General features: G+C 46.1%; 1 protein-coding gene across 1 annotated transcript; it reads left to right on the forward strand.

Moving 5' to 3' along the window:
• Positions 1–11,725: 11,725 nt before the first annotated feature.
• Positions 11,726–50,406, forward strand: VPS4B (vacuolar protein sorting 4 homolog B). The gene is made up of 11 exons (XM_040432122.1): positions 11,726–11,919; positions 20,332–20,443; positions 21,159–21,315; positions 23,538–23,602; positions 30,355–30,474; positions 30,643–30,799; positions 35,378–35,526; positions 35,609–35,690; positions 46,692–46,911; positions 48,361–48,501; positions 49,863–50,406. The coding sequence occupies exons 1-11, from the start codon at positions 11,893–11,895 to the stop codon at positions 49,962–49,964; spliced, it is 1,332 nt and encodes a 443-aa protein (XP_040288056.1). The 5' UTR covers positions 11,726–11,892; the 3' UTR covers positions 49,965–50,406.
• Positions 50,407–67,896: the final 17,490 nt, after the last annotated feature.

Below are 67,896 nucleotides of genomic sequence, written 5' to 3' on the forward strand. Positions count from 1 at the left end.
CACCATTTGTCACTACGTTGCCATCCCATCTCAGGGATACTACGGACCTCCTCAAACAATTGGAGGGTCTAACCCTTGAGAAAGAGTGTCTGCTGTCAAGCATTGACGTAGAGGCTTTATACTCCTCTACACCTCACCAACTGGGACAAGCAGCGGTTGAATTTTTCTTGAAGTCCAGGGGTTGTCAATACCGCGCCCACAGCCAATTCATCATCTGGATCCTGGAATTTACCCTGAACAGGAACTTCTTCTCCTTCGACAATAAAATCTACCACCAGCTCAGGGGTACCGCGATGCGGAGTCCTTGTGCCCCGTCGTATGCTCATTTATTCCTGGGCTGGTGGGAGGAGACCCTGGTATTTGGAGAGAGGAATTCGGATGACCTGTCAAGAATTGGGCTGTGGGCGCGGTATATAGATGATATCTTCATCACCTGGAGTGGCAGTCCCTCCCAATTTGAATCGTTTGTATCACGTCTGAACCAAAACGAGATGAGGCATGAGGTTCACACATGAGACACATCAAACCAGTCTACCATTCTTGGATATAAAAATCACCAAGAATGATAGGGGGGAACTGGATACCTCGATTCATAGGAAACCCAATGCGACGAATTCTCTCCTGAGATGGGAGAGCAGTCATCCTCTCCCACTCAGGAGAGGGATACCAAGAGGGCAGTATCTCCGTCTGCGCAGAAATTGCTCAGACAAAAAAGATTTTGTGGCGCAGGCAGTTGACCTTAGGGCTAGATTTCTACAAAGGGGGTACCCTGATTATATCCTGAGATCTGCCTACAAGGCAGCTCTTGCACGACAGAGATCCACCTTACTAATTACGAAACATCCAAACATCTCTGTGACCAAACTGACACATGTAATCACCACGTTTGACAGAGGTTCAAGTCAGGTCAGAAAGATCTTATAATGCCACTGGGGGATCCTTAAAATGGACCCCGACCTTCATCGGACAATCCACAGATTACGTACAGACGCGGCACTAACCTGCGTGATAGGCTTGTCCGCAGCCATTTTTCATCTATCAGCACACATTCAACTTGGCTGCGGTCCAGCATAGTGGGCAGTCACAGGTGCGGCAGGTGTGTTGCCTGTAAATATATCATGACCACTAAATCCTTCACCAGCTCAGTCACAGGCAAGACGTATCCCATTCCACACTTCATCAACTGCAGATCTAGAGGGGTGATATATCGTATCCTCTGTGAGTGTGGTCTGGAATACGCCGGCAAGACCATACGGGAATTTCGGAGGAGGATTGGTGAACACATGGGGAATGTCTTACACAAGAGAGACACCCCGGTGTCCAAACATGTGCACACCGACCACAACGGTAAAGCCCGGCTAAAGTTCATGGGCATTGACCTTGTGAAACCCCCACCAAGAGGGGGGGACTGGGACAAGAGCCTCCTCCAACGTGAAGCACGCTGGATTTTTTATCTGAAAACAGCAGCACCAGGCGGCATGTACGAAAGATTAAACTACACTTGTTTTCTCTAAAAAAAAATCACGTTCATGCAAACCGTAATGCCTCGTCTGTAATGTTGTCTCCTTGGGAAGGGGGGGTATTTGCACGCACACAGGCGCTAATTGCTCAAACTGCGCATGCGCCTTCCTGTGTACACATCCCTCTCTCCATATTTGCGCATGCACTCTCCCTTGAGCACATCTCCATCAAAAAATAGGCGCATGCGTCCATGGAGACGTAATGTCCCCTGGGGCTGAATCAACCCCATTATGTATACTTTGATTATACATCCTATACATCATGCTGTCGCGGCGCCTGCATTGCACACCCATAGGCATCCATCTCATCCCATTTGCGCTTTAGATGATCACACGCGGTGCCCTGATCACATGTCATTTTTATCCACCACTTATGCGTATCATTGCCCGTGGACGACCTTACTTCATGTTACCCAGTCAGTAACAACTTAACATTATCTGCATCCTATTTCCCCTGTCAACCTCCGTTTCCTGCGCGAAATGCCATTCAAGCCGATTCAAGGCTTTATTATTATCCTTATTGTTACCACGGAGACGCATACACTGTGCGTCCCATGTGATCACCAGACCGCTAACAAACGGCTGAGTGATCCTCAGTTCCGTCCATCCCCTGCCGCGAGTCCCGCCCATCCCACGTGGTGCCGGTTGCGTCCGGCCTTTGCCTCGTATGCGATGCCTAGGCTCATGTTTCCCTGACGCCTGGGTCACGTGACCGGGTAGGCCGCGGCTCTCCAGGATGGCGTCGCACGCCGATGACGTCAATGAGGAGGATTGGCGACGGAGATGGAGCGCGAATATTTAAAGCCCACTACTTAGGTATACTATTGCGGCTGGTTTATTTCGTTGTTTCCCCTAACCAGAAGGATCACATCTGATAGGGATTACTAGATCCCCCGGACCGTCCAGCACAGGACTACCCCTCCTGTGCAATACTGCATCCCACCACCCTGGGACAGCAGAGTACAAGCTTTCACAGCTTGTTCCCTTCCCCAGTGTTTTACTTAGCCTCAGGTCAGATACCTGTGGCTATCTACCCGTCACCTTCCTGCAGTCGTTTCCCTGAAGAGTAACGGACAGAAAGGTGCCACGTCGGGAGACCTCTGGAAGCAATTTCATCATTCTTTGCACTGGCAATTTGTTTGTAGTTCTAGGGTTCAGGCTACCGGACGGGGTCGCCCTTTCCAGGGCGAGTGCTCCGTGTCGATAGGTAGAAACGTAATAGCCCCCTTCACCTTGATAGGGTTATATAGGACCAGTCCTATTGCTCCATCTACACGGCTATACAGCAGAAGCATCAGCTCCCGCACGGCATACACCTAGTGTCTCCTGGCTCCTGTCACCAAAGACCTACCCCATCATCTACAAAAGGGTCTGGTAAGACTGTTCACGTCTCCCCAGACCAAGCAGATTTTTTGTCTATACCAGCAAGGTACCATTAAGTTGGCCTCTTTTGTGTATGTATGTCTATATTGTGTAGTAAATCTTATTATTCTGTACATTCTAGACCATATTAAAAGTTATATTTTAAATAAGTATACTCCCCCCTTCCTCTGTGTATGGGCCCACTGTCTGATGTTACAAGGCTTAAAAGTTTAGAAGCAAATCTTGAAATCTTTAAGGACCAGTTCTAGAAACTACACCCTTCAAGGTATTCAAAACTGATTTTACAAACGTCGTTAACCCTTTAGGTGTTCCACAAGAGTTAATGGCAAATGGAGATAAAATTTCAGAATTTAGATTTTTTTTTTTTGGGGCAAATTTTCCATTTTAATCCATTTTTTCCAGTAACAAAGCAAGGGTTAACAGCCAAACAAAACTCAATATTTATTGCCCTGATTCTGTAGTTTTTAGAAACTCCCCATGTGTGGTCGTAAACTACTGTACGGGCACACGGTTGGGTGTAGAGGGAAAGGAGCACCATGTGGTTTTTGGAAGGCAGATTTTGCTGGACTGGTTTATTTACACCATATCCCATTTGAAGCACCCCTGATGCACCCCTAGAGTAGGAACTCCATAAAAGTGACCCCATTTTAGAAACTATGGGATAAGGTGGCAGTTTTGTTGGGACTATTTTTAGGGTACATATGATTTTTGGTTGCTCTATATTAGGGGTGGGCGATATGGCCTAAAATCTATATTGCAATATAATTTGAAGCATGTGCGATATGCGATATATTAAGATTCTTCTGTATGTATACAAAAAATACAAATTACAAAACTGCCATCAGACATATCCCCCAGAGCCAGTGACATCAGCCCCAAGGCCATCCTTTGCAAAGCGGACTGACGCTGTGTGCACGCCAGGCCGTGGCCACTCCAGTACAGCTGGTGATGTCATCGGCGCAGGCGCACTGAGGGAGTTCTAAGGAGGCGAGCCTCCTCATCTCAGAGCGCCTGCGCCGAATGAACACAGGCGCGCAATTTTTGAAATGCTGACAGGGCCGGCCGGAGGGGGAGATTGCAGCTGGCCCTGTCAATCAATATGACGAGGGGGGCGATTTTTTTGCGGCGGCTACCAGCAAGTAGACGCCCTACTTGCTGGTAGAGACCTAACTTACATATTATAAAAGTTTGTTTTTATAAGAAACTGCTGAAGGAAAGTAAGTAAGACCATTATATTTTCATATATCGCAGTATAAGGAATTTAACTAGCCCAAAAAAAAATAATGACTTTAGTGGGGTGACAGAAGCCCTTTAACCACCTCAGCCCCCAGTGCTTAAACACCCTGAAAGACCAGGCCACTTTTTACACTTCTGACCTAAACTACTTTCACCATTTATTGCTCGGTCATGCAACTTACCACCCAAATGAATTTTACCTCCTTTTCTTCTCACTAATAGAGCTTTCATTTGGTGGTATTTCATTGCTGCTGACATTTTTACTTTTTTTGTTATTAATCGAAATTTAACGATTTTGTTGCAAAAAAATGAAATTTTTCACTTTCAGTTGTCAAATTTTGCAGAAAAAACGAGATCCATATATAAATTTTGCTCTAAATTTATTGTTCTGCATGTCTTTGATAAAAAAAAAATGTTTGGGTAAAAAAAAAATGGTTTGGGTAAAAGTTATAGCGTTTACAAACTATGGTACAAAAATGTGAATTTCCGCTTTTTGAAGCAGCTCTGACTTTCTGAGCACCTGTCATGTTTCCTGAGGTTCTACAGTGCCCAGACAGTACAAACACCCCACAAATGACCCCATTTCGGAAAGTACACACCCTAAGGTATTCGCTGATGGGCATAGTGAGTTCATAGAACTTTTTATTTTTTGTCACAAGTTAGCGGAAAATTATGATTTTTTTTTTTTTTCTTACAAAGTCTCATATTCCACTAACTTGTGACAAAAAATAAAAAGTTCTATGAACTCACTATGTCCATCACGAAATACCTTGGGGTCTCTTCTTTCCAAAATGGGGTCACTTGTGGGGTAGTTATACTGCCCTGGCATTCTAGGGGCCCAAATGTGTGGTAAGGAGTTTGAAATCAAATTCTGTAAAAAATGACCTGTGAAATCCGAAAGGTGCTCTTTGGAATATGGGCCCCTTTGCCCACCTAGGCTGCAAAAAAGTGTCACATATCTGGTATCTCTGTATTCAGGAGAAGTTGAGGAATGTGTTTTGGGGTGTCTTTTTACATATACACATGCTGGGTGAGATAAATATCTTGGTCAAATGCCAACTTTGTATAAAAAAATGGGAAAAGTTGTCTTTTGCCAAGATATTTCTCTCACCCAGCATGGGTATATGTAAAATGACACCCCAAAACACATTCCCCACCTTCTCCTGAGTACGGAGATACCAGATGTGTGACACTTTTTGCAGCCTAGGTGGGCAAAGGGGCCCATATTCCAAAGAGCACCTTTCGGATTTCACTCGTCATTTTTTACAGAATTTGATTTCAAACTCCTTACCACACATTTGGGCCCCTAGAATGCCAGGGCAGTATAACTACCCCACAAGTGACCCCATTTTGGAAAGAAGACACCCCAAGGTATTCCGTGAGGGGCATGGCGAGTTCCTAGAATTTTTTATTTTTTGTCACAAGTTAGTGGAAAATGATGATTTTTTTTTTTTTTCATACAAAGTCTCATATTCCACTAACTTGTGACAAAAAATAAAAACTTCCATGAACTCACTATGCTCATCAGCGAATACCTTGGGGTCTCTTCTTTCCAAAATGGGGTCACTTGTGGGGTAGTTATACTGCCCTGGCATTCTAGGGGCCCAAATGTGTGGTAAGGAGTTTGAAATCAAATTCTGTAAAAAATGACCTGTGAAATCCGAAAGGTGCTCTTTGGAATGTGGGCCCCTTTGCCCACCTAAGCTGCAAAAAAGTGTCACACATCTGGTATCTCCGTACTCAGGAGAAGGTGGGGAATGTGTTTTGGGGTGTCATTTTACATATACCCATGCTGGGTGAGAGAAATATCTTGGCAAAAGACAACTTTTCCCATTTTTTTATACAAAGTTGGCATTTGACCAAGATATTTATCTCACCCAGCATGGGTATATGTAAAAAGACACCCCAAAACACATTCCTCAACTTCTCCTGAATACAGAGATACCAGATGTGTGACACTTTTTTGCAGCCTAGGTGGGCAAAGGTGCCCAAATTCCTTTTAGGAGGGCATTTTTAGACATTTGGATACCAGACTTCTTCTCACGCTTTGGGGCCCCTAAAATGCCAGGGCAGTATAAATACCCCACATGTGACCCCATTTTGGAAAGAAGACACCCCAAGGTATTCAATGAGGGGCATGGCGAGTTCATTGAAAAAAAAAAATTTTGGCACAAGTTAGCGGAAATTGATTTTTTTGATTTTGTTCTCACAAAGTCTCCCTTTCCGCTAACTTGGGACAAAAATTTCAATCTTTCATGGACTCAATATGCCCCTCAGCGAATACCTTGGGGTGTCTTCTTTCCAAAATGGTGTTATTTGTGGGGTGTTTGTACTGCCCTGGCATTTGAGGGTCTCCGCAATCATTACATGTATGCCCAGCATTAGGAGTTTCTGCTATTCTCCTTATATTGAGCATACGGGTAATGAGATTTTTTTTTTCCGTTCAGCCTCTGGGCTGAAAGAAAAAAATGAACGGCACAGATTTCTTCATTCGCATCGATCAATGTGGATGAAAAAATCTCTGCCAAAAAAAGAAAAAGGAGGGGAAAGGCGTCTGCCAGGACATAGGAGCTCCGCCCAACATCCATACCCACTTCAGCTCGTATGCCCTGGCAAACCAGATTTCTCCATTCACATCAATCGATGTGGATGAATAAATCATTGCCGGGATTTTTTTTTTTATATATACAAAGTGTTTGCCAAAGTATATGAACACCGCCACCTCCTCAGCTCATATGCCTCGGCAAACATATCTTTTACTGCAGAGGAGAAATCTCGTCTTGCAGCGCCGCATACACCGACTTGCGTGTAATCTGACAGCAGCGCAATGCTTCTGTCCGAATGCACATCAGTGCTGCAGCTGGTCGATCGGTTGGTCCACCTGGAAGGTAAAAAAAACAAAACAAAAAAGAAAAAACCAGGCCGCAAAGCAATAACTTTATTAACTTTAGAACAGAACATATTAACTTTGTTTAACTTTTTTAACTTTTTTACTTACCGGTAATTTTTTTTTTGTTTAGTTTTTTTTACCTTTATAGAACAAACCTCTCCTTCCCCATGGGACAATGTGCAAAGCGCAAATCGCCCAAAGATGTGGCGAAGTACGTTATGCACTTTATCCCAGGTGAAAGGAGAGGTTTGCAGCAGCTGAGAGTAAAAGGGCCCTAATAGCCCTGTGTGCCTGTCCTGTGAGATGCAATCCCTATGCTAGGTGTACCTGTGTGTGGTACTTCCGGAAACACTCACCAAAGCATAGGGCAGGGTGGTCAGGACAGTCAGGACAGAAATAGCGGGTGTCACGCCTTATTCCACTCCTGCTACAGACACGACATCTTTTTCGGGTGACGGTTGGGTTGAGGTACCAGGAACGACACTGGGGAAATGTCGCTCGTGTAGACGGCTAACTACACTGGTGGATGGGGCCACGGAACCTCCTGGGTAAAGGAGGTTCTCGATGATCTCTTCCTGGAATTTGAGGAAAGATCGTGTTCTCCCAGCCTTACTGTAGAGAACAAAACTATTGTACAGCGCCAATTGAATTAAATATACAGACACCTTCTTATACCAGCGTCTGGTTCTGCGGGAAACTAAATACGGAGACAATATAACGAGAAAGAGAGAGGGGGCGGCACCAATGCTCCGGCTGGGTATACGAGGAGAGGGACGCTGTATGTGGCTGAAGAGGACCCACACGATAGGCGGTGCTCAGCTAGGAAGCGAGATGCAGAGATCACGGTAATGTAGAAGAAAAATGAAATAGCGGCACTCACCCGTGTGGAGTAAAACCAGCGACTTTATTATTCAAATGCTACATCAGGCAGGGGGCGGACAATTCAATACACACGCATTGATCAGCGGCGGCCATTTCGCGCCAAATGCGCTTCTTCTGGCTGTGCGTCAATGCGTGTCCACACATCACTTCTCTTAAATACTGGCGCAGACAGCTGTCAACAATCGACAGATCAGGCTACGTCAGCATCCAGGTGATATGCTAATGTGGGAATACATTATAGACACAATATAAAAACAATGTATGAGCAACAAACAAAGAAACATACACAGAACTGCACAACGGAAAGCTTGGCATACTGGGACATTCACAGAAAAGGACTTAGATCGTTCCTATCATTAAGTCCCAATTCCCCTAGGGCTTGTGTTCGTAAAATCCATTTAGCCTCTCTCTGCAGGAGGAGGCGATGTCTATCTCCTCCTTGCACAGGGGCGGACACAGTTTCAAGATCGGAAAAAGAGACACAACTAGTGTCACTATTGTGGGCACTTCTAATATGTTCTATAAATCTGGGACAACCTTTCCCTGTCCTAATAGAGTTGAAATGTTCTCTCACACGTTCGAACAGGCATCTGATGGTTTTACCGATGTAGAAGCGCCCACATGTGCACAACAATAAATATACCAGATAAGTACTGCGACAGTAAATACGGAGACAACATCTGGTCATTGAAGTCCACCCCTCCCATGAGTGCATTATAGTCGTGGACACAGAGGGGCTTTTCAATGACACGGGTTGCTCGCTCAATTTGGATTGTCGTGTCTGCGTGAATGGAGGAGAGCATGTAAACGTCACGCTTGTCTCTCCATTTCACCGCGAGCAGTTCTTCGTTACACAAGGCAGCCCTCTCCCCCCTTGCAAGACGGGTGGTTACAAGCCGTTGGGGGAAGCCCACGCGACTAGTTCGCGCGGTGCCACAGGCGCAAATCCGTTCTAGAAACAAATGCCTAAAGAGGGCCACACTTGTGTAAAAATTGTCCACATAAAGATGGTACCCCTTGCCGAATAAGGGTGACACCAAGTCCCAGACTGTCTTCCCACTGCTCCCCAGGTAGTCAGGGCAACCGACCGGCTCCAGGGTCTGATCTTTTCCCTCATAGATCCGAAATTTGTGGGTATAGCCTGTGGCCCTTTCACAGAGCTTATACAATTTGACCCCATACCGGGCACGCTTGCTTGGGATGTACTGTTTGAAGCCAAGGCGCCCGGTAAAATGTATTAGGGACTCGTCTACACAGATGTTTTGCTCGGGGGTATACAAATCTGCAAATTTCTGGTTGAAATGGTCTATGAGGGGCCGAATTTTGTGGAGCCGGTCAAAAGCTGGGTGGCCTCTGGGACGGGAGGTGGTGTTGTCGCTAAAATGCAGGAAACGGAGGATGGCCTCAAATCGTGCCCTGGACATAGCAGCAGAGAACATGGGCATGTGATGAATCGGGTGCGTGGACCAATATGACCGCAATTCATGCTTTTTTGTCAGGCCCATGTTGAGGAGAAGGCCCAAAAAAATTTCAAGTTCGGAAACTTGGACTGGTTTCCACCGGAAAGGCTGGGCATAAAAGCTTCCCGGGTTGGCGGATATAAGTCCAAGAGCTCCGCAGTCAAGAACAGTGCACGTGTAACTAGTGCACGTGCCACCGTACCAGCTTCAACTGCCCTTCTGGTGTTCGCCACGTCACCATGTTGTACGGCAGTGCTGGTACTAGGTCCAGGGAGGGCTGCGCTGCTGGTGTATGCCTCACCACGTGATCCGGCAGCGACAGCCCCACTCTGCTGCTCTTGAAGCGGATCCTGCATAACCTGTGGTCTAGCGATACGGGGCCGGGTACACCTGGTGCTGCCAGGGACCTCCACCTCCTCGTCCGAACTTTGGGTCAGAGAGCCACTGCTTTCCACAGGTTCATATTCTGACCCGCTAGATTCGTCAGATGAGGGTTCCCACTCCTCATCCGACTGGGTCAGAATCCTGTAGGCCTCTTCAGAAGAATACCCCCTGTTTGACATTTGGACTACTAAATTTAGGGGTATTCCCTGAGACTACCCAAGAAAAAAAGCAAGCCTGTCTTACAAAGGGGAGGCTAGCGAAGTACCGGAGGCCGCTGCGGTTGATAAAAAATATCAAAACTGATTTTTTTTTTTATCGCCGCAGTGCGTGTAAAATGAATGTGCAGTGATCAAAAAATATATATTTTTTGTCACTGCGGTGGGGCGGGCGTGGGTGAACGCACGTGTGGGCGACCGATCAGGCCTGATCGGGCAAACGCTGCGTTTTGGGTGGTGGGCGAACTAAAGTGACACTAATACTATTATAGATCTGACCGTGATCAGTTTTGATCACTTACAGATACTATAAAAGTACAAATGCTGATTAGCGATACGCTATTCAGCGAATAAAAGTGACTGCGGTGCGGTGGGGTGGGCGCTAACTGACGCTAACTACCTAACCAAGGGGCCTAAACTATCCCTAAAACCTAACAGCCATACACTGATCACTTTTTTTCCTTTCACTAGTGATTGACAGGGGCGATCAAAGGGGTGATCAAAGGGTTAATTGGGGTGCAGGGGGGTGATCTGGGGCTAAGGTGTAGTGTTGGTGTACTCACAGTTCAGTCTGCTCCTGTGCTGGATCCAACCGACGAAAAGGACCAGCACAGGAGCAGACAAGCCATATAACAGATCATATTTACTAATATGATCTGTTATATGACTTTTGATTGGATTTTTTGAAAATCGCCAGCCTGCCAGCCAATGATCGTTGCTGGCAGGCTGGTGACGAACTTGTTCTTTGAATTTTGCCGGCCCGCGATGCGCATGCGCGGGCCGGCTTTGAGCGAAATCTCGCGTCTCGCGAGATGACGCGTATATGCGTGATTGTGCGCAGCGCTGCCACCTCCGGAACGCGAATCTGCGTACAGCGGTCCGGAGGTGGTTAAATAAGGGATATTTTTTTTTTAACTGAAGAAAAATAGCAAAACACAAACAACAATGTTTTTAGTATCGCTGTAATCATACTGACCCTGAGAATAAAAGGTAGCATGTTATTTATGCTGAAAACTGAATGTCGCAAAATGTATAAGTAACCTATAAACTCAGTGGCAGCAGTTACTGTGAGTTGTAAAATGATGATAATTACCACTAAAATAATCTAATCAAGTACCACCAGCCTCAGAAAAATCACACACATCTATTTTTTTCATGAAAAAAGTTGCCTATTATTACGGGGGTTTACATTAATCCCACCGATTTCAGCCTGGGGCAGATCGAACTTGGAGCTATATATATATATATTTATTATTGAAGACTTATTAAAAGTGATGTGAAGAAAAACTGGCTCAGTTGCCCATAGCAACCATCCTTGAGGGATCCTTTGGAAAATGAAACGATGACTCAAACTGTTTGGTATTGGCAACAAAGTTAGTTTTCCTTTACACCAGTGTTGATATATTCCCTTATTTCCCTCACAGTCACATAAATATGGGGGCTGCTAGGGCGAGGTGTATATTCTGAAGATTTGCTTAGGCCTTCTTCACTCCCTGACTTCACCACCTCTCTTCTGTACTACACGCTCTAAACGTCACGTGACAGAGACCAACCGCTTTCCCGCCCAACAGGAAGTGAAAACTAGAGGCACGTGACGCAGGCGCCCGCTGCTGCCCCGGACCTCCACAATGCGCATGCTCTGGCGGTAGCTGTAGCTGTATCTCTGGGGTGCGGTTGCCTGACCTCAGTGGTGTCGTCATCGTGTCATGTGCTGGAACTCCCGGAGTCAAGTGATTGGCTGACGCGCGCTGACGTAATTCGGATGTGTCTCACTCTGCACGGAAGTGGATGAAAAGCCGAGGGTGTTTATACACACCCGGAAGTGGGTCCACTGTCTAGCGCTGTCTAAGAGGGTGGATTAGTTACTAAGTTGGCATAGTGAGCTGGTATTCACGAGCCACCCGGTGAGGGGCTGAGCAGAGATGGCTGCCAACGGGACAACTTTACAGGTAAGTCACATTGAGGTGCCCAGCCTCCTGGGGTAAGTGGTACTAATGTGGGGGTACAAATGGCTGCTCCCGTCCTTACAGGTAATGGAGTGGTGAGTGGCGGCCTGTGCTCTGAGGGAGCGCCTGAGTGACCTCTGTAGAGGGAACCGAAAAGTCCCAATAATCGGCTACTCGCTTTAGGCTCTGTTCACACCACATGTATAGGCTAAGCACCTGTATGTGCTGATGGGTACGACCAGCTGACCACCAGGCACCTTAGCCCTTGAGAGCCCCACCCCCTTAGCCCTTGAGAGCCCCACCCCCTTATATGTTTATGGTTTTGGTGAGCAAGGTGTTTTTATTTCCATATTACATTTATTAGTCATAACACAAGGGGGGCGATAGCGATAACGGGGGCCGCAAGATTATCTACGTCAGGGATGCTCAACCTGCGGCCCTCCAGCTGTCACAAAACTACAACTCCCAGCATGCCTGGACAGCCTACAGCTATTAGGGCATGCTGGGAATTGTAGTTTGGCCACTGGTTCCGTTCTAGTGAGAGGTGTGGGTCCCATCTCTGGGATCCGCTCCTATCAGGCATTGGTGGCATATCCCTGCGATATGCCACCAGTGTGGGAGATGGGCCAACCACTTTAATACAAGGCACTTACTTATGTATTGTGATTGTCCATATTGCCTCCTTTGCTGGCTTGATTCATTTTATACACTGCTCATATCCAGGGGTTATGACCACCCTGTAATCCAGCAGTGGTGGTCATGTTTGCATACTATAGGAAAAAGCAAGCACGGTGCCTCTGCTGGATTGCAGGGTCGTAACCCCTGGAAACAAGCAGTGTATGTTATAATGTGATGGAAAAATGGAAACAAGACAGTAAAGGAGACAATATGGACACTCTCACAATACATTAGTAAGTGCCTTGCATTATAGGGTTATCTAACACCTATGATGCCCGGGCACCTCATACAGGTTAAACTTACCCCGGCACCCACGTTGTTCCTGTTGCATGGCCGCCGCTGCATCTCCGGATCAATACGGGGGGGGGGGGGCAGCCAATAGCAGGCTGTGACGGGAACAAGCCTTCCTAGTGTCACCTGCGATGCTAGGGAGTCTCGTCACGGCCTGCTATTAGCTGCCCCCATGTCGTTGGATGTTTTATATATATATATATATATATATATATATATATATATAATTTTTTTTTGCGTACCACGGAACGGAGTAAAGGATGCGGACAGCACACGGAGTGCTGTCCACATCTTTTGCGGCCCCATTGAAGTGGATGGTTCCGCATCCAAGCCGCAAAAACTGCGTCTTGAATGTGGACCAAAACAACAGCCGTGTGCATGAGGCCTTGGTGTCATCTGCCAATGATCAGGGCAGTTAAGGGAAGGGGTTCCTAAGGACGCTTGTTCCCAGTAATTGCCCTATATAAAGTTACTGCCAATCACCCGATAAATGAGAAAACACTGATTTATTGGATAAAAGCTTCTTTGATGTGGTCGACTAGATCATGGGCATTGCCCATAGCAACCGATCACCACTCAATTTTTACTTCATATTATTATGCTCTGTTAAAATGAAAGCGGTGATTGGTTGCTATTGGCAACAAAGCCAGTTTTTCTTTTGGACAGTTTCGTAAATCTTCTCAAGCAATGCATCATCCTCAGAGAATAGGGTTGACTGCTCCATGTAAATGCTGCTTTCATCTCCGTTCATGATCAGGCAATTATCGGCATCGGGCTATTCATTCCTGATAATTGCCTGTATAGTTAGGGCTCTTTCACACTTGCGTTCTTTTCTTCCGGCATAGAGTTCCGTCGTCGGGGCTCTATGCCGGAAGAATCCTGATCAGGATTATCCCCATGCATTCTGAATGGAGAGAAATCCGTTCAGGATGTCTTCAGTTCCGGACCGGAACGTTTTTTGGCCGGAGAAAATACCGCAGCATGCTGCGCTTTTTGCTCCGGCCAAAAATCCTGAACACTTGCCGCAAGGCCGGATCCAGAATTAATGCCCATTGAAAGGCATTAATCCGGATCCGGCCTTAAGCTAAACGTCGTTTCGGTGCATTGCCGGATCCGACGTTTAGCTTTTTCTGAATGGTTACCATGGCTGCCAAGACGCTAAAGTCCTGGCAGCTATGGTAAAGTGTAGTAGGGAGCGGGGAGCAGTGTACTTGCCTTCCGTGCGTCTCCCCGGGCGCTCCAGAGTGACGTCAGGGCGCCCCACACGCATGGATGATGTGATCACATGGATCACGTCATCCATGCGCATGGGGCGCTCTGACATCATTCTGGAGCGCCCCGGGAGCCGCACGGACGGTAAGTATACTGCTCCCCCGCTCCCCACTACTACTATGGCAGCCAGGACTTTAATAGCGTCCTGGCTGCCATAGTAACACTGAACGCATTTTGAAGACTGATCCGTCTTCAAATGCTTTCAGTTCACTTGCGGTGTTACGGATCCGGCGGGCACCTCCGGCAAATGGAGTACACGCCGGATCCGGACAACGCAAGTGTAAAAGAGCCCTAAGACTTAAGATTATGCCCCAAAATGTTTTTGGAGTGCGAGAGGAAAACGCTGGAAGAACATACAAGCTCCATACAGAGATTTGAACCTAATAAGAATGTCTATAGATAGAAAAAGAAAATACCCACCAAGTAATGAGCAGCAGAAAATGTCTTAGTGCCCCGTCTCCTGCACGTTCCCCCCCGCCCTGGTACTCGGATTTTAGAAGACGTTCAGGTAGATGAAAGCTTTTGTGGCTATTGATTTTTCCCTGCGCTGGTTCATTTATTGTATTGTCCCGTTGCCAGTGCTTTCCTCGTGACTGAAGGTGTTGCATAAAGGCCCTGACTGGTTGGACAGGCCTTCTCATCATGAATCTCATGTTTGCCTAGTACTTTACCTAGACTAGAATGTCAGGAAGCCGCATACTTAACATGTGTCTTAGTGGATGTCATAAGTTTTATGGGTAATGTTCACACAGCAGATTTTCCACATGGAATCCACTGCTCTGTAGCCATGTGTGGATTGGCGCCATCAAATGGGACTAAATCCAGGTGCCCATCTGTGATATGTACTACTGCAAATTCAAGGTCAGCTTCCAGTTTCTGTGGCTGTGTGAACGAACCCTATCCATGAAGTCAGTTGTTAACCTCACATTTAGGGCTCATGCACACGACCGTGTGCCCCCCGTGGCCGTATTGCGGCCTGCATACAGCGGGTCCGCAATACACAGGCACCGGCCGTGTGCATTCCACATCACGGAACGCGGTCCGATCCACTTGAATGGGTCCGCAATCACGGAGATGCGGAACAGAGGCACGAATCAGAACCTCACGGAAGCACTACGGAGTGCTTCCATGGTGTTTCTGGCAGTGGCTCCGCACCGCACAAAAGTAGCGCATGCACTACTTTTTTGCGGTGCGGATCGTGGACCCTATTCAAGTGAATGGGTTCGTGATCTGCCCGCGGTCTGTGCCTGTGCATTGCAGACCGCAATTTGCAGTCCGCAGCACGGGCACTGAGAGCCCTTACGTTCGTGGGCATGAGCCCTTACAGCGCTGCAGGAAATTAAAAGGATACTGGTGCCACTCAGTTTGCAATTTTTTAAAATTTCCATACCTCCTTAAAGGGCTTGTCAGAGATTTTGATATTGGTGGCCTATCCTCCCTATCTGATCGTAGGAGTCCGATCACTGCCACCAATCAGCGGTTTGAAGAGACTGTAGCACTGCAGTGATGTCTCATTCATCAGTCACATGGCCCATTTGCAGCTTGGTGCCATCTAATTCTGAGCACAGCCCCTTCACAATGTACAGTGCTGTGCTTGATAAGCTGGCAGTGCCTACCAGAGCGCCGCAGTCTATTCAAACAGCTGGAGTGCTGGTTGTCGGACCCCCACGATCAGGTATTGATGACCTATCCTGAGAACAGTCCATCACATTGACAACTGATGTTATGCCTCTACTGGTATATATGCCTTACATTTAACCCCTTCCTGACATACACCATAGATGTACAGCAGATGTCTGGCCTTTAAAGATGGTGCCCGGCTGTTTTACACAAGACCTGCCGCCAGCTTCAGTAATTAGAGGCAGCTCTGATCGCAGATACAGTCCCTCATATGCTATGGTCAATTGTGACCACAGCATCTGAGGGGGTCATTTACTAGGAGCAAGCTGTCTCTGGTCTCTGAAGGGCCCCCCTTCCCCATCAATGTGAGTATGTTCATTTGCTATGGCGGCCAGGATCCTTGTAATGGCTCCCCAGCCTGTCATAGCAAAGTTGTAAATCTTTATAGCAATTTTCCCATAGAATACAATAGTAGACCATTTCAGTCAATGGTCTAAGCCAGGGCTCGACAAATCCCTGGTCGCCATGGCGACTAGGAATTTTGTTCTGGCGCCTGGGTATTTGCCCCTGCTTGAAAATAGGCCCAGCACACCAGCAGCCGGGTGCAGCCACTGGAGGGTTAGGACCGCGAGCAAAATGAAACCTCTTTTTTTTTTTTTTTTTTTAATCACTTGCGCTCGGACTGCCACCTTGCCCGGACCCTTCAGCTTTCGGCTCCATAGTGGTTTGGCCACTCTCTCTCGCCGTCTATCGGTCGCAGCGTGCTGATGTCGCCGTGCGTCAACTCCAGGGCAGTTAAAAATGGCGAAGCCTTTACCGGAGCCCGGCCGGTACTTATGTGATAACTGTCCGGCAGACATCAGAGCCCGTGTCCCGGTGAGAGCCTCGGCGGGGGGAAGAGGAGTTAGTGCAGGGGAGGCAGAGCGGGAGCACAGGTAGCGGCGCTGCACTCGCTAACAAGTGGAGGGAAGACAATCAGCCCATCATCATTCCTCCTGCTGTATACAGCAGGGGACATGATCGGGCAGCGCAACATCCCAGGGCACCAAGTGCTGCCAGGTCCCTGCACGGCCGGCTCTGCGGCGGTAAATGATGCGCTCTGCACTTATCCGGTAGGCTCAAAGTTTGTAATGTCTGTTGGCCTCGAGCACGGCCATGAACCCAGCGGGGAGCTGCATACCTGCTGCCGTCATTAGGCCGGAGCTCCTGCTAGCCAAAACTGGTGGCCATTCCTGCACCCTGCTCCATCCCTGCAGTTACCATTCGGCCATTTCTTAGTTCTTTCCCTTTCTAGGAAAGCTGGGTGACAGCCTGTATACCACACAGAAAGCCGGGGGGCAGCTCCTAGGATAGCTGTGTGGTATACAGGCTGTCTGTCACCCAGCTTTCCTGGTCTCCTGAAGAGAATATATCACCGTATAGGAACATTTAGATACGTTATATGATTTACCCATTCAGGAGTCTTGGAAAGCCGTGTTGCAGCTCCTATGAGAACTAAGACTACTGAATGGCCAAATCATCTGATGACTTCTCTATATGTTCCCATACTGAGATGTATTCTCCTCAGGAAAGCTGGGTGACAGGCTGTATACCACACAGTTCTCCTAGGAGCTGCCATAAGACTCCTGAATGGCTAAATCATCTGATAACTTCTCTATATGTTCCCGTAGTGAGAGATGTTCTCCTCAGGACTAGGAGACCAGGAAAGCTTGGTGACAATCCATGAGAGAGCTGGAAGGCCCCTCAGTATTCCTAGGGTAATTCCAATGGAAATATTTTCCACAGAGGATTACCTGTTGTGGATTTTTATCAAACTCTACATGTAGCATGTGGATTTGCTGTGGAATTCAGCCACGATCAGTTACACATGGTGAAATCCTATATTACCACGGTGCGGATTTGAAATGTGCACAGTAGGTTCATTTCCGTGTGGAATATATGAAGTGTGAGGATTTTGGGTAAAATCTTATCCATTTTGCTGGTATTTGCTGCAATACGCTGTGGATTTCATAGCTGCAGTTCTATGAGATGAAGGAGCCCGGACCAAACATCCTGGGGAAGGGATCTCAGTTCTGTCAGCTGCAGCGCAGGGATTATACACACAGTGACGTCACAGCGCAGGGATTATACACACAGTGACGTCGCAGCGCAGGGATTATACACACAGTGACGTCGCAGCGCAGGGATTATACACACAGTGACGTCGCAGCGCAGGGATTATACACACAGTGACGTCGCAGCGCAGGGATTATACACACAGTGACGTCGCAGCGCAGGGATTATACACACAGTGACGTCGCAGCGCAGGGATTATACACACAGTGACGTCGCAGCGCAGGGATTATACACACAGTGACGTCGCAGCGCAGGGATTATACACACAGTGACGTCGCAGCGCAGGGATTATACACACAGTGACGTCGCAGCGCAGGGATTATACACACAGTGACGTCGCAGCGCAGGGATTATACACACAGTGACGTCGCAGCGCAGGGATTATACACACAGTGACGTCGCAGCGCAGGGATTATACACACAGTGACGTCGCAGCGCAGGGATTATACACACAGTGACGTCGCAGCGCAGGGATTATACACACAGTGACGTCGCAGCGCAGGGATTATACACACAGTGACGTCGCAGCGCAGGGATTATACACACAGTGACGTCGCAGCGCAGGGATTATACACACAGTGACGTCGCAGCGCAGGGATTATACACACAGTGACGTCGCAGCGCAGGGATTATACACACAGTGACGTCGCAGCGCAGGGATTATACACACAGTGACGTCGCAGCGCAGGGATTATACACACAGTGACGTCGCAGCGCAGGGATTATAAACAATGCCCATGTTGTTTGGTTCTAGACTTCTTTATATGTTAGTTTAAGAGGTGTTATTTTTGTCGCTGAAAATAAGACTTTATAAGGTAAAAAAACAAAAAACTGCTCCTAACTTTTTTAGCTGGCTCCTAGATTCCAAGGAAATTTGTCAAGCTCTGGTATAAGCGATCCAATGTTTTTAAAAACTTTTAATCAAAGGGGGAAAAAAAGGTTTTAAAAATATATATTTTTTTTAATCGAAGTAAACTTTTGAACATTTTGCTTATAAAAATATAAACATGTTTATCCTGTACAGTAAAAAAAAAAAGCAGGACGGCAGTTTTTGCCTTGCTTCACTTACCAAAACATTTGAATAAAAAATTGATCAAAAGGTTTCACACAGCTCCATAGATGGAAATTTAAAATGGTTATTGGTGTCAGGATATGGCAATGCTAAAAAACAGTTTTCCATTTCTTTTTTTACTATAAACAATATGAATTTTGTCTGACCATTTTTACTGCATAATGAACGTTGTGAAAACAGCCTGTAAAACAATGGGAGCATTGTGTTTTGTTTGTGGATTATTTTTTATTAATCTTTTATTCCACCCAATAAATAAATTATTTTTTTCTTAGCTTCCCAATGCGTTGTAGGGAATATTAAAGGGGTTGTCAGGATAGGTCATCAATATCAGATCGCCGGGGGTCCGACACCCACCGATCAGCTGTGTGAGAAGATGGTGCATGCAGTGCTCACTTGCCGTCTCTTTTCTCTCTTCCTGTCCGCTGCTGCTGTATATGGTCTTTGCCATAGACAGCAGTGGTGAACAGGAAGGAAGACGGCAGATGTGCACACTGCGCGCGCTGTCTCCTCATACAGCTGATTGGCGGGGTTGGTGAATGTCTGACCCCCACCAATCTGATATTGATGACCTATCATGAGGATAGCTCATCAATAGTAAAAGCCCAGAAAATCCCTTTTAAATCATGCCATTAGAAAGTACAACTTGCCCCACAATAAACAAGTCCCCGTACGGCTATTTCGATGGAAAAATAGAAAAAGATCTGCCATTTTGGAAGTCTACAATTGTTTACAATGAGAAAGGGATAAAGGGGTTGTACAGCACAGGAGCAGACTTAAAGGGGTTCTCCAGGCTTCTATAAAAATCCTTCTGACCTGTGGAGACCAGATGGTTTCCTCAGTAGCTACCCCTCTGTTGCGTCACCGATTCTGCAGTCATGTGACTGCCGGTGCTGGATGCTGGCTCTTCCACTCAAGTTCCAGCAAGCTGTGTCCCTTATTCGTCTTGTTCAGCTACATATTATAAAACCCCGGAGGACCCCTTTTAAACCCTGCCTGTAGAATACCCCAAAAAATAAAATAATGAAATGCTCACCTGTCCACAGTGCTGGTGCCACACGGCTCCCTTCCTGGTGCTTTAGGTAGCAGCCAGATTGGAAGAGGCATGGTCCTGTGACCGCTGGAGCCAGTCCCTGGCCTCAGTGGTCACATTCGCTTGAATTGTACTAGACCAAGCCACTTCTGAACCAGCCAGGAAGGAGCTGTTTAGCTGAACCGGCGGCACTGTGGACAGGTTTATTTATTGGTTATTTGGACACCTGTTACATGCAGGGGTTAAGTTGGCTCCTAGGCATTACAACTTCTTTAAAAAGCGGAAATGAATAAATGTTATATACAGTTTATTATTTTATTATGTCTTTTTACGTTAGAAAGCCATAGATCTGGCCAGCAAAGCGTCTCAGGAAGACAAAGCAGGAAACTATGACGAAGCTCTTCGATTATATCAAGCTGCTGTCCAGTATTTTCTTCACGTGGTGAAATGTAAGTGTGCAAAAGTGTTAGCGCACATTTCCAGCCTATACAAAGCAGACCTTTTGCCACTGCAAAGCTGCTGCTGTTTGAATTTGCCCTCAGTTAATTGTCCACCTTTGATGTTAGCGTACCTTCACATCATAATAAAGTGTGGTCCATCTTTTTTCTTTCTGAGCACCTGGCAGAGAAGAAGGCTGGCACACATTTTACATGTAGCACTCCATGATGTTCTAGCCTAGTAGGAGATGTGCTCATGTAACTACTCCAGTTTAAACACATTTTAATCAACTTTTCCAGGACGTTCTTGGAGGTTGGAGGGGTCTTTTAGACGCTTTGTGTTCCTGTCCCTATAGAAGTCAGTAAGGACAACCTCCATGTGGTGCTGTTATGTCAGACTCCTGGAAAAACTAGTAGGACTAATTCCTACTTGGGGACATGTTGTTTTTTTTTTTTTTTTTTTTTTTTTACCAACTCCAAACATGTTTTTATTTAAAGGGCTATACAGAAACGGCAGCTTGGTGTAAATATTTGCTTACATTCTTTCTATATAAATGGTTTCTACATCTCTTATAAGAACTAATTATAAAATGTTCAGGTTTTTTTTCCTGTGAAGTGAGAGCTCCACTTCCAACTGATTGTTTTACTCTGCAGAGAAGAATATTCTGTATTTTTCAGCATTTTTATGTTTAAAATAATGAAAAAACTTTTTCACAACTTTTTCTAGATGATGCACAAGGTGAAAAGGCAAAACAGAGCATCAGGTCAAAGTGCATAGAGTATCTAGACCGAGCGGAGCAGCTGAAAGCGTACCTGAAGAAAGCTGAAAAGGCCCCTCCAAAACCAGTCAAGGAAGGAGCGCCTCGGGCTGCTGAAGATAAAGGGTTTGTGGTTTAACTTTTTCTCAAGTGGTTTACAATTTATTTATGCTATACAGTTAGGACACAGAATTTTCTTCGGTGTGTGTTAGATATAGATATATATATATATATATATATATATATATATATATATCTCCTTTTAAAGGGGTTGTCTCACCATTAAATATTGTTCATTGTACAGATGGTCAAACAATAAGTGACAAATCATTTTTGCAAATGGTCTTTATTAAAAATGCTCAGGAGTTTCTAAAATAAATGGGTTAAAAAACAGTCTGTTTTATAAGCAGTCACTTTGTTTTCTTTGAATCCAGTTATCTGACGGCTCATATAGTTCTCATCATTGATCTGACTTCAAACTCATTTTAGCTCCGTTCTTATCAAACTCATAAGAATATGGCTTAAATACGTTTTTGAGATCAGCGCTACTACACATGAGCCTTCAGATGACTGGAATAAAAAAAAAACTGAAAGTGACAGCTTGTAAACAAACTCTTTTTTTTTAACTGGTGTATCTCAGAAACGGCTAAGAAATTTTAATAAAGATCAATTCAAAATTATTTTAGCCCAAAATGAGTGAAATGCAATCATTAAAAAAAAAGCCCTCAAAGGTGTACATAGCCTTTAAACCTAGAGATGATTCATAAAAGTAAAAAGGAAGTATATGAAAAGTATGTGGATAGCTCACCACCCTCCTCAATAAGGTAGGGCGCTCTAGCCGAAAGACTGTTCACTCAGTCAGTCCAGGAAAGATAAGTAAAATAGAAAAAAACGGCTGGCACTCACTATGTGGTTCACATCAAACAACTATTTATTAACCGCTAATTCAACAATGGAATAATAGCAGCAATGCATACAATATTACAATTAAAACATAGATGTTAAAAAACCCCTAAAAAATAAATAATATAAAATACGATGCACTGATAATATCAATATTTGCAGAAAACGCACCAGAATAGAGTCTCCTGAAAATGTATTGGATTCTATAATGAACAACAGTAATCCTTTGCCTGATGGCAGTATGTATCCAAATCAGTTGTATCAGGGATACTGTCTCTTTAAGTAGAGAATATAGCCAAGTCCACAGGCTGTGTTAGCTAACACAGCCTGTGGACTTGGCTATATTCTCTATTTAAAGAGACAGTATCCCTGATACAACCGATTTGGATACATACTGCCATCAGGCAAAGGATTACTGTTGTTCATTATAGAATCCAATACATTTTCAGGAGACTCTATTCTGGTGCGTTTTCTGCAAATATTGATATTATCAGTGCATCGTATTTTATATTATTTATTTTTTAGGGGTTTTTTAACATCTATGTTTTAATTGTAATATTGTATGCATTGCTGCTATTATTCCATTGTTGAATTAGCGGTTAATAAATAGTTGTTTGATGTGAACCACATAGTGAGTGCCAGCCGTTTTTTTCCAAAAAGGAAGTATAGTTGCACTCGCTGTTTGTCATTCTTCAGTATTTTTTACAAGATACTGAAAAAACAAAACAAAAAAAAACTGAAATCCTGTAGAGAAGACCGGGGGTTAATCTCCTGCTTGTCCCCACCTGAGGTGCTGGGGTTAAGCAGAGGGGTGAGGTTTTCGTGCTCCAGTCAGTTGTCTTACAGGTATGCACAGGGTTGTGAGGTGAAGGCTGAGGGGGATCATGGCACAACTCCAGTGATTGTATTATATTTGTGGTTAATGATGTATGTCAATGTGCACATGCACCTAGTGAGAGGAGTGCTGGTGGACACGGACTTTCAGTCACTCTTTACAGCTAGATCTAGAAATTGCTTTCTCTCCTGCAAGGACCAGAGCCAGTACCTCTCCTGCCCGAAATGGCACAGATTATTGGTGGTGCTGAGGAGGGTCACAAAAAGGGAAAAGAACAGGGGGTGGAGTAATGTTAAAAACAAGTTGTTCTAACTACTTTTTGAAATGGTTATAGATAATCTCATGTCTTTGTAAAGCAATATAAATGGATTGGGTAGTTTCCACGTGTCATCATGGTTACATCTTCTGTGAAATTGGATCTGATGAGCTGTTGGATGGTATGCCTCTACTCTGCTGCCATTCTAAAGATGTGTGCTTCAAAATGACATGACGCTACAAAAGCAATTACTGGCCGCCATAGGTCTTACAATGTTCTGAAGTGTTTTGTTTTTTTGTCTCAAAATTCTGCTATTTTAAATTGAATTTAATTACATCTGTGACATTTATTTAGAAATGAAAGTGATGATGGAGATTCCGAGGACCCAGAGAAAAAGAAAATGCAGAGCCAGCTCCAAGGTAACTATATGGGTTCATACATACATTTAATAGTGTTCTGTGCATTTAAAGGGAGCTGGTCACCTCCAGCAAGGCCTATTAAGTACAGCAATACATGAATAGAACATCTGCCGCTGACTCCAGATCAGTAATTTGTATGTTGATTTTTACCCCCTTTACCCTGCTATGCGCCTGCAAATTAGCCGTGGAATGCATAGATAGTCCTGTCCATTATGTGCCCATACACAAGTCTTCTCAATGCATTCCATGGCTGGTTTGCAGGCCCACTAGAGGGGAATCTGGGTGAGTATTAACAGCAGCTTTCTAAACATGTTTCTCGCTCATATCATTGGGGGACACAGGACCGTGGGTATAGCTTGCTGCTGCCACTAGGAGGCGACACTAGGCTGAAAGCTGTTAGCTCCTCCCCTGCAGGCTATACCCCCTCCAGCCTGGAGAGAGCATATCAGTTTTTAGCTTAGTGTCGTAGGAGGCAGACCTCCCTGCTTTGCAGGGTGGCGTTTTTATTTTTTCTTCTGATTTTATTATTTTTATCTTTAATTCACAGACTACTGGAAGGGGGCACAGGGTCGCCTGCGTCCCTGTATCCCCGGGAGGCTGGCCGGTGTATCTAAGTCACCGCCTTGCCTCCCCCAAGAAGGCAAAGTGGACCAGGGCAGCCTCGCTCCCCTGCTTCCCCCCAGCAAGAGGGCCACCCTCTCTTCAGCCCTTCTCTGCCCGGACCCCTGTCGCATGGTGCCAGCGGTCATAGGGTGGCCCTGCTGGTGTTGCATCATAGGGTGAAGAACACGGATGAAGACAGGTAAGTAATCTGCTTCATCCCCCTAGCTGCAGGAGAACTCCTCCATCTTCCAACTCCCCGTCCGTCCGTTCTCTGGCCTCACTGCTCTCGCCGCACGGCCGCTCCGCGGCATATCGGGTCTATTTATTAGAGGCGGCGGCATAGCACACATTACCTTTTAGCCGCAGCGGTTCCAGTACCGCTGTGGTCAGGGCCGGACATGGGGATCATAGGCGTTCTGACCTCACTTCAGCATAGGCTGCCGTCCCCGGGCTGGAAGGGGGCGTGGCTTGCCGTTCCCCGGGCTGGAAGGGGGCGTGGCTTGCCGTTCCCCGGGCTGGAAGGGGGCGTGGCTTGCCGTTCCCCGGGCTGGAAGGGGGCATGGCTTGCCGTTCCCCGGGCTGGAAGGGGGCGTGGCTTGCCGTTCCCCGGGCTGGAAGGGGGCGTGGCTTGCCGTTCCCGGGCTGGAAGGGGGCGTGGCTTGCCGTTCCCGGGCTGGAAGGGGGCGTGGCTTGTTCTCCCGCCCTGATTCAGCTTCCTGATTCTTCCTCTGCACTGCGTGGGTAGGATACAGGACCTGGGACCTCCATACTGGTAGGCAATCGATACCCCCATCCAGCAGGAGATTTGACCATGTCTGACCCGGCTACTGACCCCCACCAGGCACCCTGTAGGACCACTTACTATGCCTGCTCCTTATGTTCGGAGAAATTCCTTCGTGGTCAGTCACTATCACTGTGCTCTGCATGTCAGAAACCTGCACAGAGCCATCCCCCTAGGGCACAACATCCCACAGAAGCCCTGGAGCGGCCTGTCCAGGGGGAACCAGACTGGGCAAGGTCCCTGTCACGGGCAGTGGAAGACCTCTCAAAAATCTCCCATTCCACCCTTTCATTGCTGGGTCGTTTGGTAGAGAAATCACCACCGGCGCAACCCGCACAGTCGCATAGCGCACAAACCAGAGGTAGACTTCCTAGTAAGCGCCCCAGAGCAGGCACCCATTCCTCCTCTGACGCCTCAGCATCCCCCCCTGCTCCTGGATCCCATTCACAGGCGTCCTCCCTTTTAGGCGACGCACTGTCAGAAGGAGAGCTTGGGGATTCGGATGCAGATATGGATCCGGAGCACTCTTCTCAGATTGCATCCATGGTGGATAGCCTGATATCGGCAATAAGGGACACCTTCCAGGTTCAGGAGGACCTTCCCTCCACTAGCCAACAAGGGGTGTCATTTCTGCGTACAAAGCAGAACCCCAAATCGTTCCCATTACACGACGATTTTTCTATCGTTGTCACGAAGGCTTGGGACCAGCCAGGTTTGCGTTTCATTATTCCGAAACGCCTAGACCTACTCTACCCTTTTCCACGCGAGTCCGTGGACAAATGGTCCTCCCCACCGAAGGTGGACCCACCGGTTGCTCGCTTGGCAAAATTCACTACCATCCCGGTGGCAGATGGCTCGTCCCTCCAGGATCCAGTGGACCGCCGCATAGAGTCACTCTCTAAGTCGATCTTTACGGCGAGCGGTTCGGCATTGCGGCCGATTTTCGCCTCTGCCAGGGTAGCCAAAGCAGTTTCGGAGTGGTCCCTCCATTTGAACCAGGACATAGCGTCCGACCTCCCTCCCGCTGAACTTCAATCGTCAGCGCTCCAAATTTCTCAGGCAGGGAAATATCTCTGTGAAGCGGCTCTGGATGCTGGGACTATGATCGCCCGTTCCTCAGCTCTCGCCACTTCCATCCGCCGGGAGTTGTGGCTCAAGGCCTGGAAAGCCGATTCCTCATCTAAGCGCTCCCTGTTGAGGCTTCCGTTCTCGGGGTCTCGGCTATTTGGGTCCAAATTAGATGAGATTATTTCGGAGGCTACGGGTGGAAAAAGCACCCATCTGCCCCAACCCAGGGCAAAGCGGCCTTTTCAGTCCAGAACTTCATCTTCTCGCTTTCAGTCCTTTCGCCGCTTTTCGGGCACCCGTTCAGCACCCACCTCAGCGGCGGGGCCGCCCAATCAGGATCGGCGGAAAGGACCGTCCTTTAAGCCCCAGCAGGCCTGGCGTCCGCAGCCTCGCACAGCCCCAGGTAAGCAGCCTTCAGCATGAAGGTTTGTCCCCACCCTCACAGGTGGGGGGGCGTCTTCTCCTGTTTCAGGAGATTTGGCACGCCCATATTCCGGACGCATGGGCGCTCGAGGTTGTCTCCTCGGGCTACAAAATAGAGTTCAGGTCTCTCCCCCCCCCCAACCGCTTCTTCCTCTCCCAGCCCTCCAGGGATCCCATCCGGGCCGCGGCTCTTTTGCACGCAGTCCAGTCACTTCTCTCACGGGGGGTGATTTCCCCTGTTCCCTTGGAGGAGCGGTTTACGGGTTTTTATTCCAACCTGTTTGTGGTCCCCAAAAAGGAGGGCGATGTGAGGCCAGTGCTGGACCTAAAACTGTTGAACCGTTATCTGCGGGTTCAAAGGTTCAGGATGGAGTCCCTTCGTTCCGTGGTTGCTTCACTGGTGAAAGGGGAGCACATGGTGTCCTTAGACATCCAGGATGCATATCTCCACATCCCCATCGCCACAGCCCACCAACGGTTCCTTCGATTTGCCATCCAGGCAGCTCATTACCAGTTCGTCGCTCTGCCGTTCGGTCTGGCGACGGCTCCGCGAGTATTTACAAAAGTTCTTGCCCCTCTTCTGGGGATTCTGCGGTCCAGAGGCATTACTCTTCTTCTCCCGTATCTGGACGACATCTTAATCAAGGCACCTACAGCGGCTCAATGCGAAGAGAGTCTTCAGATTACGATGAGCACCCTCACTCGCTTCGGGTGGATTATCAACCTGAGGAAGTCATGCCTGTCTCCCACCACTCAGATCAGATTCTTGGGCATGACACTGGACTCCGAGGCTGCCGTGGTGCGTCTACCACTGGACAAGAGATCGGACATTCAGAGGACGGTGCGTCTGCTCATTCAGCGCCGCAGGGTGTCGATTCGCAGCTGCATGCGAGTACTGGGCCTGATGGTGGCCTCCTTCGAGGCGATTCCATTCGCCCAGTTCCACACCAGGGATTTTCGGAGGCTCATTTTGTCCTCCTGGGACAAGTCCCGGGATTCTCTGGACCTCAGGATCTCTCTGTCCCACCCAGTGCGCGCGGCTCTGGGCTGGTGGATGGTACCGGACCACATGTCCTCGGGGAAGTCCTTCCTTCCAGTGTCATGGACGGTGGTCACGACCGACGCCAGCCTCAGCGGCTGGGGAGGGGTCTTCGGTACCCGGACAGCCCAAGGCGTTTGGTCTCCGTCGGAGTCCAAACTACCTATCAATATACTGGAGCTCCGGGCCATCTACCTCTCCCTCTGCCATTGGACCCCCTACTTGCAGGGCCGTCCGGTCAGGATACAGTCGGACAACGCTACAGCGGTTGCCTATATCAACCACCAAGGGGGGACTCGCAGCGGGACGGTGATGAACGAGGCTGCAAGGATTCTGCAGTGGGCGGAAGCCCATGTTCCGGTGATCTCGGCTATATTCATCCCGGGTGTGGACAATTGGACAGCGGACTTCCTCAGCCGAACGACGGACTCGGGGGAGTGGTCTCTCCATCCGGAGGTGTTCGAGGACCTTTGTCTCCGGTGGGGACGCCCAGAAGTGGATCTGATGGCGTCCAGGCTAAATCACAAACTCCCGTGCTTTCTGTCTCGCGCAAGAGATCCGATGGCGTATGACGTGGACGCCCTCGTGGCTCCGTGGGACAACTTTACGTTTCTGTACGTGTTCCCTCCGTTACCGCTCCTACCTCGGATCCTACGCAGAATCAGGATGGAGGGCATTCAGACGCTTCTGATCGCCCCAGACTGGCCTCGTCGAGCTTGGTACTCAGAGCTCATTCTTCTTCTGGGAGACGTGCCGTGGCCCCTTCCACTCAGGCCCGACCTGCTCTCACAGGGCCCAGTCTTCCACCAGGGTTTAAATACGCTACGTTTAACGGCGTGGCTATTGAAACCTTCCTGTTGAAGCAAAGAGGTTTCTCCGATGCAGTTGTTCGCACGATGATTAGGGCTAGGAAGCCCTCCTCCGCCAAGATCTATTATCAGACGTGGAAATCTTTCCTCAAATTCTGTGAGGACAGGGATCTTCCTCCCAGGCAGTTTTCCCTCCCTACAGTGCTGGCTTTCCTTCAGGCGGTTTTAGAGCTGGGACTAGCTCTGAGTTCGCTGAAAGGTCAGGTTTCTGCTCTTTCCATTTTTTTCCAGCGTACACTGGCGGTGTTGGGTCCGGTCAAGACTTTCATACAGGGAGTGGCTCACACCGCAGTCCCTTATCGGCCACCGTTGCATTCCTGGGACCTGAATCTGGTGCTGGTAGCGCTCCAGTCCGAGCCATTTGAACCTCTGCGATCAGTCTCCCTTCGCATGCTTTCATGGAAGGTTGCGTTTCTGGTTGCAATTACCTCCATCCGGCGGGTGTTGGAACTGGCGGCTCTCTCGTCCAAAGAGCCCTTCTTGGTGTTTCATCAAGACAAGGTAGTACTCCGGACAGTGCCGTCCTTCCTGCCGAAGGTGGTGTCGGTGTTTCATGTTAATGAGGACATTGTTCTGCCCTCTTTTTGCCCTGAGCCTTCTCATCCTAGGGAGGTGGCTCTCCACCGTCTGGATGTGGTACGGGCCTTGCGGATCTACCTGGCAGTGGTGGCCCCTTTTAGACGTACGGACTCCCTGTTCGTAATCTCGGAAGGTCCTCGTAAAGGTTTGGCAGCCTCGAAGGTGACGATTGCTCGGTGGATTAGATCGGCCATTGCAGAGGCCTACCGCTCTAAGGGCAAGGTTCCTCCTCCCGGTATCACGGCTCACTCTACCCGGGCGGTCGGGGCTTCTTGGGCTCACCTTCACCACGCTTCGGCGTCTCAATTGTGTAAGGCAGTGACTTGGTCCTCTTTACACACCTTCACAAAATTTTACCGAGTGCATTCTTTCGCCTCGGCGGATGCTGCTCTTGGCCGCAGAGTTTTGCAGGCCGCAGTGTAGTGTCTTACCGGAGGGAGTTGGTTTTGTTCTGGGCCAGTGGTTGTTTCCCGCCCCGGGGACTGCTTTAGGACGTCCCACGGTCCTGTGTCCCCCAATGATATGAGCGAGAAAACGAGATTTTTGTGAACTCACCTGTAAAATCTCTTTCTCGCTTTATTCATTGGGGGACACAGCACCCACCCATTTTTTCTTTTATTATGAGGCCAGTGGGTCCGAGTTGCCGTTTGGGGCTGGTGTCCGTTTTTTTTTTTTTTTGTTGGGCAGTGGTCCTTACTGGTTGTGTTTTTGTTTCGGTACTGTTTCTCCTACTGCTGAAGCACAAACTGATATGCTCTCTCCAGGCTGGAGGGGGTATAGCCTGCAGGGGAGGAGCTAACAGCTTTCAGCCTAGTGTCGCCTCCTAGTGGCAGCAGCAAGCTATACCCACGGTCCTGTGTCCCCCAATGAATAAAGCGAGAAAGAGATTTTACAGGTGAGTTCACAAAAATCTCGTTATTGCCATACTTATTAGGGCTTGTGGGTTCTTTGAGCTGTTTATGGTTTAAGAATTTGGCTCATCTCAGATATTGTTGTCATATCACAAGGATATGCCAGCAGTGTCAGATAGGGGTGGATACTGCGAATGAGTGCCTTGCTCTCCATTCATTGCTATAGGAATTCAGAAAATGGAGCACTCAGCTATTCTCAAGAGAGCACACCGCTGAGGTGTGGTCGCTGCTCTCGGTTCACTTCAGGGGGTTCTTTTCTGCAGATAGAACCAGGTCCCAGAGGTAGGAGACACGCACTGAGCAATATGACATCAGTGACTGAGATGAGCCAACCTCTTTTAAGGTTTTTTCAGTTTTTCTCATTGACATTAATATATTTTTCTTTACATGTTTTTTTTGTATGTATTGCTTTCCTTCAGTGTAGCCAACAGTTTATTTTGCAATGTTTCTAATTACTGATGTTGTCCATTTATGTTCAGGTGCCATTGTCATGGAAAAACCAAACATCAAGTGGAATGATGTTGCAGGATTGGAAGGCGCTAAAGAAGCACTAAAAGAAGCTGTCATTTTACCAATAAAATTCCCTCATCTGTTTACAGGTAAACATGGTTGGGGGAGAGGAGTGAATTTGTTTGCCCTTTAAAGCATGGTAGATACTGAAGCAAACTTTGCCTGTTTGTCCTTCCAAGAACAACAGAAACCCATGACACAGAAATAGTGGAAGCGTGAACAATTCCTAATCTACATTGCTTCTGTATGTTTTCCAGGCAAGAGAACTCCCTGGAGAGGAATACTTCTTTTTGGACCACCAGGGACAGGGAAGTCCTACCTGGCTAAAGCTGTGGCTACAGAGGCAAACAATTCCACATTCTTTTCAATATCTTCTTCTGACCTGGTTTCCAAATGGTTGGGAGAAAGTGAAAAGTGAGTAAACTTGTCAATCTGCCTCTACTTTTAAAGGTGTGTTTTAGAGGCGCTGAGTTGCATTTTTCAACACGACTAGACAAATCACTACAAAAGAAGGCAAAAATCAGATTAAAAATGATGTGTATTTATACAGCCGTGGAATTCGGAGCCCTATATTAGAAAGATTTCTGTTTTTTTTTAAATCAGATAATTTTTATTTGAGTTTCATAAAAACAAAATATTATTACAGTAACAACCCCTTACACCCACCCACCCCCCTCTTCCCACCCACCCCTTCTTCAGTCCTGCGACCAAGTAAAGTCCAGAGTCATTTCCGTGATAGTCTTTGTAACACCATACACCATTAACATACTCTCTCCCATATATCTTCCGTGACCGCCATTCCATCCCTTGTCTTCAACAGCTCACATATTCATCTTTCATCCATCCAACATATAAATGGTCACCATTCTTCCCAACAGGCAAGAAATAAAATAAAATAATCCAGCATACAATATTTTGGACATTTTCCACCCAATATACTATTAATTAATGTTGTAATATCTCAACCACGAGAACCATACTATTTCAAATTTTTTGACCGCTCCTCTCTTCTGATAGACATACCTTTCCAACTTTACCAAGATGTGAACCCTGTCTATTAGCTCTTTCAATGTAGGTGCTTCTGGATCTATCCAATGTTGTGCAATACTTTTCCTGGCTTGATATAAAACACGCATAATGGCCGTTTTCTTTTTTGCCATTCCTGGCTGAACTTTAACACATCCTAAAACACACACTAGTGGTGCAACCTCTATGTTAGTTTGGAACACAACATTTATCAAGTTCACAACATCCATCCAGTATCTCCTAAGCTTTGGACAATTCCACATCAGATGGATTAGATCAGCGTTATGCCTATTACACCTCGGGCAACAGTCATCTGCTCTATATCCCATCTTTTTCAACAAAACCGGGGTTCTGTATACCCTGTGCATCAGGTACAATTGTGATACCCGTTGTGCTTCACTCACTGCTATGGTTTGAAAATTCTTCATTACTTCCTCCCATAAGTCCTCAGTTAGATCTCCAATGTCAGACTTCCATTTCCCATATAGTCCTAACGGCCTATTTTTATACTGCACTTCCATCAGGGTCATGTAATGAAGAGATATTACCCCATTTGTGCTCCCCTGCGTTGTGGTGAGGTCTATAATACTATGCTTCGGTGCCTGAACAATGTTTTCATGTTTTATTTGCGATCGTATAGCATGTCTGAGCTGAAGATAAAGATAAAAAGAGTTATGTGGTATATTAAATTCTTGTTTTAGTTGTGCAAATTCTTTTAGATTGTTATTAGAGAATAACTGAACCATTCTATTAAGACCATACCTCTCCCACCCCTTTGTTTCTGACACTTTACCTACTTCTTTATACATATAGTTCGGCCATATTGGTGTATATTTTGTATATCCTGATATTTTAGCCATAGACCTGGCTTTCCACCATATTTTGTGTATCACTCTCAATATCTGATATTGCGCACCTCTATCATAAAAAGTACCCTCTTCCAAGGCTGATAGCAAACATTTTTTCCCTATAAGGTGTTTCACTATTTTTCCCGTCTTGTTTAGGTTTTCACTGTCTCCCCAACCCCTGATATGCTGCAGTTGGGCTGCGACATAATACACCCAAGGGTCTGGTATAGCTAGTCCCCCATGCGTTTTAGGCCTCTGTAATGTACTTAGTTTTATGCGAGGAACACCTCGTTTCCATATAAGATCCCTAAAAATTGTATTAACCTTGTGGAAAAAACGGATTGGAATCCATATTGGAGCATTATGGACGAGATATAACAGTTGGGGCATAAGAATCATTTTTATAAGGTTGGCTCTGCCAATCAACGTAAGGGGTAACTTAGTCCATGCTTGCATTTTACTCCTGAACTTTTCAAGTAGGGGTACTAGATTCAGATCACTATATTCTCGAGTATCAGTAGATATTTTCACCCCCAAGTACGTAAAGGATGTAACAACTTTGAGATCTGATGACACTAGCAAAGACGGATTCACTGTTTTAGATAAAGGCATTACAGTAGATTTTGACCAATTTATGGTCAATCCAGATAGTTGGCCAAAGTCATTTATAATCTTAATAGCTTCCGAAAGGGATGTTTCCCAATCTTCCAAAAATAACAACAAGTCGTCTGCATATAATGCGACTTTTTCTATAAGATTCCCATATTGAAAACCTTTTACTAGACCTGCACTTCTAAGGGCTTCAGCTAGCGGCTCTATCGCCACCGCAAACAATAGTGGTGACAGAGGGCACCCCTGCCTAGTCCCCCTATAAATATTGAATGGGTCTGATAAATTACCATTTACTCTTACGGACGCTCTAGGACTAGCATATAATAACTGTATCCATTTTATGAACTCTGGGCCAAAGCCCATCTTCTGGAGTACAGACCACAAATACCGCCATTCCACACTGTCAAATGCTTTGGCCGCATCAAGAGATGCGACCGCCGCATTCGAGGTGTGAACATGACCTGCCTGAATATTTAAAAACAGACGCCTAATATTCACCGCTGTGGACATATTTGGCATAAAGCCAGCTTGGTCGGTATGTATGAGAGATGTAATTACTGTATTTAAGCGATTCGCCAGCACTTTTGCCAAGATCTTCACATCCACTGGAAGCAAAGATATAGGTCTATAAGAATCAGCTTCTAGAACGTCTTTACCTGGTTTTGGTAACACCACAATTATGGCCTCATTCATAGACAGCGGTAAACTACCCAAACCCTTAGCTTCTTCACACACCTCCAACAACTGAGGCAAAAGTGTTGAAGCATAAGACTTGTATATTTCCACCGGTAACCCATCTTTGCCGGGAGCTTTATTATTGGCCATATCACAGAGGGCTAACTCCATTTCTTTTAATGTTATAGGCCCCTCAAGCATATTCCTCTGATCCTCAGAGAGGACATTTAAATGTAACGGGTGTAGGAAGCCCTGCAAATCCTCATCCGTTGCACGCATCTTAGTCTCATATAAAGAAGAATAAAATGTGTGCATGATTTTCAGTATATGCTCTGATGATGTGTGTATGTTCCCCTCCCTATCCCTAAGAGCCGCTATGTATGCTGTTTGTTGTTGGGCTTTAGAGATTAATGCTAACATCCTACCTGCCTTCTCTCCTTCTTCATAATGGGATTGTTTTGAGAAGAACCTTTTATTTTGTGCAGTTTGTAGTAGATTGTCGTTCAGTTTTTGTTGTGCCTCCCGCCATCTCTTTTCCATTGTTACGTCCGGTGAAACAATGTACTCCGCTTCTGTTGTTTCCACCTCAGCCATTAGTCTACGTACATTAAACCTGGATTCATTTTTCTTTTTATTTATGTCAGCTATTAATAACCCCCTTAAGAAAGCTTTCATTGTATCCCATACTATCATTTTGGGGGCTGATGGATTATTAAGTGTGAAAAATTCCTTCAATTTCTCCCCTATTCCACCAATATCTGGAAGTATATGCAGCCAGTACGGATTGAATTTCCATACCTTAATGCCTTTATATTGGGAAGAAAGAAAGTCAGCCGTTGCCATCACTGGGGAATGATCTGAGATCCTTCGTGGGAGATATTCCACCTTTTGGACATATTGTCCCATGCTCTCATTACCCAATATCATATCTATCCTTGACAAGGAACCATATGTTGTAGAATAGCATGAATATTGTTTTGTTTGTGGATGTTTCATCCTCCAGTAATCCAACAGGGAGACCTCCTGAATTAATTTACCAAACTGAGTGACACCACCCCCCGCAGATTGTGGACCCCCACTCATTCTATCCATATCAGTATGTATTACCGTATTGAAATCTCCTAACATTAAAACCGGGACCTCTGGTAGATCCGTCATAAAACCCAGAGCAGTTCTGAGCACAGTAGGGGAATACGGCGGCGGTATATACATTCCTATTATAACACATCTTGTATTAAATACAGTACAATATAAACATATAAATCTCCCTTCAGTATCTATTTTTTGGGATAGGCATTTAAATGGTATATTCCTGTGTATGAGAACACTCACACCCCTTGCATATGTGGAATAGGTAGCATGAAAACAATGCCCCGCCCAACGGGGACTGAGCAGCGATGTCTGTTCTTTAGACAAATGTGTTTCCTGTAAGCAACAGATCACGGGGTGGCATTGCCTCATGCCATCCAATATTGCCTTTCTCTTGTTATTATCTTTTACCCCTCTGACATTCCAACTAACAAATTTAATTGTTCCTGCCATCCCTACACGTTGCACACATATTTTTCGGGTAGAACCCTATATAAATATAAGACATATCAAGACATTTCTCTGGTGTATGGTATACAAACCAAGCTCTAACATAGTTAGTCTGAACCATCATGGTCGCAGTATCTGAACAAACAACTGGTAACTTCCCCTTTAACAGTTTTGTCTCTAAAAAGACAAGGTTAGTGCTTCAACCTCCTCCACGAGTCCCCACTACAGAAAGATTTCTGTTTAATGACTTCCACGTGTTTAGAGTGCTTATAAATGAACCTCTGTATTACAGGTTGGTGAAGAATTTATTTCAGCTTGCCAGGGAGCACAAGCCGTCAATCATCTTCATTGATGAGGTTGATTCGCTGTGTGGCTCAAGAAGTGAGAATGAAAGTGAAGCTGCCAGGAGGATCAAAACTGAATTCTTGGTCCAAATGCAAGGCAAGATATGTTCATCTAGATTCTTGGTTTCTAGCTGGAATTGAAGAACGCTTTGTGTCTAATGTGTATTACTGATTTTTAGGTGTTGGAATTGACAATGAAGGTATTTTAGTACTTGGAGCCACAAATATACCTTGGGTGCTGGATTCCGCAATTAGGAGACGGTATGTTGACAGTTTCTCTGCCATTTATGCTATGTAATGGTCTTCGAACCCTTTACCAGTGAGTGAGTGCATTGAGGTAATGAAGTATTAACCACTATTCTGTCGGACAATGCTTAAAAGGGGTATTCCGGTTGAAGCATGATATCCATTGTTATACCTTGGATAGGGGATAACTGAGCTAAATTAGGATTAGACTGCTGGGACCATCACAAATTACGAGAGTGAGGACTTCCATCCCCTGCAGGACATAATATGAAGACACCCACCAAAGAACAAGCCTCTATTTGAAGTAGTCACACTGTAACTATATCACCAAGACAGAAAATAAGGTACTAGATCAAAAATTGCATATTAAAAACATTATTAGAATGCCATACTAATAAAGGAACGCCAAAAATTTACACAGATAAACGAGAGGGTTCACCCCTGGCTTATCTGGAGACATGGCGGGTGAGCTCTGTTATTGTACTTATAATGTAGAGGTTCTGACTTAAGTTACATTGATATTTTTGATGTAGGCTCACCCTCTTGTTTTTTCTGTATCAATTCTTGGTATTACTTTTTTAGTAAGGTATTCTAATAAAGATGGTGGGGTCATTTATGCCGCCAGACTTAATAACCCCTATAGTTGGCAGTGGATAAGCCGGAGTTATGAAGCGGTGCCAGTCTAAGGCCTCTTGCACACGACCGTATGCTCTCTGTGACATACCGTCCGTGAGCGAGCCATATGTCCCGGAGCGGCATTGATCGTGCTCACGGGAGCGCACAGCATCATAGGTTACAATGATGCTGTGCACATCGGGCCGCCCGCTGGGCTATTGTCCTGCACTCATATGATCTTATGAGTGCGCACGATCCATGCCGCTCTGGGACATATGGCCCGCTCGCGGACGTTATGTCACGGAGGGCATACGATCGTGTGCAAGAGGCCTAAATGTAAGCCAGCTTCCTAGCTAAAACCGGCTTAGATGAAGAAGATGGACCTGCCCTTTTATTTTTGGACCTGGGGTGAGCTGGAAAAAGTCAGATTGCAGCACAAATAACCTTTGTGCCGCAGTCTGCACCAGTCTGTTTTTAACATGCAATTTTTGGTCTAGTACCTTTCCTGTTTTGGTGACATAATACAAAGACGTCGCAAGCACCACAGACTGCAATACTATAGTATTATAGTCTGTGGTATAAGCGATTAAACGATCACATGTTCAAGTCCCCTAGAGGAAATAAATTTTAATATATTCAAATCACTCCCTATGAGTTTTGTACCTAATTGGATCCAGACAGCAATTTACTGTCATTTAGAGCGATGACCGTACATTGTTTAAAGTGTACCTAAACTTTCAGAAAAACTTTTCACAATAAGCTGCCATATCCCCCCCCCCCCCCCCCCCTTTTTGGATTTTGCATCTCTAATTCTCAGTTGTCTGTGAGCTGGTGGGTGCAGACTACTGTAATGAGGTCTACCCATAGACTACACATGGGAGAAAGCAGATTCTGCTTCCTAATTCTCTAACTCAGAAGCACCACATAGGACATTATACTGAAGTACTGATCAGTACATACAGTATGTGTGATATAGAGTGAGAAATAACACTATAACCCTCTCTGTGTCTGCTTTTCTCTCTCCAATTCCTCATCCTCTCCATATACTAATGTTGGGTAGGCGGCCTTGTCTTGATTTCAAAAGATGGATTTTTTACAAATTTCAGAGAGAATGTTAGTTTAGCAAAGGCGGGATGGAGAAAACGGCTAGTAACTGAAGAACCCAGCATTTTTCTCTGTTAAGATATATTACAACGTTTCTTATACTCATCTGTGCTATTGGTTTATGCAAAGTTGTGTAAAAATACAGTAGCCATTTAAAAAATGTTATGTATTAAAGAGGACCTTTTCATTACAATAAAAAATCTAATCTAAGTATGCTGACATGGAGAGCGGCGCCCGGGGATCTCCCTGCACTTACTATTATACCTGGGCGCCGCTCTGGTATCTTCCGCTGGCCAATCGCAGCGCTCAGCTCATAGCCTGAGTTTTTTTTTCTCCCAGGCTATGAGCTGAGTGCTGCGATTGGCCAGCACTCCAGCCTGGGAGAAGGAGACGCCCAGGAGAACAAGAGCAGGCTCCTCCCAGTTGAGCCAAAAATCTGAAGATATGGGAGAACGGAGCGGCGCCCAGGGATAATAGTAAGTGCAGGGAGATCCCTGGGCGCCGCTCTCCATGTCTGTATACTTGGTTTAGATTTTTTATTGTAATGAAAGGTCCTCTTTGAATACCATGCTGTGTCGTAAAAGAAATTGAACACAATTTTTGTAAGTAAGTCAATTTGAGTTAGTTACAAAAATATATAAAACATGTACTTATTCTATAGCTCATCCAGTAAAGGAACTAGCTTTTTTTTTTTATGCATTTCCCCAGTACAAAAAATTCACATAAATCTACCACTTATGTACACAATATTGATTTATAAAAAGAAATGTACATTTTCCCTACAAAAAAAACAACAAGGCTTTAACCCCTTCAGGACACATCCTAATTTTGCAAATCTGATGTGTCACCCTGCGATTTTGCAAGTTCTCCCACTTAGAAATCATGGTGGGGGCTGAAATTCACATTGTAGGTGCATTCCCACTCAGAGACAGAATAAAAAAAGGAAATCACGATCTATGATTTAAAAATAAATTATTTGTCTTGCACTGCTGAACAGAAGTATTTGAACACCTGAGAAAATCTGTGTTAATATTTGGTACAGAAGCCTTTGTTTGCAATTACAGAGGTCAAACGTTTCCTGTAGTTCTTGACCAGGTTTGCACACACTGCAACAGGGATTTTGGCCCACTCCTTCACACAGATCTCCTCTAGATCTGCCAGGTTTCGGGGCTGTCGCTGAGCAACACAGAGTTTCAGCTCCCTCCAAAGATGTTCTATTGGATTTAGGTCTGGAGACTGGCTAGGCCACTCCAGAACCTTGATATGCTTCTTACGGAGCCACTCCTTGGTTATCCTGGCTGTGTGCTTCGGGTCATTGTCATGTTGGAAAACCCAGCCACGACCCATCTTCAATGCTCTGACTGAGGGAAGGAGGTTGTTGCTCAAAATCTCACAATAAATGGCCACATTCACCCTCTCCTTAATACAGTGCAGTTGTCCTGTCCCCTTCGCACAAAAGCACCCCCAAAGCATGATGTTACCACCCCCCATGCTTCACAGTAGTGATAGTGTTCTTGGGATGCAACTCATCCTTCTTTTTCCTCCAAACAGGACGAGTGAAGTTTAGACCAAAAAGTTCTACTTTGGTCTCATCTGACCACATGACTTTCTCCCATGCCTCCTCTGGATCATCCAGATGGTCATTGGCAAACTTCAGACGGGCCTGGACATGTGATGACTTGAGCAGGGGAACCTTCTGTGCAATGCATGATTTGAAACAATGACTGCGTAGTGTTCTACCGACTGACCTTTAAATCTGTGGTCCCAGCTCTCTTCGTGTTATTGACCAGCTCCTTCCTTGTAGTTCTGGGCTGATTCACTGATAAGAAAGGTGAGGATACTCCATGAGGTGAGATCTTGCATGGAGCCCCGTAGTCTTTAGCCTCTTCCATTTTCTAACAATTACTCCGACAGTTGATCTATTTTCACCAAGCTGCTTAGCAATTGCCCCGTAGCCCTTTCCCGCCTTGTGGAGGTCCACAATTTTGTCTCTGGTGTCTTTCATCTTTGGTCTTGCCCATGGTAGTAGTTGGCGACTGACTGACTGTAGGGTGGACAGGCGTCTTTAAAGAGCTCAGACAGGTGCTACTAAGTTAGATTAATGAGTGGAGTAGAGGTGGACTTTTTAAAGGCACAGTAACAGGTCTTTGAGAGCCAGAATTCTTGCTGTTTCTCAGGTGTTCAAATACTTATGTTCAGCAGTGCAAGACAAATAAATAAATTCTTTAAAAATCATACAATGTGATTTCCTGAATTTATTTATTTTTGCACCTACAATGTGAATTTCAGACCCCTCCATGATTTCTAATTGGGAGAACTTGCAAAATCGCAGGGTGTTAAAATACTTCTGTTCCTCACGGTATTGTACTTCATGACAGTGGTAAAATAGAGTAAAAAAAATCAATTTCTCGCCCAGTTTCCTTGGGGGACACAGAAGACCTTGGGTATAGCTCATCTCCATAGGAGGCGTGACACTAAGTGAAAGCTGTTAAGCCCCTCCTCCACAGCTATACCCTCAGCCTGGAGAGAGAGACTGCCAGTTTTTTGCTTAGTGTCCAAGGAGGCAAGACACTCCCTGCTCTGCAGGGCTGTTTTCTCCTTGTTTAAATTTTAGATTTTTACTTTTTTCTTTTCTTTTTGTTCCAGATCATCAGGGATAACAGAGACGCACTAGACCTCTCTGTTCTCCCGGGGTTGAGCTGCGCCAGTGCCGGTCACCCGCACTGCTGCCTCCCCCACAGAAGACAAGGTGGATGAGGGCAGCCCAGCTCCCCTACATCCCGCCAGCGCAAGGGTCGCCCGCACGCCAAGTCCCTCTTCCAGCGTCCTGCCACTACGGTGCCAGTAGCTGAAGGGACGACCCTGCTGGAATGGACCGAGGGTGAAGACGGCTGTGGTAAGAGAGAGGCTTCTCCAGCCCTACGTCCCCCACCCTGGTCTCCTGCGTGCCTGACCCCCATACTGGGCCTCTAGTCCCCTGCTAGATCTATGCTGGCCCCTGGGGTGCCGCAGAGCGGCAATCTCCTTCTGCCCCCCCCCCCCCCCCCTGCCTGGCTCCCATAGACATGCAGCCAGTGGCTGTCTCCACAGCCAGCTACAGAAGCGGCAACATAGAGAAATAAACTATCAGCACAGGCACCCGGTCTCTGGGTCCCCCCCTACATCTCCTACCGGAGTGTTGCTCCAGGCCTGAGGCTCCTGACGGCTGTGGAGTAAGGCCTCGCCTCCGGCCGACATTGGTATTCCGGTGCGGCCGGGCGCCGCAAAAATCTTAGCCCAGGCTCCGCGGCCTGCTAGGCCGCCATTCTGGGTCCCTGACTTTTCCGGCCGGCGGGGTGGGCTCCCGCGGCCGGCAAGCCGCCATTCCGAGCCCCTGACTCTTCCGGCCGGCGGGGTGGGCTCCCGCGGCCGGCAAGCCGCCATTCTGGGCCCCTGACTCTTCCGGCCGGCGGGGTGGGCTCCCGCGGCCGGCTTTGGGCTTGACTTCTAGGCCCAGCAGGCCCCGGCCGACCGTCGGTGTCGGTCGGTGGGGCTCCGCAAATTTTGGCTCAGGCTTCGCGGCCTGCTGGGCCGCAATTCCGACCGGCCCGCGGGGTGGGCACCCGCGGCCGGTTTGATGCGCCGCTCCGCCTCAGGTCCCGGCGGTACATACCGGGCGCCGCAAAATTTAGACCCCGGCTTCACGGCCTACTAGGCCGCAAAATTCCGGCCTCTGGTGGAGGGGGCGGGAACTTCTCCAGGCGCGACTTCTTCCCGCCGGGAGGTTCCTCCGCCCCCAGGGGATCGCAGCGCCGCCCTCCAGGCCGGATCCATGTTAACCCTTTGGGTACATGCCGGATCCCAATGGGCCTGTATGGCTGGCCTCCCTTTTTCCTGACTACTGTGCCCCTATATGGTGGCCCCTTTTAGCCTCAGAGAGGCTGTGTTTTAAAAAAAAAAAGAAATAATAAATATATAATAATAACAGATTTCTTTTGGACTGCGCAGGACGCTGCAGCCTCATCAGTAGTGCTGCATGTCTGCATGCCCTCTTTCCACAGGCGGCATAGTGTTGCGCTCCCAACCTGCGTCGCTGCTAGGGCATTTCCCCTTTTAGGCGGTTTTCCTGCCCTCTTCCAGGATACGGCGCTGGCCAAGTGCATGCGGCCCTTCCGTAGGCAGCATTCATCATCTCTCCAGTTATGGTGCCTGCCATGTGCATCCCCCCCTCCTAGGCGGGATACTGCACTCTTCCTGGCTGCCGGCTGGCCATGTGTATGACCCCCTTTTAGGCGGAATACTGCACCTTCACTGGATACGGTGCTGGCCATGTGCACGACCCCCTTCCATAGGCGGAATGCTGCACTCTCTATGGATTTGCTGCCGGCCATGTGCACGACCCCCTTCTCTAGGCGGAACGCTGCACTCTCACTGGATTCACTGCCGGCCATGTGCGTGACCCCCTTCCATGGGCGGAACGCAGCGCTCTCACTGGATTAGTTGCTGATCATGTGCATGACCCCCCTTTTTAGGCGGAATACTGCACTCTCACCGGATACGGTACTGGCTATGTGCGCGACCCCCCTCCATAGGCGGAACGCTGCACTCTCTCTGATGGGCTATGATGTACTTATGTACTATGTTACTATGCTGCACTCTCACTGGTTTCGCTGCCGGCCATAGGCATGACTCAGGCAGCATATATACATCCCTCTGTCTATGGTTGTTTTCTCGCAGGTATGTTACTGGCCATGTGCATGTACCCCATACATGGCGGGGTGCTTGCACTCTCGCTGGATCCGCTGTCGGCCATATGCATGACCCCTCTTCCGTGGGCAGTGTACGCACTCTCGCTGGATTCGCTGCCTGCCATGGGCATGCCTTCCTTCCTCAGGTGACATACACACATTCTCACTGACTGTGTTTGTCTCTCACCAGTACGTTGCTGGCCATGTGTATGACTCCCATACATGGCGGGTGCACGCACTCTCCCTGGATGAGATGCTGGCCATGTGCATTACCCCCCCCTTTTTTTCTGGGCGGCATGCTACACTCTCACCGGATACCTTGCTGGCCATGAGCATGGCCCTCTAACATGGGTGGAACGCTTGCACTCCCATTGGATACGGTGCTGGCCTTGTGCGTGACCACCCCACATTCCATGGGCAGAATTTGGCACGCTCATGAGATTCACGGCTGTCCTTGTATGGCTGTGCTGGACTTGTACATGTCCCCCTTCATTGGCAGAGTAGTTGCACTCTCGCTAAGTCAGTGTTGGGTGTATTATTGCACACTCACTTAATGCTAGGATAACCCTGTGCATGTTCCCCTTTCACTAGGTGGACCTCCTGCGTTCCTGCTGGATTATAGGGTATGTCCTGCTTCTCTGAAGTAGGTACGGCCTTAGGCATCACTCCCTTTTGGGACCGGCCTTTGCACTCTTGCCGACTGCAGTTTGCCAGATACAATTTCCCCCCTTTCGGGGCTGACTGCTTGCGTTCCATCGCATGCTATACTAGGCTTGTGCATAACTCCCTTGCAGGTTGCACTTTGCAATTACGTACATGCTGTGGCACTCTGTGGCGAGCCCCCTTTTTCGCTGAATTAACCTTTTTGCAGTGAGCGGACGTTCTTGTGCGTCGTTTGGGCCGTGTATGCCTTCTCCTCCTGTAGGTGGGTTGGCCTTCTCACTGCTTACGGGCTGCTCGTACGTATGCCTCATCTGCTTCCTGCGGCATACTTTTGTTTTCTTGGGATACGATGCTTGCCGCAAGCCTTGCACTCGTCTCTAAGGAGTTCATTCTGTCCACCTGACCCGGACAGGCTCTACTTGTTCTCTGCTGCACGGAGCTGGGTGGTACTCATTCATTTAGTTGGCCCTTCATCCCAGGGAGTGTTCGTGGTTCCTAGATGCGTGCCCATTCGTCCTTCCGCGGTATTGCTTCCCTGCGCTAGTGGTCACATGGTCGAGAGTGCTGTTGTCTGGAGCGCCCCTCGAATTCTTTGTTGGCTCTGGCAGGACTGCGGTTCCCTTGCCTGCTGCAATTTCCTCCTCTTCGGATGTAGTGTGGTATGAGTCCTTCCTCTTGGCGCCTCTACGCTTCAGTCTGATCTGCTACCAGGTGCGGGCCGCTTTTCTCAGGAAGGTCACCCAAATTCGCTTGGGTGCTCGATTACCCAGGTCGGAGGACCTCCACCTTGGGTTCTTCAGGGTATTCGCCTTCTGCGAGGCGGTGAACCGAGCATCTCACAGTGTAGCAGGGTTCTGCTTTTGAGCTGTCCTATGGCTTCCCTGTTGCCCACTCCTCCGTTCGGTTGGAGGGGGTTATGCCGGCCTCTGTCTCGACTACCTTATCTCGCCGGCTCTGTTTGGCTCCCGCTCGGTACAGATCACTCCGATGTGGCTTCTGTCCCGCCAGACTTCAGAGGCTGTTCCTTCACTGTCCTCCCCTCTGGGGAGAGCATGGTTGTTCATGTGGATGGTTCCGGTGTTCCTTTTGGCCTCGTACTGTCTCCCTTGTTCACACTGGCTGTATTAGCTGTGCCTATTTACCGAGTCTACCGCGTTCTGTCCTCCCGCTGAGTGCAGATTGCGTGGTCCATTCTAAGACAATGGTCCTGCTGTAGACTTACCTTCTCGGTAACTTGGGGGGACTACCTTTCGGTCCAGATTGTCCTTTTGATCTCCCACACCGGGACTGTAGAACATGGCTACATCAGCATGGACTTTAGCCTGTCTTGTACTGGCATCTGGCGGATACTGGGCGGACCCTTTGGTTCCGTTCCGTCTGTCCTTCTGCTCCCCCACTCGGGTGGATACAGGACAACGTTGCTCGGGGGCCGACGGGACCAGTTTTGTCGACTTCTGCCCGTGTTACTGGTCTGCGCCTGATCACATTGGGTTTTCGCCGCTTGCCAGGCGACTCCAGCGGGTTCGCTACTGTCCGCTCCTGGCTGTATTTCGTCCAGGATCTGTCGTAAGACTTATGTTTGTTTTTTTTGTTTTTTTTGTCTGGGGTTCTGTGGGAAGCTGTGCATTCCCCACTCTGACTTTTTCTCTCCCCATGGTTCTGTCTTTTTTCCAGTCCGGCCTGGACCTGGGACTGGGATTCCTTTACTTGAGGTGTCAAGTGTCAGCGCTGTTCTTCCTCTTCCAGCGTTCCCCGGCCCTCTGGGCCTGTCAAGACCTTCTTACTCGAAATGGCTCTTTGGTTCCTCTGTACTGTCCTTCGGTACCGCCCTGGGAACTACATACTGAGCTCTCGGCGCTCCAATCTTTTCCTTGGAGCCGTTACAGAAGTTCTCTCTACCCCGCCTGTCCTGTACGGTTGTGTTTCCGTATCAGTCGTGTCTCTGACGGGTGCCTGAATGGCCCCTTTTTGTTCTGAGCCTTCTGTCTTTTCCCAGGACAGGGCTGTTTCTACATCCCGTTCCTTCCTTCTGAAGGTGGTGTTGCCTTTCGCTTCAACACTTCACCGATTTGGACGTTGTTTGGGCCTTGCCGGTTTTACTTGGAGATTCCGACTCTTGTCGACGTTCGGTCTCTTGGTTTCCTGGAGGTCCGCGCTTAGAGTTGACGGACTCCAGGGTGGTTTTCCTCCGCTTTATCAGATTGGCTATTACTGAGGTTACCGCACCGAGGGCAGAATTCTGCCTTTGCTGTCACCGTTCATTTCATCAGAGCGGTCGGTGCCTCCTGGGCCGGAGGCATTGGGCTTCGGCAATGCATTTGAGCAAGGCGGCCACAGGTCTTCCTTGCACGCTTTACAGAGTTCTACAGGGTGCATACTCTGGCTTCGGCGTATGCTGCCTTGGTCCGCCTGGGTCTGCAGGCGGCGGTTCCTTGATGCCTTCGGGTGCTTCGCCTTGGAGCTGTGGTCCCTCCCCTTTTGGACTGCTTTTGAACGTCCCAAGGTCTTCTGTGTCCCCCAAGGAAACTGGGCGAGAAAACGAGATTTTTGTATAACTTACCAGTAAAATCTCTTTCTCGCTCTTTCCTTGGGGGACACAGCACCCACCCATTCATTGTTTTTCTCTACACGGTTTCCGAGTTTGTGTTACCCATTGGGTAGTTGGCTTGTTGGTTCCTTGTTGGACTTTGCCTTTTCTCACTGCTTGGACACGCAACTGGCAGTCTCTCTCTCCAGGCTGAGGGTATAGCTGTGGAGGAGGGGCTTAACAGTCTTCACTTAGTGTCACGCCTCCTATGGAGATGAGCTATACCCAAGGTCTTCTGTGTCCCCCAAGGAAAGAGCGAGAAAGAGATTTTACTGGTAAGTTATACAAAAATCTCGTTTTTTATTTATAAAAAATATATACAAAAATTGGCAATTTTAGAAATTTTTATTTCTTTGCTTTTAAAACAGATAGTAATACCTCCTGAAATAGTTATTACTTAACATTTCCCATATGTCTACTTCATGTTTGGATCATTTTGTAAATGACATTTTCTTTTTTTGGGACGTTGGAATGCTTAGCAGTTTAGAAGCAAATCTTTTCCGAAAATTTCCAAAACCCACTTTTTAAGGACCAGTCCAGGTCTGAAGTCACTTTGTGAGGCTTACATAATAGAAACCACCTATAAATGGCCCCATTTTAGAAACTAGACCCCCTCAAGGTATTCAAAACTGATTTTACAAACTTGGTTAACCTTTTAGGTGTTCCACAAGAATTAAAGAAAAAGTCTGAGAGCTTTTTTTTTTTTTTTTGCAATGGTCTTAGGGGCTCATTTTTTGTGGGATGAGGTGACAGATTAGTACTATTCTGGGGTGCATACCCCTTATTTGATCGCTTGGTGTTGCACTTTTAGTGATGTAAGGTGACAAAAATTTTTTTTTTTTAGCACAGTTTTTATTTAAAAAAAATAATTACGGTAACCATCGGCCCCCTATCACTGACTGCGGCATGTGAAAGGGTTAATCCGCCGGCATCGCCACATACAGCGATGCCGGTCGATGCAGCAGGGGCCCGGCTATCCGTAACAGCTGGGCCCATGCTGCGGATCGGGCGGGTGCAGCTCCTCACATCACGTACATGCACGTGGGAAGGCGGTAAGGCACCACATTTCCCCACGTACATGTACATGATATAGCAGGAAGGGGTTAAATAGCTAAGTTATGGCTTGTAAAACTCAAGAACGCAAAAACGTGCTTAAATTAAACCTGATCAAACACTTCAGTCATCCTGACAAATATACAATAATTCTGCACATTGGGAGGGAGAAGAATATTGCATTACTGTAAGCTGTCGGCTAGGCCCAGTATATAAAGAAGGTCAGATGCATGTATAATTTCGTAAATGATCTTCATTTTTCTACAGATTTGAAAAGCGAATTTACATTCCATTACCAGAAGAACATGCCCGGACGGATATGTTTAAACTCCATCTGGGAACGACTCCACACAGTCTTACAGATGCTGACTTTCGGGAGCTTGGGAAAAAAACTAATGGATATTCTGGTGCAGACGTCAGCATTATTGTACGTGATGCCTTAATGCAACCAGTCAGAAAAGTTCAGTCGGCTACTCACTTTAAAAAGGTATTTTTCTGTTCTTTCTGAATATATATCCTTAAAGGGGTTGTCCAGGTTCTAGATATTGATGACCTGTCTTTAGGATCTATCAGATCAGTAGTGGTCTGGCACTTGGCACCCCCACCGATATGCTGTTCACACAATAAGCAAAGCTGGAAGCTGATGGCTCAGTCGACTGTGTAGTTGCCGTGCTGGGTTTGTGCAGCTCAGCTCCCATTCATATGAGGACCTCAACTACCCACAAAACCTTAGAGGGGGTGGGGGTAAACCTTGGTCATTTTATATATTGCATTACTTTATTATGTGTATTATTTATTACTAGGAATCAGCCGTCATAAAGGGATTCTGTCACCTCGTTTTAGCTTGTAGAGATGCGGACATGCACGGCTAGATCGGCGCTAGCATGTCCGCAATATACCTGTCCCATAAAGCTGTGTCCTTTTTATTGTGTTTAAAAAAAAAAAAAAAACATTTTAGAGATATGTAAATGAGCCTGGTAAGGTGCCCAAGGTGCTGTACTAACCTTCTTGGTGCCCAGCCACGCCCCCCTGTGAAGGAGCCCAGCACCGCCTGCGTCCCAGAATCTCTTCCTTCAGTTAGTTTGCCGTAATCTCGCGATGCACAGTTCCTTCCCTGAGGCGGATGCCAGGACAGGGAAGGAACACTATACTGGCACTGCGCATGCGCAAGCTCGCAGCAATCTGAGGCTACTTTCACACTACCGTTCAGAGCGGGTCCGTCTGATGTCTGCCCAGACGGATCCGCTCATATAATGCAGACTTGGGATCCGTTCAGAACGGATCCGTCTGCATTATATTGTAGAAAAAATTCTAAGTGTGAAAGTAGCTTCAGACGGATCCGTCCAGACTTTACATTGAAAGTCAATGGGGGACGGATCCGTTTGAAAATTGAGCCATACTGTGTCAACTTCAAACGGATCCGTCCCCATTGACTTACATTGTAAGTCTGGACGGATCCGCTTGCCTCCGCACGGCCAGGCGGACACCTGAACGCTGCCAGACTGATGCATTCTGAGCGGATCCGCGTCCACTCAGAATGCATTAGGGCAGTACGGATGCGTTCGGGGCCACTTGTGAGCCCCTTCAAACGGAGCTCACAAGCGGAGCCCCGAACGCTAGTGTGAAAGTAGCCTAACTGTGAAGAAAGGAGGAGATTCGGAGGACGCAGGCGGTTAGTACAGCCCCTTGGGCACCTTACCAGGCTCATTTACATATCTCTAAAATCATTTTTTAAACACAATAAAAGCACACAGCCCTATAGGACAGGTATATTGAGGACATGCTAGCAGCGATCTAGCCGTGCAGGTCCGCAGCTCTATAGGCTAAAACGAGGTGACAGAATCCCTTTAAGTCCTCACATTCTGTGTTGCTGAATGCAGTCTTTTTTTGTGCACAGTGTAAATGTAACACTATCTTTATTTTCCTATCCTACCAGGTAAATGGTAAATCTCCACTTGATCCTAATGTAATTTGTAATGATTTACTTACTCCATGTTCTCCTGGAGATCCTAACGCTGTTCCAATGACGTGGATTGATGTTCCTGGAAATAAGTTATTGGAGCCGATTGTGTGCATGGTAAGTTATATTTAGTGTCAGTTCATATGGTAAAGTACATTTAAGTGTACCCCCAGTGCGAAAGATCATAAAGAAGGGAAACTCCACAGCCCATAGGCCACAGACACCTTTAGAGACCATCTGTAGCCTGCATAAATTAGACCTCTCTGAACTGCACTCTGTGGATTCCAGGGGAGAAATTCTGCTGATGAAAGAATGTTGGGAACTCCAATGATATTTCATTTCGAAACTTTTAATGTGCCTTGTACAGTTAAAGGAGTTGTCCTGGGGGGAGTTGTTGGCAGGGGCTCTGAGCAAGATAAAAGAAGGGTTGTTCCCCCTCACAGTTCACCCACCACTCATATTCTGATACTTATACAGTTCTTGCTGGTCTGTATTCCTGGTCCATTCTCGATTCCTGCTCAGCCAATCTCAGACTGAGATGTCTAACCGATTAAGTGTCAGAATGGAAGAGGTGGGGGTTAATTTCTCACAACCTCTCTGAGCCCATAATGGTTTATTAGAAAGGCCTCTTTCCCAAGTCAGTGACGTGTTCGGTTTGTGTTCTCCACAGAGGTATTCACACCTCACTAGTTTTCCAAGGAAGCGTGCCCTATTTTTGTCAATAATTACAGATCCCTCACACATTAGTCTATGGATTTGCCATCTGTGATTTTGGTCCAGTAGTTTTCATGGATCATTGCTAGAATGTGCCCTGGAAATTGTCATGTCTGACATCACAGACCCCAATCGGACCTCAGATAAGAGCCCCATTCCTCTCATCAGTCCCCATATGCCTCATATCAGCCCCCATGCCACAGAGCACATAAAATAAAAAATCCACTTACTGCTCCTCACCTCCAGCGCGCTCTGTCTTCATGCCACAGCTGTGCTGGGACTCGACGCGCACAATGTGAGGTCACAGAGAGCCCTCACGTTGTGCGCAGCCACAGCACAGCCGAGGACCAGAAAGCAGTGGGTACAGAGCCTTTTCCTATAATGGAAGCGCTCATTAGTAGTGTTGAGCGAACTTGTGTTTTAAGTTCGGTGTCTTGGGTTCGGGTTATCGAAGTATCCCGTTATGGATTCCGCTACCATGGACCATAACGGAATTTAGAATCCATAACTGGATACTTCGATAACCTGAACTCGAACTTTAGACGCCGAACTTAAAACACACGTTCGCTCAACACTACTCACCCCATAAGACACAGGGACATTTTTTTGCGTCTTATAGGGCACAAAATACTGTATTTTATTCTAGGTGTATGTAATACTAATATGTAGTATTTTGAATGCAGTCATGCGGATGGAAATATCTTGAATGTGTTGACCTCTAATCCCAGCCTCTTTTACTAAATATTCACTGCTTTCCATTTCAGTCTGACATGCTGAGGTCACTAGCGAACACCAAGCCTACTGTAAACGACCAGGATCTGGAGAAATTAAAGAAATTCACAGATGACTTTGGACAGGAAGGTTAAACAGAGTTAAAGGAGTTCCTGCAAGGTTGCCTTTGATAGCTTTTCCTCTTAATAGGTGTTCTTACTTTCCATGGCACTACACAATGAACTGCCAGTAAAACTGATCTTACAAGTGATACCTTCTATCAGCTGTCTTCTTGTATCCTCCCAAAACATAAGACTTCTTTCTATGTGTAGCCCTCAGACAATAAGTCCTTTAATCAGACCTTAAGGCATTCCACAGCATGCCCAGCTTTGTGTAACTGGAAGGTGTGATACTGTACATGGACCCTTGTCCGTTCAGATGGAGAAGAAAGTTGGCGCCGTTGATTTGCAGTAAATCACGGACCGAATAAATTTTGTGCAATCAGTCCTTTTATTCATGTAACATTTGTTGGTGGTTAACTTCAATATTTAAATATATTGGCTTAAAATGTTGATATATTTTCTAAGATTATCAAATTAAAAAAATGCGTTTTTTCCCTCCAAGTTTCCTTAGGACTTATATTTTCAAGAAAATACTACAATATATGGATGTATATAATTTCTCAAAGGTTTTTGTCTGGGAAACCTTTAGCTTGTTATACAGTTTATTATGTGTGTATATATTTTTTACATTTCCAGGTATATATATGTCAGTCACATGCCAAAATATTACAGTTGAATTACTGTTTATTAGGGGAGGTATTTGACTGTTTTTCTCCTACAGTTTTCAGAGGATAACAAGGTTTGGTTAATTGCACTTCTTTTGCAATACTTGATGGGATTTTTTTGGGCAAAAGGGATTCAGATTTGATATACTGTAGATGCCTTGACTAAGCACTCGGCTGTAAGATAAAAATATACAGTATATGTATGAATTCTGCAATATAAAGGGGTTGTCCTTGTTCCACTGGACATACCTCAATTTTCACCCAGGCAGCCCCCCTGACTTGAGCATCGGAGCAGTTTATGCTCCGATGCTCTCCTTTGCCCTGCGCTAGATCGCGCAGGGCAAAGGCATTTTCAAGAGTTCCGGTGACGTACCGGGCTCCAATGCCAACATCAGGGGTGCTGCATGGGTGAATATATGGGTATGTCCGTGTTCAGCTCTGGACCCGGACAACCCCTTTAACAGATGTAGTACTAAATTTGACATCGTGCCTTGTAAGTATAATGATTCAATTTGTCTACCGGATGTAATTCATTCCCTGGCTTTGTCTTACTTCATCAGTCTTCGCAGACAGATGCTTTTGTTCTATATGTCTCACATACAGATATCAGCAAGCATGGTAACAAATGGCTCCTGTTTTTACCATTTTTCTTTTGTGATGCTCATGGCAGAGGGTTTTATTATATTTTTATTTTATTTTTTTGTGTGTGTGTCTCTATACTTTATATGTACTGTTCATGCATAAAATCATATGGCTGCTGAGTCTTGTACAACCAATAAAACTTTATTCATTACTGGGTGTGTTTATTTTGCAGTTGTTATATTGAATTGTTTAAGGGGTTATCCCACAACTAATGTAAAAAATGAAAATCTGACCTCATAGTACATGACAATCTCTCTCAAACAAAGCTAGAACCATCCCTGTACCTCGCATGGATCCAGAGATCTCCCCATTCATTGCTCTGCTAGATTTATATCCAGCTCAAGGGGAGTGTCTTTTCTGCTGCAGCTGAGGAGGCGTGTCTATGCTCTCCCTATCACACCTCAGGGGGTGTGTCAGTTCTGCCTATCACAGCTCAGGAGACAGTTGAAGGATGGAACTGAGCAGATCAAAGAAAAAAACATTTTATTGAATAACTCAGTGGCTATGCTAAATATTTAATTATATGCAATTACAAAAGTATTCAGATCCAGGTGCTGATTTGAAAACTAGAATATTTTTCATGGGACATCCCCTTTAAGCGTTACTCATTTTTAGCATGTTTCAAGTCTCATTTCAAGTTTTACATGCTCTCTAGATAGATACAGTATTAGAATGTACAGTATTTATTGTAAAACAAGTCGTACCTTGGAACAGAACCAGAGTTTGGTAAATTATTTTTTACAGTAGAAATAAATTTCTGAAGTAATAGCTTCAGCTCATCGGAGCCAATACATTCTAATACTGTACAAGCTCCCGCTCCGTACAGTGTTGTAACAAAGTTTTATGTGAATCGACTTCGGATGTTTGAGGCATAATGTCTGGTAGGGTTGACCCTGAAAAGTCCTGCACCTACCAATAACTAAGACGTAACTTTTATTGATAATGCTACTAATACTTAAGTGAATGACTAAATACCTAAATTGTTAAAACTTCCAGCATTCACTGGCCTTTCAATATCAGTTTGAAATACCCTGTCAGGATGTCGCCTGGCCAGGGTTATCTGCTACTATGTGGTTACACACTAGTGCCTAACTGGCTGCGCGCTGCCAGTATGGCATGTGGACACTGTGTGGTTATTTAGCACTATAGTAGTAGGCTGCAGCGTTATGCTGTATTAAAAATCGAGCCTCACGCTGCCCCCCGACATGTTTCGCTGTGTACCGGCGTCTTCAGGGGTTAGGGCAGAGTGTAAGCGTGTCCACTCGCGGCTGGCCTTTAAGACCTTCGCTTGTGACGTATTTCCTATGGGTTTCGCTGTGGGGCGTGATTAAGGTCTAAGACAGAGGCGGTGATAGGACGCGCTACGGGCTCCGCCCCCTGACGTAAGTATCCTCCCATCCATGTCCTTTCTGTTTAGCTTTCGTCATGTAGGTTACGGCGTGGCGTAACCAAAGGAATCCCACCCCCTAGCTCGATTGCGAATACAATATGGGCAACGAGTCAAGAACCAGTGCAAAATATGCAAGCACAGTATTCACAATTTCCACAATATCCACAATCCTCCTCCTTGTCCACATCAACAAATGTTGTCCCACTATCACAAAGTACAACACAGGGGGGTTTTTTAGGGCTAGGAATGGGAGTACAACTACGAGACAGGGAGAAATGGGGTTACAACCAAAAGATCTGACAATAAGAGTACCACATGTAGAAGAAATGAATATAGACCCCAATCCAGTACCGAATGTAACTAATGTGGGGGCAATGCAGATCATTAACAAAACCAAGATGGAATTAACACCTGAGCATATCAGTCTTATACAAAAAGGCCTCTCCTTCACCCCAGCACCGTACTTCAACTGTTTCCTATGGGTTAAGGACATCAACCTATTTGCCAGGAAACTGGCACTACACAAGGAATTTAATTCCAGCGAGCATGAAGTAGTAAGCATACAGAGCCGCGAGAGGGAAGCAGTGGATATTCTTGAGTCCCTGCTGAGGGAAGGAGAAGGCGAAGTAATAGCCCCCAGTCCACCATTTAGTACTCTCACTCCCAAGTCCAGATTCCCCCCCCCCCCCCCCCCCTGTTTGGTAAATATGCGAACATCCAAACATTTGTTGATGTGGTCACTAGGGACTTGCAAAAAATCAAAGCCCCAAAAAGGAATAAGCATAGCAATTTGACTGCGGAAGAGCAGAGAGCTATGAGAGATCTAATAAGCAATGACAATCTAGTCATTAAACCTTCAGACAAAGGAGGAAATATTGTGTTACTGGAAAGAAAATATGAAAAAATGATAATGGATCTCCTTAATGAGAATAGTACGTATAGGGAGCTAAGAACTGACCCCACGGAAAAATACATTATGGAACTAAAAAAAACTCCTAAAAAATGCCAAAGACCATAATTTGATTACGAAGGAAGAGTATACAGTTATGTACAAACCACGACCTACCATAGCAACCTTCTACGCTATCCCTAAAGTCCACAAACAAAGGGAACCAATCCCAGGGAGACCCATTGTCTCTGGTAACCAGAGTTTATGTGAAAGTGTAAGTGAGTACGTGGAACAGGTTATCTCCCCATTTGTAAAGACACTACCTTCCTATCTTAGGGACACCAAAGATACTGTCGTCAGATGGCAGGAGATCCAGGTAAATTCACACACCTTTATAGCAAGTCTTGACGTTGAGGCACTTTACACCAGCATACAGCATCACTTGGGAATACAAGCAGTACACTATTATTTGAACACAAAAGGGACCCAATATCATGAGCACAATGAGTTCGTCATTTCACTATTAAAGTTTTTGTTGGAGCACAATTATTTTATGTTCAATGGGAAGTATTATTTACAGGTCACTGGCACCGCTATGGGCACGATTTGTGCGCCAAGCTTTGCCAATCTCTTTCTAGGGTGGTGGGAAGACGGGATAGTTTTCACGGACACTATGGATAGGTATACACAGCACATTTTATTTTGGGGTCGTTATATCGACGATATTTTGATTTTTTGGGATAACACTGAAGCACAATTTCATGAGTTTGTTTGTCATCTGAATGACAACCAGATTGGCATGAAATTTACAGCAGAAATACATAAGAGCACTCTTAATTTCCTGGATCTCAAACTTAATCTGCAACCTGACGGCAGTATCGAAACTGAAATATACCGTAAACCAACGTCTACTAATAACCTACTACACTGGCAAAGCTTCCACCCTGACCCCCTCAAAAAGGGAATTCCTGTAGGGCAGTACCTGAGAGCCAGGCGGAACTGCTCCACAGAGTAAGCATTTCAAAAGGAATGCAGTTCGTTATACTCACGCTTCCATGATAGAGGGTATTCTAAGAAATGCCTGCATCGAGCGTACAACAAAGCCAGGAAGGTAGGAAGACCTGATCTGTTGGCAGGTAGGAAGACAAAAGGAGGAGAAAAAAATCATACGGTGTATAGGAACATACGATACAGAACATAGTGTCATACAACAAATTCTGAGACGGCACTGGCACATCTTACAGGCCGATACAGACTTACAACAAGTCATACCAAAATATCCAGCTATAACATTCAGAAGAGGGCAAAATCTGAGAGAAAAGCTAGTCCACAGCCACTATCAACCCCACGGAACACCTAAAAAGACCACCTGGCTATCTCATAAAGGATCATATCCCTGTGGGGATTGTACTTTTTGTGGCCGGATGAAAGTCACAAAAACCTTCACAAACCCAGTGGATGGAAAAAATTATGAAATACGGGATTACATCAATTGTAAGACAAAGGGGGTTGTATATGTTATTAGATGCGAATGTCCCAAACTATACGTCGGTAAGACTATTCAGGAGCTAAGAAGGCGAATTTCAAGACACCTGAGCAGCATCAATACAGGGGAAGACACTAGCCTGGCCAGACCTATGAGAGAAAAGCACAAGGATCAAAATACAGAATTTAAATGTTGGGGACTAATGAAGGTAAAATCAGGCCCACGGAAGGGGGATATAGACAAAAAACTCCAACAGGAGGAAACAAAATGGATTTACCTGTTTAATAGTCTATCTCCGAGAGGCCTTAATGAGGGGATCACATACTCGTCCTTCCTGTAGGCTTGACCCCCACCTAGGAAGAAAGAAAAATGGAAAATATTATAAGCAAACAATAACAAATAGAAAATGATACAATTCAAAAAATTAGAGCAATCCACTCGACGGCAAGACTGGGGAAAAAAAGAAAAATATGATAATGAAGGGTAGTATCTGTGGGAATAATGCCATTACATAGGGATAATGGAGTCATCCTAATGTAAGAATACCCTACAAAGGCGGTCTGGTACAATATCATTAATCCCATAAAGGCTATCTGCTTGTTGTGCAGGTATTGTACAGTGAGCATCAAATATAGATTAAGGCAGGATATATAGGAAGAGAAAGGGACAAGCATATTGGGGCGAATAAATAAAACAGGGGAAGTCAACCAGCCTTGCTGAAGTGAGCATGTACCAAAAGGAGTGGATGCATGCAGAACGAACCTAGGGATGGCTATAGATAGGTAATAAGAACATCTAAGTAATTTAATACAGAAAACAAGCAGGTACTGACCACAGGGCAGAAGTATGTGCAGTGATGAGCACCCCTCCATCTCTTATAAGGGCCGACAATGAACTAAACCTTCAGATACGGGCACAAAGGGATACAATAAAATAATAAGGGAATGTACAGCATTTACAACCAAGGACGGTGATATATATAGTAGATATTCATTCCGGCGCAAACCACTATACCTGGTCAAAAGAAGTCAGGACACATACTATGAAGAATCGACCCGCTGGTGCTGACAACGAAGTCCACGGGCATGCGCCGTAAAGAAGTATTATAACCGGAATCTGAAGGGCCGGGAACTAAGTCGGCCGACATGCGCAGAAAAAAACCTATCGTAAAATCTCTAAGTGTACAAGACATGCGCGGCGTAACCTACATGACGAAAGCGAAACAGAAAGGACATGGATGGGAGGATACTTACGTCAGGGGGCGGAGCCCGTAGCGCGTCCTATCACCGCCTCTGTCTTGGACCTTAATCACGCCCCACAGCGAAACCCATAGGAAATACGTCACAAGCGAAGGTCTTAAAGGCCAGCCGCGAGTGGACACGCTTACACTCTGCCCTAACCCCTGAAGACGCCGGTACACGGCGAAACATGTCGGGGGACAGCGTGAGGCTCGATTTTTAATACAGCATAACGCTGCAGCCTACTACTATAGTGCTAAATAACCACACAGTGTCCACATGCCATACTGGCAGCGCGCAGCCAGTTAGGCACTAGTGTGTAACCACATAGTAGCAGATAACCCTGGCCAGGCGACATCCTGACAGGGTATTTCAAACTGATATTGAAAGGCCAGTGAATGCTGGAAGTTTTAACAATTTAGGTATTTAGTCATTCACTTAAGTATTAGTAGCATTATCAATAAAAGTTACGTCTTAGTTATTGGTAGGTGCAGGATCAATAGGTGTAATCTAGTCCTAATGGGCATTAGTAATAATGAATTGTTGCACAACACACCTTATCCTCGCACTTAAAGGGAAAGCATAGCTTTGAAGACCCTGAAAAGTAGCTTATTTAATTTTGTCTCTGTTGCATCATTCCAAGACATATCACTTTAAAGTGTTATGTACATTACCATATTTTTTGATTTATAAGATGCACCTAGATTTTAGAGGAGGAAAATGAGAAAAAACTTTTTTCATCAGACCCGCAATCCGACTCCCAAGCTTTATTACAGCTCAGATCAGATTCCCCAATTAGACCCCAGGTCAGACCTCCCAATCAGAGCCCCCAAACCTCATCAGACCTCAGATCAGACATAAATAAGTTAACTTGCCTCTCCTGCTTCGGATGGCACGCTCTTCCTGCACTCACTGCTCCCTGGTCTTCTCCCGGGCCCTGTGCTGCACTGCCAGTTGACATCACCCAGTGTCAGGTGATAGTGCACACCTACGCCTGACGCTGTATGCAGTCAGGACACATCACAGTGGGTGCCTGGAAGAAGACTAGGGAGCAGTGAGTACAGCCATCACTACACTCTCCGCTCCCCATGCCTCCTGCATAGTAATGAGCACTTCCATAATGGAAGTACTCATTGTTATTCGCTTTATAAGACACACTGCCACTTTCCCCCACTTTTGTGGGAAACAGTGCATATTATAAAGTGTAAAATACAGTAGGTCTTAGGTGCACCAAAGGGCGAACCCGAGTCCCTTACAGCACCTGCATCTCTTGCTACTCCCCCACATCCCCTACAGGTAGGGCCTGTAATCTCACACCTGTGCCATTATCTACGCTATCGGGACATGTGCAGTGCACCAGACTGCTTTCTCAGCAGTACAGATGATGATATCATCCTCCACCTAGAAGATGAGACACTTGGCTTAGTTCTGGTGGAGGATGATGTCATTGGACTGTGCGCAGTATTTATCTGTGCTACAAGGGGAGAAGAGTCCGATGCATTGCACATGATCCAATAGTGTAGACAATGACACAGGTACATGGTCAGTCATGCAAAGGGACAAGGGAACTCTGGTGCTCCAAGGTACTCAGGCCTGCCCCCCAAGTGCACTAAATACCTAATTTACATATCACTAAAAGTGGAATATCTTGAAAACCACACAAACAGACACATAAGGTATCATTTTACTCATCAGGGTAAGGGCTCATGCACACAGCCGTAGCCATTTTTGCGGTCCGCAAATTGCAGATCTGCAAAGCACAGATACCGGCCATGTGTTCTGCATTTTGCAGAATGGTATGTCCAGAATGGTATGTCCTATTGAAGGCAACAGAAAATTGCATTAGGCTTGTCAGTAAAAGCAAAAAAAGGAAGAGACCACTGTGGTACTCAGCAGAAGTGGCCAAAATCATTAAAAACAAAAAGATAGCATTTAGGAATTATAAAAAAAAAAAAAACGAGGATGACAGACAAATTTATAAGATTAGGCAGAGAGAGGCCAAACAAGTTATAAGAGCTTCCAAAGCACAGGCAGAAGAGAAATTAGCTCAGTCAGGGAAAAAAGTCCAGAAGGCATTCTTCAGATACATAAATGAAAAAAGGAAACTAAAACAAGGAATTACCAAATTAAAAACAAAAGAAGGAAGGTATATGGAAGATGATAAAGAACTAGCTGACTGCCTCAATGAATACTTCTGTTCAGTTTTTACAAAGGAAAATGAAGGAGAAGGACCTCAGTTAGGAAAGAAGATTAATGAATCTTTTGATGCATGTGTCTTTACAGAGGAAGAGGTTCTAAGTCAGCTGTCTAAAATTAATACAAATAAGTCACAGGGGCCCGATGGGATACACCCAAAGCTATTAAAAGAGCTTAGCGTTGAACTAGCAAAACCATTAACAGATTTATTTAACCAATCGCTGGCAACAGGAGTCGTCCCAGAAGATTGGAAATTAGCAAATGTTGTGCCCATTCACAAGAAAGGTAGTAGGGAGGAATCGGGCAACTATAGGCCAGTAAGCCTGACATCAATAGTGGGGAAATTAATGGAAACCATACTTAAGGAGAGGATTGTGGAACATCTAAAATCCCATGGATTGAAAGATGAAAAACAGCATGGGTTTACTTCAGGGAGATCATGTCAAACTAATCTTATTGATTTTTTCGATTGGGTGACTAAAATAATAGATGGAGGAGGTGCAGTAGACATCGCTTATCTAGACTTTAGTAAGGCTTTTGATACTGTCCCACATAGAAAGCTTATCAATAAAGTGCAGTCTTTGGGCTTGGACTCCCATATTGTTGAATGGATTAGGCAGTGGCTGAGGGACAGACAACAGAGGGTTGTAGTATATTCAGACCATGGTCTTGTTACCAGTGGGGTACCTCAGGGATCTGTTCTGGGACCCATATTGTTTAATATCTTTATCAGCGAAATTGCAGAAGGCCTCGATGGTAAGGTGTGTCTTTTTGCTGATGACACAAAGATTTGTAACAGGGTTGATGTTCCTGGAGGGATACACCAAATGGAAAAGGACTTAGGAAAACTAGAGGAATGGTCAAAAATATGGCAACTAAAATTTAATGTTGATAAGTGCAAGATAATGCACCTGGGACGTAAAAACCCAAGAGCAGAATATAAAATCAGTGATACAGTGCTAACCTCAGTATCTGAGGAAAGGGATTTCGGGGTCATTATTTCAGAAGACTTAAAGGTAGGCAGACAATGTCATAGAGCAGCAGGAAATGCTAGCAGAATGCTTGGGTGTATAGGGAGAGGAATTACCAGTAGAAAGAGGGAGGTGCTCATGCCGCTCTACAGAGCACTAGTGAGACCTCATTTGGAGTATTGTGCTCAGTACTGGAGACCATATCTCCAGAAGGATATTGATACTTTGGAGAGAGTTCAGAGAAGAGCTACTAAACTAGTACATGGATTGCAGGATAAAACTTACCAGGAAAGATTAAAGGACCTTAACATGTATAGCTTGGAAGAAAGACGAGACAGAGGGGATATGATAGAAACTTTTAAATACATAAAGGGAATCAACAAGGTAAAAGAGGAGAGAATATTTAAAAGAAGAAAAACTGCTACAAGAGGACATAGTTTTAAATTAGAGGGGCAAAGGTTTAAAAGTAATATCAGGAAGTATTACTTTACTGAGAGAGTAGTGGATGCATGGAATAGCCTTCCTGCAGAAGTGGTAGCTGCAAATACAGTGGAGGAGTTTAAGCATGCATGGGATAGGCATAAGGCCATCCTTCATATAAGATAGGGCCGGGGGCTATCCATAGTATTCAGTATATTGGGCAGACTAGATGGGCCAAATGGTTCTTATCTGCCGACACATTCTATGTTTCTATATGTTTCTATGTTTCTGCCCACTGTGCTGTCCTTGTCCTCAAAACAAACAAGAATAGGATATGTTCTATTTTTATTTTATTTTTTGCAGGGCAGTGGCACGGTAATACGGATGAGGACAGCACACGGTGTGCTGTCCACATCGTTTGTGGCCCTAATTGAAATTAAAGGGCCTGCATCCAATCCGCAAAAACTGTGGATCGGATGCCGACAAAAAACACGGTTATGTGCAGAAGCCCTAAACCCTATCAGGCATTATATCTGGCTCTTTAAAGGCGTTATCCGGGTAAAGATAATGGTGACCTATTCTCCACTGATCAGCTGTTTGATCGGCTCCTGGGACCTTTCTAAGCACAGCGCCTTACATTGTATAGTGGCAGTGCTTGGTATTGCAGCTCAGTCTCATTCACTTCAATGGGGCTGAACTGCAACTAGGCCATGGGACTGATGTACGGTGATGTCCCATGGTCTAGCAAGAGGCTGTAACGCTCACGGAGCACCGGCCTCTTCTAACAGCTGATTGGCGGGGGTCCTGGTTTTCGGACTCTAACAGAGCTGATATTGATGATCTACACTGCTGTAATGGTTGGGAAGGTAAATCTATCATTTTTATCTTTGTGCTGACTTGCCTTCCTTGCAGTAAACCAGCCATCAGTTTGTGTGTCTTAGGCCTCTTGCACACGACCGTATGGCTTTTTCAGTATTTTGCGGTCCGCAAAAAAACTGATCCGCAATTAAGGCCTAGTTCACACGACCGTATGGCTTTTATTGTTTTTTGCAGTCCGTTTTTCACGGATCCGTTGTTCCGTTTTTGAGTTCCGTTCTGTTTCCGTTTCCTTTCCGTTTTTACGTTCCGTTTTTCCGTATGCCATGTACAGTATACAGTAATTACATAGAAAAAATTGGGCTGGCCATAACATTTTCAATAGATGGTTCAGAAAAAACGGAACGGAAACGGAAGACATACGGATGCATTTCCGTATGTGTTCTGTTTTTTTTGCGGACCCATTGACTTGAATGGAGCCACGACCCGTGATTTACGGCCAAATATAGGACAAGCTCTACCCTTCAACGGAACGGAAATACGTAAACGGAATGCATACGGAACACATTCCGTTTTTTTTTGCGGAACCATTGAAATGAATGGATCCGTATACGGACCACAAAAAAACGGCCCGTACACCCGCAAAAAAAACCTAGGCCTAATACAGATGATGTCCGTGTGCATTCTGTTTTTTGTGGAACGGAACAGCTGGCCCCTGATAGAACAGTACTATCCTTGTCCGTTATGCGGACATGTTCTATCTATGTACGGAAACGGAAGGCATACGGAGTACCTTCCGTTTTTTTTTGGTGGACCCAATGAAATGAATGGTTCCGTATACGGAACGCAAACGGAAAAAAATAAAATAAACTGTGTGCAAGAGGCCTTTTGCTAATGAAAATGATGCAGATAAGAGTCTTGGGTATTAGCTTACATTACATAGACCACTTGCATGCATACTGCGGGGGAATGAAAGTTTGCACAAAGATATAAAAAGAGATTGGTGACAGGCTCTTTTTTTTTTTTTTAATAGGGCTCTTGCACACTACCATTCCCATTTTTGTGATCCGCAAAACACGGATCCTGGCCATGTGCGTTCCTTCTATCTTCATTCAGCAGGACCTGCGCTGATGTCACTGCGCTCACCACGTGGTGAGTGCGATTACGTCATCAAAGGTCATAATGGAAAATAATAAAATCTACAGAACACCGAACCCGAACTTCAGTGAAGAAGTCCGGGTTCGGGTCTGGGTACCACATTCAGTTTTTTATCACACGCGTGCAAAACGCATTGCACTTCCGTGGAAAAAAAAAACTGAAGAACACAACACACCCTTAACGCACCCGCATCCTATCCGGCCCTCACCCGCGACGTCCGTGTGAAAGACGCCTTAGGCCCCTTTCACACAAGCGAGTTTTCCACGCTGGTGCATTGCATGACGTGAACGCATAGCACCCGCACTGAATTCTGACCCATTCATTTCAATGGGTCTGTGTACATGAGCATTTTTTTTCACGCATCAGTTCTGCATTTCGTGGAAAATGCTGCATGTTCTATATTCTGCGTTTTTCACGCAGCCCTGGCCCCATAGAAGTGAATAGGGCTTCAGTGAAAAACGCATTGCATCCGGAAGCAAGTGCGGATGCAATGCATTTTTCACTGAGGGTTGCTAAGAGATGTTTGTAAACCTTCAGTATTTTATTAAAACGCATTGCACCCGCGCGGAAAAAACTGAACGCAATCGCAGACAAAACTGACTGAACTTGTTTGCAAAATGGTGGCAGTTTCACTGAACGCATCCGGAGCCAATACGCTCATGTAAAAGATGCCTTAGGCTCCCCAATGCACGGGCAACATCGGTGCGGATTCTACAGACGGATCCAGACCCATTCAACTTGAATGTGTGAGCACTTGGCCGGTGCCCCCATTGCCCGCAATACTGGCAGGGCCGGGCAATGGCTGTGTGCATGAGCCCTTAGGCCTCATGCAGACAAACGTATTTTCTTTCCGTGTCTGTTCCAATTTTTTGCGGACCATTCATTTCAATGGGTCCTCAAAAAAAAAACAACGGAAGGTACTCTGTATGCATTTCGTTTCTGTATTTCCTTTCTGCAAAAAAATAGAACATGTCCTATTATTGTCAGCATTACGGACAAAGATAGTACTGTTCTATTAGGGGCCAGCTGTTCCCTTCCACAAAATACGGAATGCACACGGATGTCATCCGGATGTCTTTTCCGGATCCGTTTTTTAGCGGACCACAAAATACATACAGTCGTGTGCATGAGGCCTTAGGCTGAGGGAGGGATCTGCTAAAAAAACTATGGCGGGCCATACAAATACCAGCAAAATTGTTGGGATCTGCACACAAAAATCCAGTTTCTTTTGCCACTGTTACCGCACATAGGGATAGGCACGTTTGATTAGCGGCACCTTCTGAGCTAATAAACCACATATCCCTTCTTGATTCGGTTAAAAAAAAATCATGCAGAAATCATGTCTGCCGTGGAAATCTCGCTACTGCGCCATCCTGTTTAGTGTTCGGCACAGGCGCAATGAGTGAAGCCGTCAGCCGGCGAGCGTCCTTCACTCACTGCGCCTGTGCCGAATACTAAACGGGACGGCGCAGGAGCGAGATTTCCACAGCAGGCTGGCCCTGTCAATCAAGTGTAGCAGGGCGTGGCCCGAGGTGGGAGAACGGAGCCTCTAGGAGCAGGAGCAACGCCCCCCCTGCTCCTAGAGGCTCATTTGCATATTATAAAAGTTATTTTTTCTCAAGAACGGCGGTACGCAGTGAGATGGCGCTAATATAGTTATGTTCAGCTGACATTAGTACATCACTAATGTCAGCCAGGTTAATAACCATTTTCCTGCTGACAAAAACCCTTTAAGCGCATAATCGTTATGGAAAGCTGTGCAAAAAAATGCACCATGTGAACATGCCCTGACAGTGCACAACAAATGAGCTTATTTTTTTTTTTTAATCGGCTACGTTGCGACTTCTGTTGCGACACACGTCACACAACCAAAGATCGTTGTGTAGCACTGCAGCCTTTTATAATGAATGTTAATGGGGTTTTGTTGTGACCCATGAGTTGTCATGACCTGACAGTTGCCCAAAATTCAGTGCTGGATTTTTAACAACTGTTGTTGCAGAAATTTAGATTACTTGTAATACCAAAGTCGTCATGTAGACCCAGCCTTAGAGCCCTTGCAGCTCCCGGCCTGACCTCCCAGCACTGCCGGGGTCACATAGCATTATATTGATTTATGATGCTAAACCCTTCCAGTTCTGGAATGTATTAGATGACACTGACATAATGCTGCCAGTGTTATCCAATACATTCCAGAACTCTAAGGCCTCTTTCACACGGGCGTCATGGATTTGGGCTGGATAAGATGCGGGTGCGTCGCGGGAAAATGCGCAATTTTTCCGCACGAGTGCAAAACATTTTAATGCGTTTTGCACGCGCGTGAGAAAAATCGGCATGTTTGGTACTCAAACCCGAACTTCTTCACAGAAGTTCGGGTTTGGGTTAGGTGTTGTGTAGATTGTATTATTTTTCCTTATAACATGTTATAAGGGAAAATAATAGCATTCTGAATACAGAATGCTTAGTAAAATAGCGCTGGAGGGGTTAAAAAGATAAATAAAAAAATTTAACTCACCTTAATCCACTTGTTTACGCAGCCCGGCTTCGCCTCCTTCTTCTTCTTTGCTGTGCAGGAGGAAAAGGACCTTTGATGACATCACTGCTCTCATCACATGGTACATCACATGGTCCATCACCATGGTGATGGATCATGTGACGGACCATGTGATGAGCGCAGTGACATCACCACAGGTCCTTTTCCTCTTGCACAGCAAAGAAGAAGAAAGAAGAGAAGCCGGGCTGCGCAAACAAGTGGATTAAGGTGAGTTTAAAAAATATATATATATTTTTAACCCCTCCAGCCCTATTTTACTAAGCATTCTGTATTAAGAATGCTATTATTTTCCCTTATAACCATGTTAGAAGGGAAAATAATAATGATCGGGTCTCCATCCCGATCATCTCCTAGCAACCATGCGTGAAAATCACACCGCATCTACACTTGCTTGCGGATGCTTGCGATTTTCACGCAGCCCCATTCACTTCTATGGGGCCTGCGTTTGCATGAAAAACGCACAATATAGAGCATGTTGCGATTTTCACGCAACGCACAAGTGATGCGTGAAAATCACCGCTCATGTGCACAGCCCCATAGAAATAAATGGGTCCGGACTCAGTGCGGGTGCCCTCTTTCACACGAGCTTATGCCATGTGGGTAATCCGCTGCATGAAAGACAGCCAATCCCCGTTCCGGACAGCAGAGACACGGAGCATTAACATGATTGATAATGCTCCGTGCCTCTCTGTGACATTTTTGCTACAAAATCACGGTGACAACTTTATCTCACTGTGATTTTGTAGTAAAGATCACAGACAGGCACAAAGCATTATCAAGCATGTTACTGCTCCGTGTCTCTGGTGTCCGGAACGGGGCTTGGCTGTCTTTCATGCCGCGGATTACCCGCACGGCATCCGCTCATGTGAAAAAGCCCTAAGGGTTACATAGCATCATAAATCAATATAATGCTATGTGACCCCTGCAGTGAAAAAAGGCGCAAATACATAAATTGCACTATCCCTCAGACAAAACACTTAGGCCTCTTGCACACAAATGTAGTTAGTTTCTTTCTGTGTCTGTTCAGTTTTTTTTGCGGACTGTATGCGGAACCATTCACTTCAATGGGTCCACAAAAAAAAACGGAAGTTACTCCGTGTGCATTCCGTTTCCGTACGTCCGTATTTTTGTTCCGCAAAGGATAGAACATGTCCTATTATTGTCCGCATTACAGACAAGGATAGTACTGTTCTATGAAAGGGCAGCTGTTCCGTTCTGCAAAATGCGGAATGCACACGGATGTCATCCGTATTTTTTGCGGACCGCAAAATAATACGGTCGTGTGCAAGAAGCCTTAGACCTATCTGCAAAACAGACGGAAAATACCATGTAAAATCTTAGACAAGGCGCAAACATAATAATAAAATGCGACTACATTGAAATGTTTGCCCAAAACAGGCGCAAATCCTCATGATAAATGTGCTCCAAAGTCTTTTCAGGTTTTTTTTGTGGCCCCATTGAAGTGAATGGTTCCGCGTACGGGCCGCAAAAGAAACCCGGAATGGACATGGAAAAAATATGTTTGTGTGCATGAGCCCTTGGTTGCTTTTACTACTGAAATTGTGCCTGTTTTGTAGGCTGTTTTTCGCCTATTTAAATTTTTTAGACTAAGGGTACTTTCACACTTGCGGCAGAGGATTGCGGCAGAGGATTCCGGCAGGCAGTTCCGTCGCCGGAACTGCCTGCTGGATCCGTCAAAACGTATGCAAACTGATGACATTTGTCAGACGGATCAGGATCCTGATCCATATGACAAATCCATTGAAATGCCGGATCCGTCTCTCCGGTGTCATCCGGAAAAACGGATCTGGCATTTATTTATTTTTTCATATTTTTTGCGGTCTGAGCATGCGCAGACCGCAAAAACGGATCAGTTTTTTCTGGGGTCGGATCCGCCTTTAATGCATTTCAATAGGAAAATATGCCAGATCCGGCATTCCGGCAAGTGTTTCGGAATTTTGGACGGAGATAAAACCGCAGCATGCTGCAGTATTTTCTCCGTCCTGAAAAGTCAAAAAGACTGAACTGAAGACATCCTGATGCATCCTGAACGGATTTCTCTTGATTGAGAATGCATGGGGATATGCCTGATCAGTTCTTTTCCGGTATAGAGCCCCTAGGACGGAACTCAATCCCGGAAAAGAATAACGTTAGTGTGAAAGTACCCTAATTCAGAAGTTTTCTAAGGCTAGTTTCACACTTCCGTCATGGATCAGCAAAAACGTTTCTGTTATGATAATACAACCGTCTGCATCCGTTCTGAACGGATCTGGTTGTATTATCTCTAAAATAGCCATGACGGATCCATCACTGAAATCATTGTAAGACCTCTTGCCTGTGTGCCTGTGGCCGTATTGCGGCCCCTCATACGGCTGCTTGCAGCATTTCTCTGTCCGGCATGGCAATACAACCAAACGGAACGGAATACATTCTGGTGCACTCCATTCCCTTCAGTTCAGTTTTGTCCCCATTGACAATGAATGGGGACAAAATGGAAGCGTTTTTCTCCGGTATCGAGATCCTCTGCCAGATCTCAATACCGGAAAAGAAAAACGCAGATGTGAAAGTAGCCTTACTTTTGTGACTTTTTTGGACCTATTTATGTAGGTGCGCCTTTTTTTTTTTTGGGCAAATTGTTTAATTTCTACTCCATCCCAGAGCTGGCCTACCTTTCTTCGTCTGTTTTCAATGGTGAAGTGCGACTTTTTTTTTTTCATTAAAAGTCACGCTTTCCGGGAGACATGAGACTTTTCTCCTCAATGATCCCACTTTTTGTATGCGCAAATAAATAAGACCTGTCTAATTGAAAAATAACCACCAGAGGTCGGACTAAGGGCTCATGCAGTCCGCAATGCACGGGCACGACTGTGGGGCAGCCACATACGGATTGCGGACCCATTCACTTGAATGGGGTCCACAATCCGCATCCGATGGTCTGCACTGTAAAAAAGTAGAGCATGCACCACTTTTTAGCGGAGCGGAGCCACGGCCAGAAACACCACGGAAGCACTCCGTAGTGCTTCCATGGGATTCCGATCCGTGCCTCCGTTCCGTGCCTCCGTTCCACATCTCCTTGATTGCGGACCCATTGCAGTGAAAGGGTCCGCAATCTATGGTGCGGTGTGCACACGGCCAATGCCCGTGTATTGCGGACCCCCTGTATGCGGGCCGCAATACGGCCACGGCCGGGCAACAGCCGTGTGCATGAGCCCTAATAGTAATACACCTCCTCTAATTCATCAACTGCTGGGCGACTTTTAATAAATACTCGGCAAAAGAAAGACAGCCAAATGAAATACGCCAAATTTTATGGTCAAAAACAGACGAGCTTAATAAATGCGCCCTAATTTGCTATCCAGAAAAAATGGTAGCACGTGGATGAAAAATACAGTTGTGTGCATGAGGCCTTATCGAGTTCTTCAAAATGGGTTTTACAAGATAACAGATAAGGCCTCATTCACACTTCAGTATTTGGTCAGTAATTTCCATCAGTGATTGTGAGTAAAAACCAGGCACAACATTTCAATTGATAAAATTGGGGCA

This window comes from Bufo bufo, chromosome 5 (assembly GCF_905171765.1).
Source record: "Bufo bufo chromosome 5, aBufBuf1.1, whole genome shotgun sequence".
NCBI classification, from domain to species: domain Eukaryota; kingdom Metazoa; phylum Chordata; class Amphibia; order Anura; family Bufonidae; genus Bufo; species Bufo bufo.

Bases quoted from the DNA above. Each gene is read 5' to 3' on its own strand.
- VPS4B (XM_040432122.1), top strand. From the start codon at position 11,893: ATGGCTGCCAACGGGACAACTTTACAG. The intron at 23,603-30,354 runs GTAACTATATGG...ATTTATGTTCAG, and splicing joins AATGCAGAGCCAGCTCCAAG to GTGCCATTGTCATGGAAAAA. The intron at 46,912-48,360 runs GTATTTTTCTGT...CTATCCTACCAG, and splicing joins CGGCTACTCACTTTAAAAAG to GTAAATGGTAAATCTCCACT.